We start from the raw sequence: 71,878 nt of genomic DNA on the forward strand, positions 1-71,878 counted from the left end.
ACGGATGTTGTTTGAACGCCAGCAAACATACACTGCAATGCTTTGTTGTACAATGATTCCTGAGTACGTGTTACTGGCCTGGAGTGGTAAAGTGTCCTACCATGAAGGACGCAATAAGGCTGCCCTCCCCAGAAACCTTTTGCAAAGGCTTTGGGAGTACATCCAGGAGAGCCGCGAATGCCAGGGCAAAGTAATCCTTTCACATGCTTGCTTTTAAACCATGTATAGTATTTTAAAAGGTACACTCACCGGAGGTCCCTTCTCCGCCTGCTGGGTCCAGGAGGCAGCCTTGGGTGGGTTCGGGGGGTACTGGCTCCAGGTCCAGGGTGAGAAACATTTCCTGGCTGTCGGGAAAACCGGTTTCTCCGCTTGCTTGCTGTGGGCTATCTACAACCTCATCATCATCATCATCTTCTTCGTCCCCAAAACCTGTTTCCGTATTGCCTCCATCTCCATTGAAGGAGTCAAACAACACGGCTGGGGTAGTGGTGGCTGAACCCCCTAAAATGGCATGCAGCTCATCATAGAAGCGGCATGTTTGGGGCTCTGACCCGGAGCGGCCGTTGACCTCTCTGGTTTTCTGGTAGGCTTGCCTCAGCTCCTTCAGTTTCACGCGGCACGGCTTCGGGTCCCTGTTATGGCCTCTGTCCTTCATGCCCTGGGAGATTTTGACAAAGGTTTTGGCATTTCGAAAACTGGAACGGAGTTCTGATAGCACGGATTCCTCTCCCCATACAGCGATCAGATCCCGTACCTCCCGTTCAGTCCATGCTGGAGCTCTTTTGCGATTCTGGGACTCCATCATGGTCACCTCTGCTGATGAGCTCTGCATGGTCACCTGCAGCTTCCCACGCTGGCCAAACAGGAAATGAGATTCAAAAGTTCGCAGTTCTTTTCCTGTCTACCTGGCCAGTGCATCTGAGTTGAGAGTGCTGTCCAGAGCGGTCACAATGGAGCACTCTGGGATAGCTCCCGGAGGCCAATACCGTCGAATTGTGTCCACAGTACCCCAAATTCGACCCGGCAAGGCCAATTTAAGCGCTAATCCACTTGTCAGGGGTGGAGTACGGAAATCAATTTTAAGAGCCCTTTAAGTCGAAATAAAGGGCTTCATCGTGTGGACGGGTGCAGGTTTACATCTATTTAACGCTGCTAAATTCGACCTAAAGTCCTAGTGTAGACCAGGGCTCAGAGAAGGAGAGTACAGAAAACAGGAAGAGATCCTTTTTGGTTAGTGAGACAAGGAAAGTATAAAGAAAAGGAGTTCTTGTTGCACCTTAGAGACTAACAAATTTATCTGAGCATAAGCTTTCATGAGCATCCGATGAAGTGAGCTGTAGCCCATGAAAGCTTTTGCTCAAATAAATATATTGGTCTCTAAGGTGCCACAAGTCCTCCTTTTCTTTTTGCGAATACAGACTAACACAGCTGCTACTCTGAAACCTGTCATTATGCAAGGAAAGTACAGCGAGCTGCAGGAGGGGCGGAGGGGAGGCGGAAGAGAACGTACCCTTCATAGAATCATAGAATCATAGAATCATAGAATATCAGGGTTGGAAGGGACCTGAGGAGGTCATCTAGTCCAATCCCCTGCTCAAAGGAGGACCGATCCCCAATTAAATCATCCCAGCCAGGGCTTTGTCAAGCCTGACCTTAAAAACTTCTAAGGAAGGAGATTCCACCACCTCCCTAGGTAACACATTCCAGTGTTTCACCACCCTCCTAGTGAAAAAGTTTTTCCTAATATCCAACCTAAATCTCCCCCACTGCAACTTGAGACCATTACTCCTTGTTCTGTCATCTGCTATCACTGAGAACAGTCTGGAGCCATCCTCTTTGGAACCCCCTTTCAGGTAGTTGAAAGCAGCTATCAAATCCCCCCTCATTCTTCTCTTCCGTAGACTAAACATCCCCAGTTCCCTCAGCCTCTCCTCAAAAGTCATGTGTTCCAGTCCCCTAATCATTTTTGTTGCCCTCCGCTGGACTCTCTCCAATGTTTCCACATCCTTCTTGTAGTGTGGAGCCCAAAACTGGACACAGTACTCCAGATGAGGCCTCACCAATGTCGAATAGAGGGGAACGATCACGTCCCTCGATCTGCTGGCAATGCCCCTACTTATACATCCCAAAATGCCATTGGCCTTCTTGGCAACAAGGGCACACTGTTGACTCATATCCAGCTTCTTGTCCACTGTCACCCCTAGGTCCTTTTCTGCAGAACTGCTGCCTAGCCATTCGGTCCCTAGTCTGTAGCGGTGCATTGGGTTCTTCCGTCCTAAGTGCAGGACTCTGCACTTCTCCTTGCTGAACCTCATCAGATTTCTTTTGGCCCAATCCTCCAATTTGTCTAGGGCCCTCTGTATCCTATCCCTACCCTCCAGCGTATCTACCTCTCCTCCCAGTTTAGTCTCATCTGCAGACTTGCTGAGGGTGCAATCCACACCATCCTCCAGATCATTTATGAAGATATTGAACAAAACCGGCCCCAGGACCCACCCTTGGGGCACTCCACTTGATACCGGCTGCCAACTAGACATGGAGCCATTGAGCACTACCCATTGAGCCCGACAATCTAGCCAGCTTTCTATCCACATTATAGTCCATTCATCCAGCCCATACTTCTTTAACTTGCTGGCACGAATATTGTGAGAGACAGTGTCAAAAGCTTTGCTAAAGTCAAGGAACAACACGTCCACCGCTTTCCCCTCATCCACAGAGCCAGTTATCGCCTCATAGAAGGCAATTAGATTACTCAGGCATGACTTGCCCTTGGTGAATCCATGCTGACTGTTCCTGATCACTTTCCTTTCCTCTCCTCTAAGTGCTTCAGAATTGATTCCTTGAGGACGTGCTCCACGATTTTTCCAGGGACTGAGGTGAGGCTGACTGGCCTGTAGTTCCCAGGATCCTCCTTCTTCCCTTTTTTAAAGATGGACACTACATTAGCCTTTTTCCTGTCGTCCGGGACTTCCCCCGATCGCCATGAGTTTTCAAAGATAATAGCCAATGGCTCTGAAATCACATCTGCCAACACCTTTAGGACTCTCGGGTGCAACGCATCCAGCCCCATGGACGTGTGCTCGTCCAGCTTTGCTAAATAGTCCCGAACCACTTCTTTCTCCACAGAGGGCTGGTCACCTCCTCCCCATGCTGTGCTGCCCAGTGCAGTAGTCTAGGAGCTGACCTTGTTCGTGAAGACAGAGGCAAAAAAAGCATTGAGTACATTAGCTTTTTCCACATCCTTTGTCACTAGGTTGCCTCCCTCATTCAATAAGGGGCCCACACTTTCCTTGACTTTCTCCTTGTTGCTAACATACCTGAAGAAACCCTTCTTGTTACTTTTAACATCTCTTGCTAGCTGCAACTCCAGGTGTGATTTGGCCTTCCTGATTTCACTCCTGCATGCCCAAGCAATATTTTTGTACTCCTCCCTGGTCATTTGTCCAATCTTCCACTTCTTGTAAGCTTCTTTTTTGTATTTAAGATTAGCAAGGATTTCACTGTTAAGCCAAGCTGGTCGCCTGCCATATTTACTATTCTTTCTACACATCGGGACGGTTTGTCCCTGTAGCCTCAATAAGGATTCTTTAAAATACAGCTAGCTCTCCTGGACTCCTTTCCCCCTCATGTTATTCTTCCAGGGGATCTTGCCCATCAGTTCCCTGAGGGAGTCAAAGTCTGCTTTTCTCAAGTCCAGGGTCCATATTCTGCTGCTTTCCTTTCTTCCTTGTGTCAGGATCCTGAACTCGACCATCTCATGGTCACTGCCTCCCAGGTTCCCATCCACTTTTGCTTCCCCTACTAATTCTTCCCTTGCGGCTGCCCCCGGGAAAAGAGGGAGCTCCCAAGGCTCACAGCCCCCAGCATGGTTATCTCTGCCTCTCGGGCGGACCAATCAGAAACTGTTCTACAGCTGCATCATAGAATGCATTTTCCTGAACCAATCCTATCAACCCAAGATTTTTAAACAAGAGCCCTCTCCTTCCCCTCCCCGCCCCTCCCCTCACTACCCACCCCCTTTAACTGCCTTATTCTTAGCTAAAAAAACAGGCCCCAAGCACCTTTCCCACTAGATAGATAGATAGATAGATAGATAACCCCATTGGCTTTAAGGCCTTTTAAATTTTAAGGGACTTTTCCCACTGAGGCTGACAAACAACAAAAATAATTTTAGGGGTTTTTAGAGAGTGTTCCCTATTTTAAAATTTCACAGTTTAATTAGGGCTTGTCTACACTGCCACTTACAGCGCTGAAACTTGCACCGCTCAGGGGTGTGAAAAAACACCCTCCTGAGCTGGAGCCGCGAGGACACTGCCACCTTAAAGTGTTGTCGTGGCAGCGATTTAACAGTGGGCAGTGTCGACACCTTCTTAAGAGTTTAAACCAGTTCGTGTTACAAAGGGGCCTCTTTATTTCACTACAGAACAAGGGAGTTCATTTCAAGGGTTACAAATGTGTTAAATAGATTGTGAATGGTAATATTGCTTTCTCTTTACCATTAACGTTCCTGTAAACAGGTGTTGATCTTACTAGTGTTCAGTAAAACTTGGCAGCCCTTTAGGTTTACATTTAGTTTTGATCCTCTGCCTTTGCTGCAAAAGAAATTTAAAAACAGAAGGGCCTGCTTCAAATAGGTCAAATTTGGCCTTTGGTTTACACTTAAAAAATCACTAGAAAAGAAAAATGTGTTGGGGGGGGCGGGAAGGGGGGCGACAAATACCTTATCTCTGGTTTAAAAAAAAAAGCTAACTGGTTCACATAAGCTGCTTTTTCTTGTGTTTTGTAGAAATCCATACTTTCAAAACGTGAGGTTTTTAACTGTACCCTGATTTTTAAAGCTTTCTTTACAATTTCAAGGTAACCAAAAAAAAAACCCAACTTTCTCTTTTTGCATTCTTTGATATATTAAGTCCATTTAAACAGTTAAAAAAGAGCTTGTACCTGGGTCTCAGCACATGGACTGCAAACATTTAGAAGCAAAGACAGTCTGATAATGCAACAAACAATCATCCTAAAATCCCTAAGTCAATAAAAACTTAATTTAACTTTAACAAATTACTTTTGTAAACTGCTTGTGGTTTTAACCCCGAGATGCTTCTTTATTTTACACTCTTAATAAGTTCAAAGGGTGTCTTTTGAAAAGCAATCTGCTGTGGGTTCTTGTTTGTTTTAAATTCATACATGTTCTGGCCATCTTTACAGTGAAACAACTTTGGTCACAGGACATGCGAGCTAAACAGGGGAAGGCAGCTATTTTTAAATCCTGCTTCATGCAGATTTTATATAACAGGCCTAAAGCAAACTTGTTTGTCCTGGTTTACATTTCAAAAAAACATGAGAAAAGAAGAAGAACGTATGTGTGTGTATGTTGGGAACAGAACAAGCCCCTTATCTCTGTCAGAACTTTTTCACATCAGCTGCTTTTTCTTCTTTTTTGTCTAAATCCAAACCTTAACAACATGAGGGTTTTAACAGTACCCTGATTTTTAAAGCTTTCTTTACAATTTAAAGGTAAAACTGTTTTGGTTTGGGTCTCTTTTTGTATTCTTTTATATAGTAAGTTTATTTAAAGAGTTAATAAAAAGATTTTGTAAATGGTGATCTGGCCATTCCCATTTCTGTAACCAGGAGGCTTTGAAATCTACATGCCTCTTTCCTTTAATTAACGTTACGGCCCTGGCTTTTGCTTAATGGTAACTAGACATCTTTTGAAAACAAACTGGCTAATTCAAAAATGCCCCTGTCAAACTTATTGCTAAAATGCTTTTTGTCTTCTTAGAAACACAAAGTACAAATGAAAAAGCCTTTTTGTTTTTATAAAGCATTACTTTTAATACAGCTTCTAGACCCAAAACAAACACAGAAACATGTATTTATGTCTCAGCCCGTGGGCTGCAAACATTTAAGAACAAAAGCATTCTGATAATGCAACAAAAATCTAAAATGTTTAATAAGCTTAATATAACTTTCATCATCTGTTAAAACTGTTACAGCATTTTTAAAACGTACATTTTTATTCCACTCCAAAACACATCCTTGTTTTTTTCCGGTAAACAGGAGGTTTAAAGTCATGGCACTGTTTCCTTAGGTCCTGTCTACGCTGGCAAGTTGCAGTGCGGTAAAGCAGCTTTCTGCGCTGCAACTGGTGAGGTGTACGCACGGCCACGCCACTCAGGGCGCGGAAACAGGGCAGTTGCAGAGCTTTAAAAAAAGCACTGCCCAGTTTAAAAAACTTTCTGCACCGGGGCTACAGGGCTGCGGTGCCAGTGTAGACACCGAGGTCGATTACGGCGCTGCGATTGGCCTCCGGGAGGTGTCCCACAATGCCTGCTCTCGCCTCTCTGGTCATCGGTTTGAACTCTACTGCCCGGCCCTCAGGTGACCATCCATCATCCCCACTCCGTAAACTCCTTTGCCATTTTGAAAGTCCCCTTCCTGTTTGCTCGGTGATGCGTGCAGCGCATCTTTCCAGGTGGCCAGGCCTGCTCCACGCACCAGGTGATCCACCTGCTTGGAGCTATGCCGAGCTGCTGGACCTCATCAGCATTTGGGGAGAGGAGGCTGTACAGTCCCAGCTGCACTCCGGATGTAGCAATTATGATACCAACTGTGACGTTATTGACTTGAACTGGGACCATATAGATCATTGTTGCAACCAAGGTCCTGTAGTGGCACCAAATCTTGTATAAAGGGGGGTCAAATAAGGTGTCTAAGGCAAGGTTATGGTTTGCTGGTTATGATTATGCTCTCTATATGCTTGTGTCATTTTTGTATTTTAAGTTATAAGTATTGACTCTATACTGTCTGTGGTTCAAACTTGTACTATGCTTCTGGGTGCCACCCCAGACAAGTTCAAAAGGAGGACTTGTGGCCCTTAGAGACTAACAAATTTATTTGAGGATAAGCTTTCGTGAGCTACAGCTCACTTCATCGGATGCAATGCGTAGCCTGCTTGATGGCCGATTAAGGACCATCAGCTACACAGTTGACCCATTGAGAGAAGGCAGAGAAGCCTTGGGACTCAGCACAGTGTGCAGGAACCTGCCTATGGACAGAACTCGGAGGTTTTTCCAGGCCACGTGATGGACAGCTTGTCTTGGGACAAAGAAAGAAAGACCACATGGCAAGAGAATATAAAAAGCTGCTGCAGCTCCTCCATCTTGTCTTCAGTCCTGCTTCATCCCTCTGGAGGGACTTTGCTACACTGAAGCTTTGAAAGAAGAACTGAAAGACGCATCCCAGCTAAGTATGTTCTCCAGAGACTTGATTTGAACCTGCAGTTTATTCTGTCACTGCCGCAAGCCTGAACCAAGAACTTGGCCATGACTGTATGTCATTGATTCCATTTCACCAATTCTACCTCTCATCTATAGCTTCTTCCTTTTATGAACAAACCTTTAGATTTTAGAGTCTAAAGGATTGGCAACAGTGTGATTTGGGACAAGATCTGATTTGTATATTGACCTGGGTCTTGGGCTTGGTCCTTTCGGATCAAGAGAGCCTTTTTTCTTTTCCTGGGGTATTGGTTTTCATAACCATTTGTCCCCATAACAATTGGTGATACTGGGAAACTGGAGCGTCTAAGGGAATTGCTTGTGTGACTTGTGGTGAGCCAGTGGGGTGAGACCAAAGTCTGCTCTGTTTGGCTGGTTTGGTTTGCCTTAGAGGTGGAAAACCCCCAGCCTTTGGCTGTAACTGGCCTGCTTGAAGCAGTTTGTCCTGAACTGGCACTCTCAGTTGGGTCCCACCAGAACCAGCATCATTACACCTACGGACAGATTTCACGATGCATGACAGAAAGGGGCGATGACCGGGACACACGGCAGTTTAGGATCAAAGTGAAGGAGCTGGGGAACGCCGACCACAGGGTGCAGGAGGCAAACCGCCACTCCGGTGCTGCGCCTATGAGCTGCCGGTTCTCCAAAGAGCTGGACATGATACTCCGCGGCGACCCCACCTCCACTGCTAACACCACTGTGGATACTTGGGTGGCTCGCGTGTCAGTTGAGAGTGGACCAAGCCAGGAGGAGGAAATCTTGGACGAGGATGTGGAGGGGGACCCAGAGGCAGAAGATGACTCGGAGGTCAGAGATGCATGCGGCCAGGAGCTCTTTTCTACCCCGGATGTTGGCGAAGCGCAAAGAGGAGAGGAGGCCCCTGGTAAGTGGATTTGATTTTGGGACTCGCTGAAGTGGGTTGTTGGGGGCAGGAGGGTTGCAGAAAGCAGGCTTGTCTCCCACCGCATGCCACCCTGCCGGAAGCAGAGGGGCGGGACAGGAAGCGGAACTATAAAAGGCCGCCCCTCCAGCTGAGTTGGGGGAGAGCTGCTGGAGGAGCAGGACGTCTCTTCCCTGCTCCCCTAATGGAGAGCGCTATCCTGACAGAGAGCCAGAGGGGCTGCCGGAGCTGCCAGACGCCGGGGACTCCAAGCAGCTGGTGGGGCTGCCACTAGCCGTCTACCCCAGCGAAGCGAACAACAACCCTGGAACCCCTGTACCCACGGAATGGGTGTGTAGGAAGGAGCCCAGGGCAGCCGAATTGGGTTCAGCTGTGTTACTGACTACAAGCCGGCCAGCGTGTTGCGATCGGATTTTCTCCTCTGACCAAGTGGCAGACCACTCCGCTGCTGTTTAGGGCCCTGGGTGGGGACGCAGTGGAGCGGGAAGGCCTGGGTTCCCCTACCACCGCCACGCCACCGTCAGGAGTGGCAGGCTCCCCACCTGGTTGTCAGGAGGCCTGATTGGTCTGGCACCCGCCTGAATCAGGACGCCAGATGGTTGTGCTGACTCTCCCACCAGAGAGCTAACCTCCCCTAGACGGCGACGGCTCTGCCGGACTGTAGGCCAGAGCCCCCCTACTTGATTGCTGCCCCGCCCTGATCAAGGGCCAGGCAAATGGACCATCTGCTGCTCTGCCTGCCTGACTGTAGGCCAGAGCCCCTACTCGACTGCAGCCCTGCCCTGAATGAGGGCCCTAGCAAACAGACTCTCTACCATTGCTCGGCCTGACTGCAGGCCTGAACCATTAACACTGGGCTAATTTTCCCCTGAACCAAGGTACCCCAGAAGTATCGTAGCAAGGGGCGTGGTCTCCCACCCTGTTGGACAGGGAGGGAGCCGCGAACCCCTTACAGCCTTTCTTTCTACTTGTTCATACTTTTTCTCTAAATATGTCAAAACACAAGAACGCAACCTTCCCCCAGCCAAACACAGAAAACAATACAAAAGAAATGTTCAAAAGGGCCGACGGCGCCAAAAACATACACGACCGGAAATGGGGATGGAGGGCGGGACGTAAACCCTACACAGGGCGCGGAAACCTGTCAGAAAGTACACGGTGATGAAAGCTCTCGAGCAGTTAACTAGTCACGTGCAATCCCCCCTGTACATAGCAATCCCCCCTGTACATAGCAATCCTCTGTTTCATTTTGATGATTTTTGATGTATTGTTCTGCTTTTATTTGATATATTAAATAACTGTATTTACAGTGATACATTGAGGTATAAACGATCTATACGCCTTGTCCTGTACAGAGCACACAGACGGCTCCCCTGGATCCCACAACCCACACAGGGAGAAAGCTGTCGCTAGCGTCGGCATCTCCAAAATCGTATCAGGGCAAGAAAAGGCACCTGCTATTTCCCACCCTTGTACAGTGTAGACACGGGGTGAGAGCGAGACTCAGTGATCCTGGTTAGTCCTGCTCCATCTCTGCCGTCTGGGTTTCCATCGACAGCTGTTCACACTCGAAACGCAGGGCGGGGTGAGGTTCGCCCATCAGCCAAAGAAGCTTAATGTAAAGCAGCGCACTCCTGCCAGTGCCCGTGGCAGATCCCCCATTCGAAGGGTGTGATCATTTCCGCCCTGAGACGGACGAGACCTCGTGTCCTGGTGTGAGGGGGTGCTGTGCTCTGTACCCCACATATCCCCCCTCTCCCTGCCCCCCAGCCTGGTGTTAGGGGATGCTGTGCTCCGGATCCTACATATTCCCCCAGCTTCCAGGCCCACTGACCGGGGTTAGGGGGCGCTGTGCTCTGTACCCTACACCCCCCATCTCTCAGCCCCCCGCCTGGTGTTAGAGGGCGCTGTGCTCTGTATCATATGCATTTCCCAGCCCTCCGGCCCGGCCTTAGGGGGTGCTGTGCTCTGTACCCTACACCCCCCATCTCTCAGCCCCCCTGCCAGGTGTTAGAGGGCGTTGTGCTCTGTATCATATGCATTTCCCAGCCCTCCCGCCCGGCCTTAGGGGGTGCTGTGCTCTGTACCCTACACATCCCCAGCCCCCAGCCTGGTGTTAGGCAGTTTCTAGTGTCTGTGAACTTACTGCATGTACCGGAGTCTATCAGCGCATGCTGGTTGCCACACGCTGTGGGTATGGACAGGGCCCGACACTGGAACCTGACCTGAAGGTGGGATTGGCCACTGTCCTGGTGGTTAGGACACAGGCAGGTAGTAGAGGGGCTCTGTGCGGGGACCCGATTCTGCCTTTCTGTCTGGCCGATCCCTTCTAATGAGGCTGAACCTGCCCATCTCCCCAGACTCAGCATAGCACAGGACTTGGGGGGCACCTCAGTCCCCACCGTACAGGCAGGGGTCATTCAGCTGGTGATAGCCCTTCTCTCAAGCCCCCAAGCACCTGTGTGTCATGGCTGCCTGCAGGAGTTCAGGGCCAACAACTGCCTGGGGGGAGGGAACAGGGCCTGGCTAGGCAGGGACTCAAACCGGGGAGCGTCAGTTTGGATCCCCAGCTAGCCGTAGGGGTGCAACACGCGGCGTGGGGGGAGAGGCGGGAGATCAACTCCAGCCGGTTCATCATAAACCCTCTCCCTGAGGCCTCAGTAGAAATGGGGAGGTTCCCCTGGCAGTATGCAGGTGCGAAGGACTTGAGAGGGAGGTGGCAGACGTGCCCTTTTGATGGTGGTCCCTGAGCACACGGGGAGAGCAGGGGGCAAACGTCTGTTGGCAAATGTTCGTTGGCAAACGTCTGCGACTCACGGGCCCTGGGTGCACACACCCCTACAGGGGAACGTGTACAGGCCCAGCCCAGCCTGAAGAACACCAGATCTTGTGTAGGCGAAGTCACCGTTCTTTTCACAAGAGCGGGAAACTGACGTTGGATAAGCCAGGAACTCCTGATGGGCACTTTCGTCCCTCCGGGAGACCAACCATCTAGCACAGAGAATGAGGGGACATAAAGGCTGAGCTGAAGCTAGATTCATGCTCTCCAGGATGCTGGGGTGCCCTCATGCTTGAGCTGAAGACGGCCTGGGGGTTCCCAGCATTGCCCTCCTGCCATTTCTCGCTGGGAGCCCTCGCCCTGCACCCTGGCCTGTGTGTTCTCAGGAGGCTGCGTGCTGCCAGGTGCACATCCCCAGTGCGGAGTCCCAGGATTAATGCCAGGGGACGGGGACTGGGAAGGAAATGTACTGCCATGCCAAGACTGGGAACGGGCTGGTGATAATGTCCTGGGCTGCCTGGCATATCAGTAAGTAGGGAGAGCAGGTCCCTGCTAACTAGAGAGAGCAGGTCCCTGCTCTGCAGGGGAGGTTGAGAGCCTAAATACGACAACACCCATGTGCTCAGCCACTGGCATGATGGGGCCAGGTAAGTGCCCAGACCAGGAGGTAGCTGGTGGCCAACATGGGCCATGTGGGGGTGCTGAAAGGCAAATGGGAACAAGCATGAGAGGTGAGGGAGTTGAAGAGTCTGTGGGAAACCCCCCTCTCTTGTGAAATCAAACACCCCCAGACAGTGCGGGTCCCTCGCAGGCCTGGGGGTGCTGATCCATGCTTTGCGTGCTACCCGGAGCTCTGCTCCTGGCTCATCCCAGGAAGCTGGGAGTGTGAGTGGTGGAGCTGCCGGCTCTTGGAACCTCCCTTCCCAGCATGGGATTGTCTCTGGGGGAAGCCCACCCCAGGAGCTGGCATTTGTTGGCCTCTTCCACAGAGCGCTGGAGTCTCAGCCAGTCCAGATCGGGGGGAGGGGCCAGCTGTGAATTGGGAGCCAGATCCGGGTTTAGATGTGAATCCGCCTGCGCTGCAGAGCGTTCGGATGTGGGGAGCCAGCTCCCGCCTGCAACAGATCACAAAGTGCCACTTCAGCCAGGCCCTCCACAGCTGGGTGCTGCTCCTCCTCCCTGCTGGCCAGCCGGCCGCAGCTCCTCAGCACCTGCCCGCTCAGCCCCACCTCAGTGCTCCTGCCTCCCCAATGTCCTCCCTGGTGCTGCGCCTGGCCCCCTGCACCTGGCCCCCTGCACCTGGCCTGTCACTGTCCAGCGAGGCCGGGAGCCAACTGCCCCCTGGAGCCATATGTCAGGCCCTGAGTCCCTCCTGTGCCGGGCTCCCGCCAATCCAGAAGCCAGGAACAGGCCCGTGACTCCCGGAGCAAGTATTTCAGTCTCACAGCAGCAGCTCAGTCTGCTCAACAGGACTCCAGGGCCAGGATCTCGCTCCTGCCTGACATTGGCAACAGTCTTAGGCTGCTCCAGCCCTGCTCCTGGTCCTGCTCCAGCCCTGCTCTCGCTCCAGCCTCGCTCCACCCACGCCCCGGCCTCCTGAGTCCAGCTCCAACCACGAGGCCTGACCACCTCCAGCACCTTCGTTGACACCATCACTTTCAGAGGGAATGGCACTGAGGTTGCCGGGGGAACAGGCATTCTCCGGCTGCCCGGAGCCATTGTTCCATTTAACCAGGACAGTCCGATGCCAGGCCAGTCCCCCTGAGCTCTGGAGAGGACTAGTGGTGTCTTCGGACACCTGCCGTGCAGCTGCTGGAGAGTCAGCAGGAGACACTGGGTGAGGAATGGAGCCCCCCAGGGCACGGGCCATTCAGGAGACCCAGCGTGGGGGGAATCAGGCCTGGGATTCTCTGCAGCGGCTGCTCCCACACAGCCTTGGAGAGAGGAGCTGCGAACCCCCCACAAAGCGCCGTCCTGGCACAGAGCTCTGTAGCACTGGTACTCCGTATGCATGAGCCGTAATCCAGCAGGGCCTTGGGCCAGACCCACCCTCTCCCATTGTCCTGCTTGGGGAGGCCAGGGCACAGTTCACAATTTAGCACAGACCAGCTGCAAGGATCCTGGTGGGCCCTGGTATGGTTGAAGCAGCATCTTCAATGTTCGGGAAAAGCGAGATCTGTGCAATAGGCAACGTAGCTCCATCTGGGCACCAGCCAGCTCCTGTGCCCCAGAGAGCTCCCACAGCTCCCACTGAACCAGGGACGAAGGGGGCAGGAGGTTGGAAGAGAAGGTGCCATCCTGGGACCCAGGAGACCCATGTTCATTTCCCACCTCTGCCACAGATGCTCTGTTTGGCTTCGAGCAAGTCTCTTATTCTCTCTCTGCAGCGGTTCCCTGTCTGTACAGTGGGGGTAGCAGCCAGGCCCTGCCCTGCAGGGGGCAGTTAGAATAAATGCAATCGAGGTTGGGCAGTGCTCGAATGCCAGGGGGATGAGGGCCAGGATGGTGCCTAAGACAGACCGAAAGCAAGGGGGAGCGACAGAGCCGGTGGTGAGAGGGTTTGGCCTTTGACAATCTGCTCTGAGTGCCAGGGCTGCCAGACCCCAGACAGCCACTGGCATTGCCAGACCTCCCTGATCTACAGTGCTGCTGCTCTCCCTGCTTCTAGGAGTCACTGCCTCCCCCTGGGCCGAGACCCCCGCAGCAATCATCTCCTGGGGCTGCCGTGGCACTGAGCGTTAGCAAGGCCTGGGACTCAGTTGGGCGTGGTGGGGGGGGTCGGGGGGAGGCTGCTATTAAAGCAGCTTCTGCACCGTTGCAGCGGTGGGAGAGGAAGTAGAGACGGGACCGTTTTACACCCCATGGCCAAAGCACCGGCAGCTTAGGACCCTTGGGTTCCATCACCAGCCCTGGAAGGGGAGTAGGTGTGTTGAAGCGGGACTGTTCTTAATGTTTCCTCTGAATATTGTGGGGGTGCCTCAGTTTCCCCTAGGCAGTTCTTAAGTATCTAGATGGTGGGATAAGGGTGTATGATGATTGCAGAGCCCTAGAGGGCAGGAGTGTGCAGGGGTCTGGACACAGAGAATGGCTGAAACCCTGTTTCCTGGCAACTGATGGCCTGGGCCCTTCCCCCCTGCAAGGTGAGAGTGAAAGGGTTGGAGAACAAAGGAATCCGGTGACCTCCTGGCCTGGGAAAGGGAGAAAGCCCAGAGGAGGGCGGGGGCTGGAGACATTGAGTGAAGTGCAGATGTGGTTCTCTGGCTCACTGCCGCCCAAAATGGATCCAGCTGAGGGGTTCTGTTCTCTGCACCTACAAGCTCTGTGTTAGATCATGTTCCTGTCGTCTAATAAACCTCTGTTTTACTGGCTGGCTGAGAGTCACATCTGACTGCGAAGTTGTGGGGCAGGACCCTCTGACTTCCCCAGGAAGTGCACAGAGGGGCAGAGGATGCTGAATGCTCCGAGGTCAGACCCAGGAAGGTGGAAGTTGTGTGAGCTGTGTGTCTTGAAGACCGGCTGCTCACAGAAAGGAGACTTCCCCAGAGTCCTGACTGGCTTGGTCTGGAGCAGTTCCAGAGCATCGCCAGGGGGCCCCATGACAGTGGGGTCTAGTGGTTAGAATGGGGGGCTGGGAGCCAGGACTCCTGGGTTCTATCCCAGCCCTGGAAAAGGGATAGGAAATCCCTACCTGGATATCTCACCATATCACAAAACCCACCACCCCGGCTCAGATTGACCGCCCCAGCGTGGATGCTGCCTTGGATTTGCATCACCAGGGTGCCATCTCACCATTATTTTGCACCACTTGCATTTCATAGAATCACAGAATATCAGGGTTGGAAGAGACCTCAGGAGGTCATCTAGTCCAACCCCCTGCTCAAAGCAGGACTAACCCGAACTAAATCATCCCAGCCAGGGCGTTGTCAAGCCAGGCCTTAAAAACTTCTAAGGATGGAGATTCCACCACCTCCCTAGTTAACCCATTCCAGTGCTTCACCAACCTCCTAGTGAAAGAGTGTTTCCTAATATCCAACCTAGATTTCCCGCACTGCAACTTGAGACCATTGCTCCTTGTTCTGTCATCTGCCACCACTGAGAACAGCCGAGCTCCATCCTCTTTGGAGCCCACTTCAGGTAGTTGAAGGCTGCTATCAAATCCCCCCTCATTTTTCTCTTCTGCAGACTAAATAACCCCAGTTCCCCTCTCCTCGTGCGTCATGTGCCCTGTTTTCATTTTCAATCATTTTCATTGCCCTCTGCTGGACTGTCTCCAATTTGTCCACATCCCTTCTGTAGTGGGGGGATCAAAACTGGACGCAATACTCCAGATGTGGCCTCACCAGTGCCGAATAGAGGGGAATAATCCCTTCCCTCGATCTGCTGGCAACACTCCTACTAATGCAGCCCAATATGCCTTTGGCCTTCTTGGCAACAAGGGCGCTCTGCTACTCATATCCAGCTTCTCGTCCACTGTAATCCCCAGGTCCTTTTCTGCAGAACTGCCGCTTAGCCAATCGGTCCCCAGCCTGTAGCAGTGCCTGGGATTCTTCTGTCCTAAGTGCAGGACTCTGCACTTGTCCTTGTTGAACCTCATCAGATTTCTTTTGGCCCAATCCTCCAATTTGTCTAGGTCACTCTGGACCCTATCCCTACCCTCCAGTGTATCTACCTCTTCCCCCAGCTTAGTGTCATCTGTGAGTTTGCTGAAGGTGCAATTAATCCCATTATCCAGATCATTGATAAAGATGTTGAACAAAACCGGCCCCAGGACCGACCCCTGGGGCACTCCGCTTGATACCGGCTTCCAGCTAGACATCAAGCTGTTGATCACTACCCATTGAGCCCGACAATCTAGCCAGCTTTCTATCCACCTTATAGTCCATTCATCCAATCCATACTTTTTTAACTTGCTGGCAGTAATACTTTGGGAGACCGTATCAAAAGCTTTGCTAAAGTCAAGATGTATCACAACCACCACTTTCCCCATATCCACAGAGCTAGTTATCTCATCATAGAAGGCATGACTTGCCCTTGGTGAATCCACGTTGACTGGTCCTTATCACCTTCCTCTTCTCCAAGTGGTTCAAAATGGATCCCTTGTGGACCTGCTCCATGATTTTGCTGGGGACTGAAGTGAGGCTGACCAGTCTGTAATTCCCCGGGTTCTCTTTTTTCCCTTTTTTAAAGATGGGCACTATATTTGTCTTTTTCCAATCGTCCGGGACCTCCCCCGATCACCATGCGTTTTCAAAGATAATGGCCAATGTCTCTGCAATCACATCAGCCAAGTCCCTCAGCACCCTTGGATGCATTAGATCTGGACCCATGGGCTTGTGCACGTCCCGCTTTTCTAAATAGTCCTTAACCTGTTCTTTCAGCACTGAGCACTGCTCACCTCCTCCCCATACTGTGTTGCCCAGTGCAGCAGTCTGGGAGCTGACCTTGTCTGTGAAGACTGAGGCAAATAAAGCATTGAGTACTTCACCTTCTTGCACATCATGTGTCACTAGGCTGCCTCCCACTTTCAGGAAGGGGCCCACACATTCCCTGACCTTCTTCTTGTTGCTAACATACCCGTAGAAACCCTTCTTCTTACCCTTCACATCCCTTGCTAGCTGCAACTCCAGTTGTGCCTTGGCCTTCCTGATTACACCCCTGCATACCCAAGCAATATTTTTATACTCCTCCCTAGTCATCTGTCCAAATTTCCACTGCTTGTAAGCTTCCTTTTGGAGTTTAAGCACCAGCGCGTCGGGGCAGCCCAAGCAGAAATCCCCTCCCCCCCCGACACACATGAGAGAGGTGCTGGGGGCCGTGCTGGGGGTGATGACAATGGGGTCAGGCATCAGGGCACGTGGCTGTTGGGTGCGTTGCTGGATTCTGGAGAGACCTCCCCTTCTGCCACCAACCTGCCCCACTGGAGGCCAGCACAGCGCCCTCTGCTACCCATGGCTGCCACCATCTCTCCGCTCCACGAAGCTTCCACGACCTGCCTGGGGCAGCGACAGACCCTCTTGCTCCCCAGTTATAACACCTGGCCCTGAGCTAGCCCCTTTCTCCAGCAGATCTCAACGCCCTTCACAAAGGAAGTTGGCATCACTATCCCCACTTTATAGATGGGGAAACTGAGGCACACAAGGGGGACGTGACTCAACCAAGGTCACTCCACAGGCCGCCCATGTCTGTATGCAAAAGCCTGAGGACTTTAACTGGACCGGTCTACTTAAAACATTACAACACCCCCCCACCCCATCCATGGGGATGCTGTTATACCAGTACAAAGGTTTGTTGACTGGTAGAGGCCAAATTACTGTCAGACCTCAGGCCAACTGGTGACCCAGACTCCCAAGATGCTTTGGGAATGCTGCTAAACTCTCACAGGCTGTGAAAAATGCCAGTTTGCTAAAATTTGTAGCCTAGCGCCCTGTTATTTGCGTTGCCACGCAACTGTGCGAGAAATGTACTAACCACAAACAAATGGAAATGTATAAATAACATAGTGATGGTAAAAGTTTATGCTTAAGCAGCAGATGTGTGATTGTGTGCTGGGAAGTCTATGATATTTACCAGACACAAATTTTGCAGGCGACAGACTGATCCCCGTGATGTCTTTTGCCACGGCTTGCATACAGCTTGGACTACTTATAGGTAACTTAGTTCCAGCTTATCTCTTCCTCTTTCCCAATGCAAGGCTGTATGCAAGCCGTGGCAAAAGACATCACGGGGATCAGTCTGTCGTTTACGTCAACGGCTGCAAAATTTGGTTCAGCAGACTTGGTAATGGATCTGCCTTTCTGTTTGAGAGCTGTACTAATAACTAATAAATACTGGCCGGGGCTTGGGTCCTTGAGGTCTCTTTAAGCAGGAAGTAAGATCGAAGCTGAATTGGTAATAAATCTGCTTCCCTGGGGGATCCTCCAACCCAAGTTTACCGGCTGGAACCGGACCGGGCAGGGTCACAACCTCTGTGTCGGGAGTAAAGACCTAGCCGTGTGTGGAGACTCTGGCTGGGACGGTCTAGGGGCCTACAGGGGAGGGGAAAAGTTTGAAGAAGAGATGTAAGACTAGATCCAGCAAAACGTTAACTCCATCAAAAGTAAAATGCGGGCAAAGAATGGCCGAAATAGTAAAGGAGGGCTTGGATTGTTTGTAAAGAAATGTGCTGTTATGCATGCAGGTTCTGGGGCCGCACCGCGTCCGGCCGGCCCGTGGGATCACACGTGTGCGCTGCTTGTCTCTGAGGCTGACCAGAGAGTGGAGGGGAAAGTGTGACCTGGGGCGGCAGCTCAGCATCAGGTGCGAGAGGCTTTTAATCAGAAGCTTAAGAAAGTGACAGAAAATGCTCAGAAAGGGAAGCCGCAGAATGGGGAAGTCAACGGGCGGCTGGCGAGCGCCACAAGGAAAGGGGAAGGCGGGCGATGGGAAGGAGCTGAGGAGACGGTGCAGACGTGGGGTTGTCAGAAACGGGCGGAGGACGGTGGAAGTGCTCATCGGCCAGCACAGGAGCAATTGGCTGCGGAGACACTGGGAGCACCAGGGAAGTCGGCTGAGTGCAAGGAGGACCCGGAGGATGTGATGGAGCAGGACAAGCCTCATCGTTAATAATGCAGCTGAGCCGTGTCAGAAGTTAAGAAAATGAACTGCATGCTGGAAGGAAAAGGTTTGGGGGCACCCTGAGTAAGGAGGGGCGTGGGAGAGATCGGCCCAGGGACTCTAGAGAGAACTGGGGCAGGAGACTGCCAGCCGACTGGGCGGGTTTGTGAAGGCCGGGTGCTGGCGTGATGGCAGAATGCTTCTTCAATGCAACGTCAAAACGTGACATTGTGACAGGCCATAGCAGAAATGCCAGGCAGAGGAGAAACATGTCCAGGCACTAAGTCAATGGGTTCCCCAAGGGTGCCGGACAGCACTTGGTTCCACCCACTTCTGTAGGGGGAGATGGGCCACAGACAGCAGTTTCCTCCCAGACCCTGCACAAAGCAGGTTGGACGAAGTGTGGGTATTTCCGGAGTTCATTGTATTACAAATGTAAATGGGTCTGGAGTCTGGGGGGATGGGACGTGATTCCTCTGGGGGAGACATGACTCCAGCAAACCCTGGGAAGGGTCAGGACCATCACAGGACACTTGTAAAATGACCGACCAGCCAAGGCGGGGATGCAAATTCCCACCTCTGCCCCCAGCCTTTCGAAGCGACGCCCTGGGGAGCGAGACACTGGCTGCGAATGACCTGTTCCCAGATCTAGGGACCGGCCTGCGGCACTCACAGATTCCCAGGGGTCATGTTCGCAGCAGAAGCTGTGCTGAGCTTGGAAGCACTGAAAAGCCCGTGGGTGGCTTTGACGGGCTGCACCCTGGCTGGAGCCCTGGCTGGAGTCAGGGGAGGGATCCCTGGTAAGCCCAGTAGCAGGCGGGTGGGTTCGCTGATTGGTTTAACATGTGTTCTTGGCAGTGCTGTCACCGTAAGCACCGAGGATTGTACCCCCACCGGGGCTGTAATGTGTTAACTAGCCTGGTACAGTTACACTCCTACAGCATTTGTGTGTGGGGCTGGAGCCGTGGCAATGGGGTGGGGTGGGGGCCAGCAAAGGCCTCTGTGACACCGCCCCATGCCAGCGTTATTGGCACGTTTCCCTGCAGCTGGCCTGACGCCCCGCAACGAAAACCTGGCCAGAGATTTTGCTCCGTGAAATGTTTTGAGTTGGTGATGTCAGGAGATGGAAACCCAGCTGGGAATTTCCAGCAGGGCAGCGGCTCCCAGTGCTGTTCTCCTGCCCCACATCTGGGCCCGCTACAGCCCTCACTCCACCCCCAGCTCCGTCCAGGTGGGGCCCTCGGTGCCTTCCAAATGGGTGTTACACACAGCGCCACCTAATGGCCAAACAGTGCAATACAGGTTCGGGCCCCTCCATTCCAGTCCTTTTCCTCAGTGGGTCTTTAGCTCCATGGCAGAGGATTGAGCTTCTAGCTCTGATGGTCCCAGGTTCAAACCCGGGCCGGGCCAGCGATGACCCTGGGGGAGCTGCCAAGAGCGATGGGGAGGGGAGGGTGCGGCCGACATGCCTGTGCAGGTCTCACACTGCGCTCTGCCTGCAGCTTCCTGATCGGCGAAGATGACAGAGTCTAGGAGGGCAGAGGTTGGAGCACCATGGGGGCCCATGCCAAGAACTGGAAAAATAAGTCACTGGGAATCAGCTTCCTGGGCAGCTTCTCCAGTACGTGGGTCCCGTCTGTACGGATTTCCCTGCTAGGCCCCCAGGGGAACTAGGAAGTTCACAGCTGCTCTTGGTTCCACCACGGTGGGGCACTGGGCTGGGGCACAGGGTCAGGAAAGGGAGGGGGAGGGGGAGCGTGGCGAAGCAAATGTGTGTGTGGAGGCGGGGAGATGCATTACCAAACACAATGGTGGGGGGGGGAGACACTGACATGGCCAATCAAGAACGTGGCTAGAGAGTGTTTATTTACTCAGGCCACATTCACATCCCCTGAGCAGCAGAGAGGGGCCAGGGGCGGGTGTGAAATTAACAGGGGGCTGCTGGTGTCCTGCAGAAACAGCCCCTGACAACACCACCCTGACCGTTGCCAAGAGCCTGATCCAATGTGCTGTCTCCGGGGGCTTCCTGAGCGAAAGCTACACCCTGAAGGGGCATCGTGACGTGAAGTCAACCCAATGCCCTGGGGACGCCCTCTACGAGGCCATAAGCCAGTGGCCTGAGTTTGAAGCCTGAGTCCCTGCAGCCTCAGGGCAGCCCCTGCACCCATCGCTTACCCCGCCCACAGCTTCTGCCTGCTCGAGCAGCACCTCTGCCCCCCAGCAGGGGGCAGCCTCCCGCTTCTCGCCCACCTGCTGCCTCCTAGGGCCCGGAGAGCAGGGCTCTGAGAGTTGGGGTTATGCTCCCATCTCCCCTGGGCTCTGCTGCCCCCCCCCGGGGGCTCAGATTTCTAATGGCACCTGGGAGCCACCTGCCTCCCCCAGGCTGCTTCCTTTGGCAGATGCCAGGCCTAGCCCCTCGCTTCCGCCCGCAATGGGCATGTCAGCTTAGCCCGGGTCCACCCACAGCCAGGCCCAGGGTCTTACAGCGTCCAGGGGGGTGGGGCCAAGTCTCAGCCGAGCTCTGTGGCGATGGCCCTGCCAATCCCTGGGCAGCTCAGGAAACGTCGCCTCCATTCCCGTGTGAAATGTCTGAGCAATTATCAATTCCAGAGTCAAATCCGCCTCTGCCCCCAGCTCCCCTGAGATCTACAACAAAGATTTCATCTGGAATCCCCCAGAAATCGGTCGCTATTTAACCCCCCCACAAAGGGAACCCAAGTGTCCCCAAGCCCTGACACTCGGCTCTGCCTGGCCCCCGCAGGGTCTGGCTCTCAAAGCTTTCAGCCCTTGACCCTTTCGCCCCGACAATCCATTCCCGCGAGCCTCTCTCACTGAGGGGGGCAAAGTGTTTGGATCTTCACACAGCAGGTGCCTGGGAAGTACCTGTCGGGTGGGTCACAGAGTTCCACAAAGGGGTTTTTAATTCAAGTGCAATTTGCCTTTAACCCAGAGCCCCTGCAGCTTAGCGCTTGCTTTGCTTGGGAGCTACTGAGAAGTGAAAATAAACCAGCTTCTAACACATGAAAAGTTGAAGTGCCGGGAATCAGTTCATCTCCTGTTAAACCCTAACCACCACCACCCTGCCGCTGGGCTGGGCTGGGCGAGCTGAGAGGGTGTGATTATGGTCTGTCAGATTAGCACTAAGAGGCCCCCTTGGGCTAGGTGCTATACACACAGAACATGAGACAGACAGTCCCTGCCCTAAAGAGCTCACAGTCTAATTAGACAAAGGATGGAAGGGGAAACTGAGGCACAGGGAGGGGAAAAGGGTTTTACCCAAACTCACAGGGCCAGTTAGTGGCAGAGCGTGGAACAGATCCCATGGGTGCAGTCAAGTGCTCTGCCCACTAGGCTGTGCTGCCTCTCAATCCAGAGGGAGGAGTTGGAGCGAAACCAAGGGGGCGTTGGTTCCGCATGGGTCACACACAGTCAGGCCCGGCAGCCCTGAGCTGAAGGAAGGGGAGGGGAGCTGGGGTTTGCACCTGCTGATGGGAGCTGGGGCTGCAGCTGGAGACTGGCAGGAGTGGCCGGTGCGGAGGGAACAGCCATGCCAGGAGCAGTGTCCCAGCCCCACAGTGCCCAGGGCTGCCCAGCATGTGGGAAGGGGGCAGCAGCACTGACAGGGCAGCTCTTTGTTACGAGAGTCGCTGTGGAGCAGCCCCCGAGCGAGGCTGGGAGCCCAGCACCCCAGGGCTGGACGGGCCCCGTAAACAGGAGCAACCCCTGGTGGGCTGGCAGCTGGAGGCCGTGCTGCAGAGAGTGCAGGTCTGGCCCCCCCGCAACCCCCGGTGTCCTGCCCCTGGCACAGTCCAGGTTCAGCCTAGTTATTCCTGCTTCTGAGCCGTGAACCCCGGGGGACGCGACCAGCTGGGATCCAGACTCCCCGTTGGGAAGAGGCTAGTCCAGGCCCTGGCGGCTGGAGCTCTGGAGGGCATGTAAAGCCCAGGAAGGGGCTCAAGGGGTTCAAGCAAGAGGTTTCACTTCTGGGCCAGCCACAGCCCTGCTGCAGCCCCGGAAAAGACTCAGCACAATCTCCCTTCCCATCCTCCCAGCATTGTAACACCTCCCCAAGACCCTGCGGGGCTGCCACAGTGCGGGCCCCCCAAGCCACTTTGCCTGGTCCCTAGGGTGTTTTGGCTGCTGGCCCCATGGAGCTCGGCCCAGGAAGGGTAAAGGATCCTGTAAGGCCCAGGGAGGGGTTGGTTCCCTCGCCTGGGGAGGCTCTGGGTAGTCACAGCCACAGGAAGTTGGTTCCCTCGGCCAGGAAGGCAGCCAGGATCTTGCAGAGGTTCTCCACAGTCGGGGGGTGCAGGTTCTGCTCCGTGTCCTCCATCGTGTGCCAGACCCACGGGAAAGGGGGTGGCGATGAGGTGCAGCACCGGCACTCCTACGGCCAGATAGATACATGGATAGTCAGCAGGGATCCAACCCAGGATCTGCATCACTGCAAGCACCAGCCTCTACTGCTGGAGCTACAAGAGTAATTCCACTATTGTCAGCAGTAGTAGACTATTAGCCCCATGTGGTCCAGCCACTAGAGGGCGACATGTGACATTCTAAACCCACACACTGTCTCAGGAGATGGAGCCAGGCCCTCAGGCACGACCTGACTTTACATCTAGGAGCCATGTGCTCCCCTGACCTTGCAACGAGCAGCTGGCCAGGTGCATTATGGGAACCAGATTGGCCAGAGACATCAAGCAAGTCAGGGCCAAGTGACTAGATAGCAATGATGTGTTTATAAAGTCTTTCACCCCCAAGGATCCCAGAGCCTAAGTTCAAAATGCAGCCACCTCTGGGGTGAAGCGTGCCAGGCAGGCAAACATCATCTATAAAGCATGTTACCCCTGTAAATAACACCTAGCTCTTGCATAGCCCTTGTCCTCAGGGGATCCCAAAGCACTTTACAAAGGGGGTCAGAGTGATTCCCCCCACTTCACAGATGGGGAAACTGAGGAAGAGAGCAGCAAAGTCACCCAGCAGGGCAGTGGCAAAGCCAGGATCTGAACCCAGGTCTCAGTCCCTTGCTCCACTCATGAGGTCAGGCTTGTGTGGGAGCCTGGGGGAGTCTCACCATGCTTTGTCTGCACACATTCTGCCCTGGCTCCCCCGGGGAGGCCTCCCCAGCTGTCCATCCCACACTGCTCTGCGCCTGGACGCAGACAGGATCCCTCTGGAAGTACGTCTGCTCCCGGGGGTGGGACTGCAGCAGGCCCACCCGGTGCAGACGCTTCTCTGGGCGACACAGAGAAGAGAGTGAGGAATGGGCTGGTTCCTGGGACCTGCCAGGCTGGGGGCACGGCAGAACGAGCCCCACAGGGGGCTACACCTGGCTGCTCACAACAGAGCTCCCTGAGGACATGGAGACGCTGCCGGGGAGGGAGGGGGGATTTCAAACCTGACAAGTCGTGTTTGAGGGAAATAAAGTGTTGGTGAAAGATGCCAGGTCAACAGCCCTGGGGACTGAATCCCCAACTCCCAGCTCTGTCCCACAGCTGGGGATAGAACCCAGGAGTCCTGGTTCCCAGCCCCCCTGCTCTAACCACTAGACCCCACTCCCCTCCCAGAGTTGGGGCTAGAATCCAGGCACCTTTATTCATTGTCAGACAGACGCAGGACCATCAGGACTTGGGTGGCGGGGAGAGGAAGTAGCTGTCCCACTACAGGTGCCTGGGGGGGCAAGCCCCCTCCCACCCCTGGAAGAAAGGAAGGTTTGCTATCGATGCCAACGAGCCGGTCGAACCAGGAGGCGGTGAAGGGGAAGTGGTTCTGGATGGTCGGGTGGTGGGCCCCCAGCAGGTCCAGCAAGATAAACAGGCTCTGCAAGGAGGCAACGAGGGGTTAAATCTGTAGGGGCCCAGTCACCCCAGGAGGATCTGAGGTAGGGATTGGTACCAGATCCAGTGCAGACAGATTGAGCCCCCTGCCTACCCCGGACAGGCACCCCCACCATCTCCCTTCAGCCTGAAAGATCCCCCAGGCAGAACTCCCCAGAGGGGCAGGCGGGCGGCTCTCACCATAGCCTGGAGCTGGCTGGTGCCCGGCTGGTGCTGAGCCTTGGCCATGGACAGCCCCGTACAGGGAATCCCTCTCACTCCACTCCCCGAAGGCCTCCTTGCTGTCCAGGAACAGCAGCTGCAGCGTCACCTCAGAGCCCTGGGGAGAAACACGGGGCTCGCTCAACACCTGGCACTGCTGGACAGGTGAGGGGACTGCACCCAGGACAGCAGCAGAGCTCGGGATAGAACCCAGGAGTCCTGGCTCCCAGCTCCCATGCTCTAACCACTAGACCCCATTCCCCTCCCAGAGCCAGAGATAGAACCCAGGAGTCCTGGCTCCCATCCCCCCCGGTTTTACACACTAGACTCCATTCCTTTCCCCAAGACAAGAGTAGAACCCCCAACCTGGGAAGCTCTCACCTGCTCCTTGGCCTTCAGCAGCTTCGCGTCCAAGGCCGTGGCCAGTTCCAGCAGGATGGCACAGGGCACGGCTGAGTCGGTGGCCCCCAGGAAGGTGCGGCCCTGTCTTTCCCAAGCTGCCACCCCACTGGGCTTGAAACATCACCAGCTCCATCCAGCCCAGGGACCACATGGACAGGTACCGGGGCTGGGATGGGGACTCTGTGGAATCTCAGATTAAAGGAGCACCTTTAGATTTGGGATGGAGGGGCTACCTGCAGAGCAGGGAGGTCTTTCCTAAATTCCCCAGGCTTACCCTGATCTAAGGCTGCACAGAGGAGGCTCCCCAGCCAGCAGCTGCCTTATCTGAACTGTGTTCATTAGATAGATAGATAGATAGAGAGATAGATAGATAGATAGATTCAGGGTAATGTATCAGAATCTGGCCCTCACCCCATTGCACTCAGCGGGTTTCTCTCGTTTTACCCTGGGGGAGATGAGATCAGAACCCAAGACCGCCAGTTCCAAGAACTCCACAGACCTGTGTTGTCACTGGATTTATTACCAAGGGGACATTAGACAAGGGGAGGCACCAGAATACCCCTCTGTGGGACAGAAGGACAGATTGAGGGACAGGGTTTGTGTCTCCCGCTTTGAAGTCCTGTGTCTTTGTGCATGCAGAGCTCTATGCAAAACCCACCATCTCTGTGAGCCCCAGGGCGGATGATGGCCCTGGGAGGAGCTGTGACCATCCTCTGAAAGAGTTGGTGCCAGGGCATAAGGGTTGTTCTGTAGAAAGGAGGAGATTAAACTCCTCTGCAATACATATGTAACCCTTCTTCCAGTTCCAGCTCTGGCTTCAATATATAGGGGTTCCTCTCAAAATTACAACACAACACTGGCTTGAGCTCCCACCCAGAAATCCGGGAAAACTAAACACCAGCCCTGGGTGTTTCTAAGAAGCAATACTTCCTGTCTTGCAAGCACTGAGTCTGTGTGCGACAAAAGAAATATTTTATTAAGGGGAGAAGGAAGAATGGCATTAATTTGAGAAAACATGACAACAATGACTCAAACGTATGCAAACAACAAGTAAATCCCTGGCCCCAGGTGGAGCAGTGGCTTTGCCTCAGTTTCCCCCTTTCTGAAAGACCAGCGGACAAATGTCCTGTTAACACACCACTCCCCTTTCTGTCCATGACACTGCACTCTTAGTTTCTGTCCACCATAAGTGAAGTCCTAGGGTCTAGGGGTGCCGTTAGGTGCATTCAGCTCCAGCCTTAGGGGAGGAATGCAGGAAAATCAAATGATGCCTCTGCCCACTCTGGTCACTGCCCACTCTGCCACTGCACACTGCTGTCACCTTCTGAAGTTTCTGCACTGGTCCAGCCCCAAGTGTTCTCAGCTCTTAGGTTATGGCTACATTGCAAAAAATACCAGCAGCCACAAATCTCAAAGCCCAGGTCTACAGACTGGGGCTCTCATTATGGTACAAAAAATAGCCATGTAGTTGTTCCTACTGGGACTGGAGCCCAGGTTTCGGAGCCTGAGTAGGAATGTCTACACAGCCATTGTTAGGGCCGAAGCACAAGCCTGAGTCTGTAGACAAACCCTCAGTGATTTCACTGGGTAGTGCAGAGCTCCAGCTGCTGCTGCCGTTTCTGCACTGTCTGGACAGCAATTCTGTCCAACAATAACGAAGGCTCAGCCCTTAATCTAGCTTCTCTCAGACCAAATCATCACTGAGCAAAACCAAAAGCCCCGTTGATCACTATCAAGTCTTTCTCAAAACACCAGAGGAAAAGAATCACAATTTTCCAAAACCCTAGAAGGAGGGATCACACCACCACACTGACGGAGCGAATTAGGTTCATCTTAAGGTGACCACATCTCTTAGGGAATATTACATACAGTGCTGCTGGCCTCTAGTCACACTGTGTATTGTGGGCCTAGCATAGTAATGGATTAGAAACACAGACATGTGCGCACAGTGACTGATTCTGCACTGCATAGAGAAAAAACGTAACCCCATATAACTGCAAATTCAACATAAGCAACTGCTTAGGTGTAACCCTTCTGCCGGGGGGAGTCAGCAGCAACCAGGGCTGGGTTCCTTTTGACAACACAACACAGAACCAGCTCGAGTCCACACCCAGTAATCTGAAAAAAATTACACCCCCCACTTGGTACCTCTAAGAGCCAGTACTTCTCCTCTCACAAGCACTAAGTACATGTATAGAAGAGAAAACTTTGAATAAAAGGGGAAAGGAACCTGGCATTACTTGGGAAAACACCACAAGCATGATTTGAAAACATCAGACCATGAATAAAACACCCACCCCAGAGTACATTGGCAGCATCCGTTTCCTCAGTCTCTCACCTTGCAGTGTGACAGTCCGACAAACAAATGTCCCTTTAACACGCCAGTCCTCTCTCCCTCCACCGCACCCCACTCACAGTTGTCCTTGGTCAGTGAAAACCCAGTGTTTGGAGGTGTGTTTGCGTGAGTTAACCTCCCACCCCGGGGGAAGTGGGGGGGGCAGCACTGAGCAGTGATTCAGCAGCCGTCGCTGTGCTGCTGTTCACTCTGCATCGCTGTCTGCCTTTGTTCACTCCATAGCCGGCCACTCCACCATCATTGACTGCACCGCCAGCCACCCCCCAGTGTTCCCTCTGCCACTCTCCGGCGCTCTGCCACCAGTCACCCTGCCACGGCCCTCTCCACTGCAACCTCTGGGATGTTTTGAAGTTCCACCACTTAACTCAGCTCTCAGCAATTCCAATGCTCAGTGATTCCAGCAGTTAGCGAGGCAACCTCGTTCACCAGAGACACTGTCCCACAACGGACCTAAGGCTTCATATTTAGACTGGGCTATCAGTGATGTCAGCTCGAGTGATCCAAACCAAGAGACTCTCAACTGGGCCTTAAGAAGCTCTGTTATTAAACAGTGCAGAGTCAAATGGCACGTAAAGCCAGATGGGCACAAATACCCTCTCACATCTCCACTGGCCTTTGGCACCCCTACCTCCTGCTTATTGAGTGCAGTTAACTTGAGAGTGACCCCCTCATGCATGGCATACCAAGGCCAGTTCTGCTCCCTTTGATTCACAAAAGGATAACCACACTTTATTACCTCTGCCTCCTCAATAACAAAGCGATTTGCAATCCAACACCAGATAAAAGTGATCATTTGGGCAAAGCAGCCCCATCATGTTGCTCACCTAGGCAGAGTGGGTGTGTCTATTCAAACATGGTCAGTTCCTGATGTCTTCTCCCCAGCTCATCACTAGGTGTTGGGAAAGCTCATTCAGAGCCTGCTTACATAAGAACCTATAACTGCAATTTCACATAAACAGATTGAACACTTTGAGCAATGCGTTCAAATGCATCACACATCCAATGAGGCTAACAACATTTCCTTATCCCTGGATCCAAGGGGATGCCTAGCTAGGCATGAGGTAATATGATGGGTGACTTGTCCAATGAAGGGGGAGCAATAGCTGTTGATTTGGCAGAGGCAGGGGGGAACCCTTCCCCCAGGGGGAGCTGCAGAGCTTCCCAGGAGGATGCTCCTTCTCTGGGGACACACACAGAAGTCAGGCCCCGGTGACTACAGCATCGGCACTGCACCCTCCCTGGAGATTACAGTGACCATAAATCTTGAGCTGTGGGGGGAGAGTCCCAATTGCTGAGTCATTGTTTCCACCTTGTCACTCCCCCTGGGTGCCCATTTCACCCCCTGCCCCAACAGACTCTCATTCTAATCCCACAGGAAGAAACAACTCCAGTGGGCTTGAAACATCACTGACTCCAGCCAGCCTGGGGACCACACACACAGGTAAAGTGGGGCCTTGATGGGAACTCTCTGGAATCACAGATTAATGGGGTACCTTATAGATCTGGGGGAGAGAAGGGGGATCCCTGCCCCCATGGAGAGCTGCAGAGCTTCCCAGGGGGATGCTTCTTCTCTGGGGACACACATAGAAGTCAGGGCCCAGCGACTGCAGCACCGGCACGGCACCCTCCCCAGCTGATAATATCCACTAACCCCCCTGAATATTACAGGGACCATAAATCCTGAGCTGTGGCGGGGAGAGTCTCAATTGCTGAGTCATTGTTTCCATCTTGTCACTCCCCCTGGGTGCCCATTTCACCTCCTGCCCCAACAGACTCTCATTGTACTCACACAGGTAGAAACTACTCCAGTGGGCTTGAAACATCATCGACTCCAGCCAGCCCGGGGACTACACACACAGGTAAAGTGGGGCCTCAATGGGGACTTTGTGGAATCACAGATTAATGGGGTACCTTATAGATTTGGGGGGGAGAGGGAGGATCCCTGCCCCTGGGAGTGCCGCAGAGCAGGGAGGCCTTTCATAGGGGGATGCTTTCCTTGGCTGCTTCTGATCTGGGGATGCATAGGGGAGTCGGGACTTAGGGGCTGCCCAGCCAGCTCCTACCTTGTCAGAGTTGCATTCATTAATAGATCAATAGGTAGGTAGGTAGGTAGGTACAGAGATAGATAGATATGGGGCAATGGATCAGAATCCATCTCTGACCCCACTGCAGTCACGAGGTAACTCCAGATTTATACTGGCAGAACTGAGATCAGAATCCAGCCCAGATACTTCCAAGAACTCCACAGACCTGTGCTGTTGCTGGGTTTATAATGCAGGGAATATTAGACAAGGGGAGGCAGCTGAATGCCCTGGGGCTGGGCACAGAGAGATCAAATGACAGACAGACAGACTGAGGAGCAAGGGTATATGTCTCCCCCATAGAAGTCCTGTGTCTTTGTGCATGCAGAGTTCTATCCCAAACCCTCCATCTCTGTGAGCCCCAGGGAGCTAATGGCCATGGGGTGCACCGTGACCATCCAGCGTGAGTGTAGGTACCAGGGCTGAGGGTTGTTCTGTACAAAGGAGGAGACCACGCCACGCTGCATCACATGGAAAGTCCTGCAGACATGACTGCGTTTCCCATCCGCAGTGTTATACAGGATGACAACAGGAGCTACACCTGACGTTATGGCAGCACATCACAAGCCTTCATCTGGTCAGATCCCAGTGACCATGTGGAGCTGGTGGTGAGAGGTGAGGGGCCTGGTTTGGAGTCCCCGCTCTCAGCCCTGTACCCAGCCCAGCCTTCACAGAGTCTATGCCCCAAGGAGATGCTCACAGCCAGGATCTGCCTGGGGCCTTACAGAGGGGATGCCCAGTGTGGGATCAGGAAATCAGTGGATTTGTCATGCAGCCGGGGGAAGCTGCAGCAGCAGCTGTTGATGTAAGGCAGAGGGAAGGGGGAACCCTGCCCCCAGGGCAAGCTGCAGAACAGTGAGGCATTTCCGAGGGGGATGCTCCCTATCAGAGTATGCCCAGAGAAGTCAGGGCCAGCAGCTGCAGAACCAGTCCCTTCCCCAGCTGATCAAAATCCACTAACCCCCTGGAGGTTAGAGTGACCATAAAGACTGAGTCGAGGGGGGAGGGGCCCAATTGCTGAGTCGCTTTTTCTACCTCTTAGCTCCCCCTGATTGCCCATTTCATCCCCTGCCCTGACAGGCTCTCATTCTAAACCTACAGGTGGAAACAACCTCACTGGGCTTGAAACATCACCATATCCAATCAGCCCGGGGACCACACGGACAGGTACCTGAGTGGGGAAATCATGCCTCAGGAATCTACTACAATGCTTTGAAGGGGTCCACAAGCATGTGGACAAGGGTGATCCAGTGGGTATAGTGTAATTAGATTTTGAGAAAGCCTTTCACAAGTTCCCTCACCAAAGGCTTTTAAGCAAAGTAAGTTCTCATGGCATAAGAGGGAAGGTCCTCTCCTGGATCAGTAACTGGTTAAGAGATAGGAAACAAAGGGTAGGAATAAATGGTCAATTATCAGAATGGAGAGAGTAAATAGTGGTGTCTCCCAGGGATGTGTACTGGGACCAATATTATTCAACATATTCATCAATGATTTGGGAAAAGGGGTAAACAGTGAGGTGGCAAAATTTGAAGATGACACAAAACGACTCAAGATAGTTAAGTCCCAAGCGGACCATTAAGAGTTACAAAGGGATCTCACAAAACTGGGTGTCTGGGCAACAAAATGGCAGATGAAATTCCATGTTGAGAAATGCAAAGTAATGCTCATTGGAAAACATAATCCAAACTATACATATAAAATGGTGGGGTCTAAATTAACTGTTATCATTCAGGAAAGAGATCGTAGAGTCATTATGGATAGTTCTTTGAAAATATCCACTCAATGTGCAGCGGCAGTCAAAAATGTGAAAAGAATTTAGGGAATCATTAAGAAAGGGATAGATAATAAGACAGAAAATATCATATTGCCCCTCTATAAATCCATGGTATGCCCACATCTTGAATACTGTGTGCAGATGTCATTGCCCCATATCAAAAAAGATATGCTGGAATTGGAAAAGGTACAGAAAAGGGCAATAAAAATGATTGGAGGGCATGGAACAGTTCCATATGAGGGAAGATTAATAAGACAGGGACTTTTCAGCTTGGAAAAGAGACAACTAACGGGGGGGAGGGTGGTGGTAGAGGTCTGTAAAATCATGACTGGTGTGGAGAAAGTAAATAAGGCAGTGTTATTTACTCCTTCTCATAACACAAGAACCAGGGGTCACCAAATGAAATTAGTAGGCAGCGGGTTTAAAGCAAACGAAAGGAAGGTACTTCTTCACACAACACACAGCCAACCTGTGGAACTCTTTGCCAGACGATGTTGTGAAGGCCAAGACTATAACAGGGTTCCAAAAAAACCCCTAGATAAATTGATGGAGGATAGGCCCATCCATGGCTATTAGCCAAGATGGGCAGGAATAGTGTCCCTAGCCTCTGTTTGCCAGAAGCTGGGAATGGGTGACATGGGATGGGTCACTTGTTGATTACCTGTTCTGTTCATTCCTTCCGGGGCACCTGGCATTGGCCAGTGTCCGAAGACAGGTTACTGGGCTAGATGGACCTTTGGTCTTACATAGTATGGCCACTCTTATGTTCTTATGGGATGGGGACTCTGTGGAATCACAGATGAAAGGGGCAACTCTAGATCTGAGGGAGGCGGAGGCGGGATCCCTGACCCCAGGGTTAGCTGCAGAGCAGAGAGGTCTTTCAGGTCTGTTCCTGTTCTGGGGGCGCACAGAGGAGTTGGGGCTCAGAGGCTGCCCAGCTGGCCTCTTCCATCTATCCTTCATTAAATAGCTAGATGGGTAGCTAGATCCAGGGGTAATGGATCAGAATCCGGCCCTCAACCCATTGCTGTCAGAGGGTGACTCTGGATTAACCCTGGAGGAGCTGAGTTCAGAATCCAGCCCTGATACTTCCAAGAACTCCACAGCCCTCACGAGGCGCCTGGATTTCACCTGGGGCAACATCCTCCGTCTGGGTCTGGTCTCCAGGGTTCTGCTGGCCCTGGTGCTGATCATGGCCGAGGCTGGTTACTGCTGGAAGGAGACTCCAGGTGACATGACCCCCCTCTCTTATCCCTTCCCCCACCCCAGGACAAGGCCCCAAGGCCCCAAGGCCCCAAGGCCCCCCAAGTCTGCCAAGCCCCTCTGAACATGGGGGTACCTCATCTGCACATAACCCTTGGGCAGCTGGCCCAGCTCCTGTACCACCTGTCAGTGGGGGGAGGAGTCAGACCAGGGTGTCCCCTGCACACACTGAGGCTGCTATGAAGGGTGTGTGATGTCCAGAGATGCCCCTTCCCACTGTGAGCTGGAGCCACCCCAATGCCTGGCCCTACCCCACTCTGAGTGCCCCAGGTGGGTAGGTCTGTGGTGGCGGGTGGAGGGATGGGGGGCAGTGCACACAGACACTAGGTCTCTTTCTGGTCAGCAGCTCCCACCTCTTCAGCCCCTGGAAACCTACCCACCCTGGGCAGCTGTCTTGTCCTCCCCTCCCCTCAATCCCATCCCAGTCAGGGGGCTTGGGCCTGTGGGGTGACACTGGCCCCTCTAACCCGCCGTCTCTCTGTGCTTACAGGGGAGCCTGGATCCAGCCATGCAGAGACGAAGATCTCCCTAGGGAAAGAGCCCTATCTGCTTGGAGGTCTCCACAGGGCAGAAAAGCCACTCTCCCTTCCCCCAGGAAATCCCTGCTTCAGGGAATCTCACATTTATTCCATGGTGCTCCCAACTCAACAGCTGGACCCTTGGGAGCAAACTCTCGACCCCCGGCACCAAGCACACCAGCCCCTGTGTCACCAGCTAAGGGAGCACCTGCCAGGGCCCCAGGAGGTGGGGAAGCAGGGCCGTAGCAGAGCCCCGTGCAGGGAAGGTACTGCCTATGTCTGTGGGAAGCCCAGGGTGGGGTGTGGGGGGCTGGGCGCTGTATAGGGCCCCCTCAATAAATAACCCCTTCCCTGCCAGATTCCCTGCTCCTCCTGCTCCCTGCTGGGGATATGACCTGAGAAGATGAGGGAAGGCCGTTAGTGCTTCCTTAGCCAGAGCATTTGCTTCCCGACCTCAGGGGATGAGCCGGATCCCTGAGTATGCCCCGGAGCCAATGTCAGACTAGGGGGGTGGAGCAGAGCGAGATTCCCTGGTCATAAGAATGGCCATACTGGGTCTGTTCAGCCCAGTGTCCTGTCTGCTGGGGGGAGCGTGGGGCAGGGGATCTGGGTGCAGGGAGAAGGGGACAGGAGACACCTCGGGGACATGTTAATGCCGGGGCCATTTCTCCCCAGACTCAGGAATCGCTCTGATACCAGAAAAAAGAAAAGGAGTACTTGTGGCACCTTAGAGACTAACCAATTTCTTTAAGCATAAGCATCCGATGAAGTGAGCTGTAGCTCACGAAAGCTTATGCTCAAATAAATTGGTTAGTCTCTAAGGTGCCACAAGTCCTCCTTTTCTTTTTGCAGATACCGACTGACACGCTGTACTCTGAAATCTGATACCAGAAGGGATCTGCTGGCCTGAGCCCGGCACCGTCCAGCCCAACATGTGGCTCTCCGTGCACATGCAGCCAATCTGTCACCTCCAGGGAAAACAGCCACCTCGGCCAATGTGTGAGCACGACCCAGCACCCACTTGGGAATGGGATGGGGCAAAGAAGAGCCGGAGACAGCCCTTCCTGGATGGGCACCGACACTGCCATTGCAGTGCAGGGATTCCAGCACACAACCTGTCCCGCACACAGAGCACCCCAGAACCCTGCAATCCCTCCCTCCGCATTGCCAGGCGGGGCTGGGAGCCAGGACCCCAACCCCCAGGGGAGAAAAGAGCCAGGAGCCTCTGTGTACAGGGGAATTGTCTCCCCCAAAGCAGAGCAGGGTCCCAGCCAGAAGGGGTGGCTCAGAGATGTTATCTCCCAGCAGGGCAAGGCTCCCCAGCACCCCATCCTGCAGAATCCCAGCTCCTGAGATAGAGTGACTGGCCCCCTGTGCATGGGGACATGAGGTCTGGCCCCTGGCACTGAAATAAAGTCATTTACTGCTCCCCCAACCCCGGGGTGTCTGTCCTGGTCTCTCTCTGGAGCTTCAGTTCTCTGTTGCCTCAGTCCCTGCAGTAGGGTCCCCCACTTTATACATCACCCGGCTCCCTCCCCCAGCTCTCACCCCCTCCCCAGTAGCTGATCCCATCTCTGTAGGGATGGACCCTACTGTCCTGGATCCCATCTGCCCCCTTGGACCTTCTCCCCAGCTCTCCTGGCCCCTGCTGGGTCACCAGGAGGATTTTTCTCCACCCCCCCTCCATCACCCTTCCTCAGGCTGGGGGGGGGGGAGTGTCTCCCAGCACCCCAGTCTCTGAAGTGCCCCCAGAATCCTCCCAGAATTTCCAGAGCATTCTCCGCCCTATATATCCCCTGGGTGGCTCCTGCCCCTACCTATGGAGCTGCCCCTCAGGCCATCGGGGGCAGAATTGTTCTTCCCAACACTGCTGAGCCATGGCAGCACGAGCTGGTGTGGGGTGGGGGGTGATGCTCTGTACCTCGGGGGAACATCCTACACCCCCATGTTCATCCTTGTAAAATGACTGTGTGGTATCCAATCCAAAGTTTGTCAGGTCGGCTGTCTTCGGATGGAGAATCCAGTATGTCCTCTGGTCCATTGTTCCAGTGTTAATTACTCTCTCTCTTAACAAATTGTTGCTGTATTTTCAGTCTGAATTTGTTTGGCTTCAACTTCCAGCCAATGCATCTTGTTATACCTTTCAAAAGTGTTGCATTCTAATAGTTGATGTTTAACATCCTCGCTAGGTGCAGCTGGAATAGAAAATATTTCACTATTACTGTAGGATATGGATACGTCATTTCACTGCTTCCCAAATACAGAACAGAAATATTTGTAACACTTCTCCTTTTTCTGCATCATGATTTACAGTTGTACCATCCTCATCTCCAACTGCACTAAAACTGATTGCTAGGATATTTTGTTTTCCATATGTTTCAAGAACTCCTTATTGTCCTTATCCTAAAATGCCATCGATTTTTCATTGATATTGTTAGATTTTTCTTATCAAGTGTCTACAATTCCTAACTCCTCAGTTGCACCTATTGAGATGAAGTTCCCCATTTCCTAGTTGTTTAATATTATCATTTGTTATTTCTGCTTTCACGTCCACTGATAACCAGGACGGGGGTTTAGCTGAAGAAGCCACTTTCACAATTTGCTGAATTTTGTGTTTTGGGGGCATCTGATACATCTTAAACCACGCCCCAGCATGGGTCACATTTAGGGTTGCCAACTTTCTATTTGCAGACAACCGGACCTTCCTTCCCTGCCTCTTTCCCAAAGTCCCTGCCCCTTTCCCACCGCTTTTCACAAGACCCCGCCCCTGCCCCATCCTTTCCCTCAAGCCCCTACCCCTGTTTGCTCCTCTCCTGCCCATCCCCCCCCTCGCTGCTCTCTCTCCTCCCCCTTCCTTGTAGCTGGCTCCTCTCCTCTCCACTTCCCTTCTCCACTCCCACTGGGATCCCTCTGTCACGGAGCTGCAGCCTGACATGAAGTCTCCTGCCTGCCCAGATGCAGGTAGGAGGCGGCCCCAGCTGAGCGGGGTCTGGCTCGGGTTGATGACCCAGCACCTCTCCCTTCCCGCCCGCAGTAACCAGACTATTGGTGTCTGGTCAGTACATCTGACTGGACACTGCCAAGTCCCCTTTTTGACCAGACTTTCTGGTTGAAAATTGGGTACCTGGCAACCCTAGTCACATTTTAATCGGTCAAAACAAGGTCGAATATCCAATTACCCTGACTAGGTTGCAATATTTATTTTTATTTACTCTGGGATGAAAGATGCGAATGTAGCCCCTGATCTAACTGCAGCCGTCAGGGACTCCAGAATGACCTGAGGGGAGCTGAGATCAGAATCTAGCCCTGTTGCCTTTGCAGGCGATGGGTGACTCTGGCTTGACCCCGGGCAACCTGATCAGGGTGCAGGATATTGTTTCCATTTTGGAGTGAAGGTTCAGGTCTCAGCTCCTCTTTTCCCTGACTCAGCTCCCCATTATTAATACAAATGTTCCCCCAGCCCTCTGGCCCCTTTGGTACTCAGCTCCCAGCCTCTCACGCTGCCTGAACAGCCAACTCACCCTTGTCTCCGATCCTGCCCCACTGACACAAGTGCTGGCCTCAGACCCTCGCCCAAGCTGGCACTCATGGAGAAAAAGGGCAGTGAGCTCACACCACATGATGGGACAGCGAGGGACCCCTCAGTGCTGCTCCAAATACCCCAGTCCCCAGCTCCATGGAGCCTGATGCCCCAGGAGCTCAAATGAGGAACTGAGCAGGGGGCTGCAGGCACAGGGAGCCTGCGATGCTCACTGAGAGCAAACCAAGGTCCCTGCCACTCCCAACAAACCACATCCCCATAAACTGCTGCCCACGTCTCTGTGCTGCACAGGGGACACCCAGGGGAACTGGGGGGATGAGCTGTGTTAATTCCACCAATCTGACCAGACCAGAATCTGGGTGCAAGCTGTTACCCCCAACTCTGCTGGATCTGGGACTGTAGGGGTCTGGTGGTCAGAGCATGTGTTACACTGCAGACCAGGGATGGTTTTAAAAATGGAATTTTATTAAACTTAATGTCCAACTCCCCAAACAAACGCAAGCTGCAACCCGCTGGGTCCCCCGGAGAACGACAGAAACCCTCCTGGGGGTGCAGCTTGCATCCCCACTGTTCCTCTTTAGCCTCGCTAGCAGATCTCCAAACCCTTAAAGGGACAGGGCACAGCCTTAGAGATACAGGATGCAGGTATGTAGAACCCTGACATTCCCGTATCAGTGCTACACTCCTCCTGTGGAAATATAATATCCCCCAGATATTCCCATTAACAAAATATAAAACATTCCGTCCAGCCATTTGGCTTATTAGCAGACACCTACGACTTCCACAAGCTCGTGCTTTCGGTCTCAGATGAGCTTTTGTCTTGCTCCTTTTTCATCAGATCTGGAAACTTTTGCATCTCTCTTTGGTTTAATTCACATTAAGCAGGAAATGTCTGTGTCAAGGCTTGTTCCATTGCCCAACGAAATAGCCAGTTCTGAACAGTTTAAATCCCCAGAAATCCTCAGATCTTATGAGATACCAGCTCCCACATGGTAAGTGGTATAACCATGTAACACAAAGTCATTAGACATAAAAAACATCTACTCAAGAAACATAAAACTAACTATGTAGCGCTATCGACCCCTTTTGTAGAGCAATATCGAAACCAGAAGCCAATGTCTCTTCATTTACATTAATCTTGGAGAGAATGCAGGAGAAGATACAGGAATAGGTACTAGGTACAGCATGTAAACACAAGGATAAAGCCATGGTGCATTCACCAGTAGCTGGAATTAGACACTGATGAGTAGGTTCATAGGTCAGTGTCTGGGGGGCTCTTCCCTCTCTAGTCAGAGGACCTCATGTGACAATGGGTTGTTCTTGAGATCTGTCTTCTTGTGCACTGATGGTTTCCGGGTCCATGGTCACATTTTGCCATTCATGTCTTTCATTGGCTGATGTGGATGTCACATCAGACTAGTCATCTGTCTTCAAGTTTACAAGATCAACAACACCCCCATTTCCCAGCCGTGGAAGGAATGTTTCTGCCTCTGAATGCAGAGTCACCATGCCATGGGTACCATGTTGTTTGTCTTCGCTCTCACGATCACAATCACTGGAGTCCAAATTCTGTCCTTAGAGAGGCTTGGTCTACACTACAGCCTCCTTCAGTATCACTTACGTCGCCCAGGGGTGTGATTAATCCACACCCTCTGAGTGACATAGTTATACCGACCGTAACCCCCTGTGTAGACAGTGCTCTCCCGCCGACATAGCTACTGCCTCTCGCAGGGGTGGACTTATTACGCTGACAGGAGAGCGCTCTCCCATCAGCATAGAGCATCTTCACCAGACGCGCCACAGTGGAGCAGCTGCATCGGTGCCTCTGTGCCGCTGTAGCGCTTCTAGCAGAGACTCGCTAGCGGGACAGATATGGCAATGTCCTGGCACATCCTGGGCAAACCTACCTGAATTAAGTGTAAGTCACTTTGGAGTCCATTGTATTAAAAATGCAAAGTTTCTGTATTATTGGGGGTTGTCCAAAATTCCTCTAGGGGGGAGGCGTGGCCAGTGTAAACCTCCAGAAGCATTATGAGCTTCAAAGGACTATTTCAAACAGCTCGCCAGACAAACAAAGTTACATGGGGTTCTGGGGAAATACCTGGGGGAGGCAAATGCACATTACGAGGCACGGCAGGGTGTAGAGGATTCACGCATGAGTCCCCACTGACAAAAAAAACAACCACTTTGTTGGGAGCTGTTCTTCGTTTGGTCACTGTAAGAGTTGCTTTGGCAGGAAGGGGCAGAAGAGGAATGGAGGAAGGACCCAATAGCCATCACAGCCAAAACATGGAGTCAAAACAAAGGACAGATTTGTACCCACACATTCAGAACACACGAGATTACCAGTCCATTGCTTTAATGACTTGGCTAACTCATCATGCGAAAGGACCCCATTGCCATCAGCTGTCCTTTGATCAGCCAAAGTCAGGAATAGAAGACATGGCCGTTAAAGCCTGCAGTGGTGCAGAGATATCTAGTAAGAGTCCCTGTGATAAATGAAGGTGGGGGGAGCTCCTTTTTACGGACACCCAGCCAGCCAGTTAACTATAAAGTCCCCCTTGGTGGCTGTTCTCTGCTTGCTTTACCTGTAAAGGCTTAAAAAGTCCCCCAGGGAAAGGAAAGGGAGTGGGCACCTGACCAAAAGAGCCAATGGGAAGGCTAGAACTTTTTAAAATGGGGAAAAAACGTCTGATGTTGTTCTCCAGGAAAGAGGGGGACGGGGAGCAGTTACGCTATGAGAAGCTTTAAGCCAGATATGATCATAGAGCATCAGATCATACCTAGAACGACTTATCTGGAACCCCCAGATGTGTAAGTAGATCAGGAATGTTTAGAAAGGCACAATTAGGTTTATTTCTGTTAATTTCTTATGGCTAGTGGACTCCTCTGTGCTAACCCCAGGTGCTTTTGTTTGCTTGTAACCTTTAAGCTGAACCCCCAAGAAAGCTATTTTGGGTGCTTAATTTTTGGAATTGCTCTTTTAAAATCTAGCAAAAGCCTAAGTTCCAGGTGTATTTTCTTTCTTTTGGTTTCTAATAAAATTTACCTTTTTTAAGAGCAGGATTGAGTTCTTGGTGTCCTAAGAGGTTTGTGCAGGTTGTTTAATTAGCTGGGGGCAACAACTAATTTCCTTTGTTTTCTTTCTCAGCTCTTCTCCGGAGTGGGTGGGGTGAAAGGGCTCGAGGGTACCCACAGGAAGGAATTCACAAGTGCGCCTTCCTGGGCTCTCAACGGGCTTCTGCACTTGGGTGGTGGCAGCATCTATCCATCCAAGGTCAGAGAGAAGCTGTAACCTTGGGAGTTTAATACAAGCCTGGAGTGGCCAGTATTAATTTTTTGAATCCTAGCGGGCCCCCACCTTGTGCCAGAGTGGGGAATCAGCCTTGACAGTCCCAGTCTTTCAAGCAGGATTCAAGTTCCACTTAGTACAAGCCATGCTACGGCATCCGTTTTGTTGGAAGTTTTTCTTCTGCTGTTTATTGTAAGAGTTGCTTTGGCAGGAAGGACCGGAAGAGCAATGGAGGAATAACCCGGCCATGGCCGAGATAAGAAGCAAAGGCCAATGACCACAAGGGGGGTTCGAATGCAGCCATACAGAGCACAACGGATTAGCAGTCCATCGCCTTAACCAGTCAGCCAGGCCATCAGTTAAAAGGGCTCTGGTGTCACCAGCTGTCCTTTGATCTGCTGAAGACAGTGCTGAAGCCTGTAATCATGCTAGTGTTGGGGAAGCCTCCTGCAAGATTCCCATTCTCGAGAGGTGGTTGTGAGTCCTGGCGGGTGAAAGACATGCTATGGCAATTGCTCCCTAGCTGCTGCCACCAGAACAAGGAGGAAAGGCCAGAGATAAATGTGGTGTTTGAAATCACATGGGCAGATCACAATGGAAGTGCTGGGACATCAGTTGGGGTGTGTGTGTGGCTGAGTCACATGACTGACCCCATAACATGTGCTGTGTCTGTTTCTGGAGGATGCCCCAGGGTGGCTCCCGCAGGTCCCAGCCCTGGGTTATAAGTAGGCTTCGCAGAACTCAGTTTTTAATTTTTTTTCTTTATAATTTTGACAATGTCAATGTTGATTTTTAAGGGTTTTTAAATTTTTGTTATCGGTTTAAATGTCCACTATTGGTTAAAATCATGGGTTTTCGCAACGTTTTTATATTTATTGATTTATATTTCACAGTGGAGGGAATTAAAGGGGGGGTCAGACAATAATTATTTAATGGCAGTAGATGTTGAGATACAAAAAGTTAAAGCTTTCTAACCATTAAGACAAAAATTGGCATAATCACATGTCAAAATATACAGTAAATATCCCAAAATCAACCTCTAACAATGTCTCAAACAGCATTTCTCTTACTTTGCTTATCTGCAAATGTATGATTATTATCGATGGAAATATTTTCTTGTGGGTTTGTGTGCATGCAGGGAACTTGATGTTTACTGATATTTACTAATAACAATCTCATCCATCCAAGCCTAGTTCTAAACAGAGCCCCGCGCTGTGCTTGAGATGAGCACGGAGCGTGGGCTGTGGTTGCAGGCTGTGGTCCCTGTTCCCAGCACAGGAGTGTCTCCTCCCCCAAACCCAACCCCATCCCCTCGGCCCTGGCAGCATTTATAGACACACAGCCCCAGGGAGGGCAAGCAAACAGCACCCTCTGGGACAGGCCCACAGCTCTCTCCTGCTGGATCCGGCTCCCTCTCCCCAGGCCAGGCCCTGCAGGAATGAAAATTAAACCCTTTTGAAGTGAATGTGTCACTGCTCACACACGGGGCCGGACTCTGTCCTGGGGACAGGAGCATGATCCCAGAATGACACTGCTGCAAGCCGTGGGGTTCCTCTGTAGTTACACACACACACAGAGCAGTGTGACTGAAGAGCAGGGACTGGGGTGTGTGCGGGAGGGCCATTTTACATAGTCTCCTCGCAGTCTCTCCAGGACATGGGCACAGAGAGCGGGAGCTGCCATAGCAATGTTCCCTCTAATTTTTTCCATCCATGTGCAGAATAAATTTTGTTATGTGCACCGAGGTATGTGCCTATGTGTGCCATCAGTAGAAACAAAACAACTAGATATAATATATATTTTTAAAAAGTTACCATAGGGATAATTACTCCAGCCAGGACAGCTTAGGCATTTTAGAACTCACTACTCAAAGAATTAAATTTAAGTGTAAGAGAAATGAAAAATATGAAATGCACAAACCAGTCAAAACACTAAAATCACATACTTTGAACGAATAAAATTACAGAGAATATATGTGCATTACAGGAAGTACGAAGAAGTAACAACAACAATAATACGAGTATGTGTTGGGAGGTGAGTGTGAAAGGACTGTGTGTGTGTGAGAGAGAGAGAGAGAGAGACAGACAATGTGAGCTGGCTGCTGGGGAAATCTCAGAAACAGTGCACTGTCCCTTTAAGAAAGGCACTCAGTCACACTCACCGTTCAGGGCTCTGTCTTTAAGGGCTTGTCTACACTGGCACTTTACAGCGCTGCAACTGTCTCCCTCAGGGGTGTGAAAAAACACCCCCCTGAGCACTGCAAGTTTCAGCGCTGTAAAGTGCCAGTGTAGACAGTGCACCAGCGCTGGGAGCCGTGCTCCTCTGTGCTATTCCCCTCACGGAGGTGGGTTTTTTAGAGCGCTTTAACGTTGCCAGTGAAGACACGCCCTCAGATAAAGTTCAGATCTCACCACAGAGGAGCGCCTGCGGGCTGCTTCTTGGAGCTACTTCTTGTTGCCCCATGTTTATCAGTTACCCCCCCCATCTATTCTCATTAGTGAGTTACTCCCCCGGCCCCGAGTCTCATGGACACATCGCTGCACAATTACACAGCCCACAGACCCTTCTTTAATCCCAGCCGCCCTCTGGTCTGCCCCGGTGACCCAGGAACTCCTTGGTGCCAACTGACCGAGGGCAGAGGGGTGCAGAGAGTTTTATGGGATCCCCTGGGTGAGATATATGCACAATAGCTCACCAAAGGGTGGCCTGAGAGGTCTCTACCAAGAGCCCGTAGCCCACTGGGCATCATCATTGCTGCAAGGTGTTTGTATGGGACATAGCTTAGGAGAGATGTGAAAAGTAAGAGATTAGGCTCCAGAAGTTTTGAAGAAAAGCTTGTCTCCTGCGCCATGGCAATCCCTTCAGCTGAGCCAATCATTACACAGAACAAAGCACAGCTGTGGAGACAGGTTATATGCACTGTCTGGGCCAGGTGCGGGCCTGAGAATCTACAAAGGGCTTGTAGATCATAGAATAGCGGGGTTGGAAGGGACCTCAGGAGGTCATCTAGTCCAACACCCTGCTCAAAGCTGGACCAATCCCCAATTTTTGCCTCAGATTCCTAAATGGCCCCCTCAAGGATTGAACTCACAACGCTGGGTTTAGCAGGCCAGTGCTCAAACCACTGAGCTATCCCTCCTGCCAGCTACACTTACAGTGGCTTGGCTACACTTACAGTGCTGCTTAGAGAAGACACTACCTATGAGAGAGTTTCTCAGCGTAGGTACTCCACCTCCATGAGAGGTGGTAGCTAGGCCAATGGGAGAAGCCCTCCTGTCGACACAGCACTGTCTGCACTGTGGGATAGGTCAGTATAACTGCGTAGCTCAGGGATGTGGATTTTCCACACCCTTGATCGATGTAGTTAGACTGACATACACTGATAGTGTAGATCAAGCCTAGGACAAAGGACCCCCAGGATAAGTCTCCGAAAAGAGACCTCCTCTGGGAAGAGACAATGGTCTGTACCTAAAAAGAAAGAGGAGAGGGGACAAGAGCTCCCTTTCACCCAGGAGGCGGCTGACAGTGTTTGTCTCAGGAACAGGAGATCACAGCCAAGCCTGGAGTAAAACCCTGGAAGGACTGTGGGGTGAGCTTTGCTCTACCAGACAGAAAAGAATCTCGTTCAGTGAGTCTAGGCTGTAGTCAAGGTGGTTTGATTTTATTGGCCATGGAACCATTTTTTTCCAACCCTTCTCCTTGCTACCCCTCGAATCTCTACACTCTGTGAAATCACTTGTCCTTGGTGTCACTATGAAGGGATCTAGGGCTGTGTGTTGATCAGGGCAGTGACTGGAGTTGGAGCTGGTCAGCTGGGGGCCCTGTTCCTTTGGGAGCAGCGGATTTGTGACTGCTGTGAGTGCCCTGCGGGACAGGGGCTGGGCTGGGTGCTGCAGCAGGACGCTTGGAGGGCTGGGGGCTGGAGTGTGCCTATTGCCAACCTGGAGAGAGATCACCCTGCAAGGCCTAGAGGGCACGGCTTGTGTGGCCTGTAGCCGGGGGAATCGGAGAGCTGATCCCTGGCGGGTACAGACAAGGCTTCCTCATGCCAGGGGCAGCTGGTAGTGAAGTGCCTCACTGCCCCGGGTCCCCCCAGGGACCATCACAGGCCCCCAGAACCTCCAGCCTCCTCTTCTTTCTCCTCCTCCCCACCATTCCCCTCAATATATGGGGGCTCTCCCCTGCCCTTCCCCGCAGGCCTCTCCTGTCGCTCCAGGTCAGGCTGAGCGACAGCTCTTTTCTCCATGATGCAGGTGATGATCGGGGCAGACGTCACGAGGAGCAGGACCAGGGTGGAGCGCAGGATCCAGACCCAGAGCTGAACAGCAGGTGCTGGAACATGGGAGAGAGCAGGGTGAGAGGTCACGTGCCATGGGGCTGAGTATGGGGACAAATGCACAAGACAAGCCTCACTCCCTGCCTGGCTGGAGGGGTCTTTGTTGAGTGCTTCCCCCCCACACCACACACTCTGGGCATGTGTTGGGGAATTTCACCCAGCAATGACACATCCTGGACAAGCCAGGGGGAGGCCTTTGACTGACCCTGGTCTTACTGGTTAGAGACCTCATGTAATCCTGCCTGGCCCCGCTCCTGCGAGGATCTTCCTCACTGCTTCCTCTTTGCCCCCTGGTATCCAGCCCTAGTACCTGGTCAGCTGGTGTCAGCCCGCTGCTCTGCACCCTTGGGGCCCTTTCTGAGACGTGCTGGAAACTGGAATCTGGGCTGATACATTGGGGACTGAACTGGGGACCTCCAGAGCTGAAAACATCAGCTGCCATTTCATGAACTAAAGAACCAAGCCTCTGACATCCTTGGTTGTAACAAGCCACAGCCTCTGTGGCTAGGCAGTGAGAGAAACTTGTAACACACTCACCACTGGGTTAGGCTGTCGCCCTGGGGCTGCTCCCAATTAGGACAGGCCAAAATTGTCTAATCTCAGTGCAAGGCTTCCCCCTTCTTACAGAGAAATCACACAGAACTAAAGAAAACTGGTTACCTTTGGCAGAAGCTTCCCCTCCAGAGTTGCTGGCCCCAAGTATATCTGTAGGGTAGATGTACAGATTATGGTTCCCTTTAATAATCTGAAACCCGTATATAAATCAGAAGCAAAATGTCAGAAATTACCACAGAAGTACGTGGGCGTGAAAGCAATAGACTGGGGTTTCTTTCTAGGACACAGGCTTCGTAAAATCACCCCATAAATCTTAGATTCTATTCCTCAATGTCTGACTTAAGGAACATTGACATCACACAAAATTTCAGGTGTATATGCCCCCGCCTCCCAAAAAACCCCTGAAACTTTGTGTCATGTCAATGTAATAAACCTAACAGCTAAGATAATGCTATATAAACATATTCCCCCTGGATGTGCAGGGGGGAGGGAGGTACTGGGGAGGATGGCCTGGGGGGCACTGCAAGTGCTGAGGGGCAGCCCAGGGGGTGCCATGAGAGCTGGGGGGCTGGTCTGTGGGGGCACCACAGGTGCTCAGGTGGGAGCAGCCCGGGACCCCCGCTGGTGATGTGGGGGGGATTGGCGGGGTGACAGGCTCCCTACCCGGCTTCTTGGAAGTGGTGACATGTCCCTCCCTAAGCTCCTAGCTCCGCATGTTACCAGCTCCGCAGCTCCCATTGGCTGGGAACTACAGTTAATAGGAGCTGTGGAGGCGGCGCCTGCGGGCGGAGGTAGAGCACAGAGCTAGGCGCTGAGAGAGGGAGGGACATGTTGTCGCTTCTGGGGAGCCCCCACAAGGTAAGCCCGGAGCCCTTCCCCTCTCCTATGCCCCAACCCTGAGCCTCCTCCACACCCAAACTCCTGCTGCTGCGGGGCTCGGGGGGCAGTGACCCAAGACTGCCCCAGCAGCAGCTGTTGTGTCTGACCCAGGGGCTGCCTGAGCTGCTCAGGCAGCCCTGGAGCCACCCACACTGGGCGCTGCAGAAGTCACGGCGGTAACTTCCGTGACCTCCATGACAATCTCACAGCCTTATCTATGACATGTCTTAGATGTTGGGTTCTGAGGTGTATTGAAAACTGTGGCAGAATTGAGGTCTATCACTTTAATTTGTGAGCTAGTTCCTAGTACTGCTTGTGGGCTTGTGGGTTCCGAGGGAAGTCATACGATTTGTGACAGTCTGGATTGTAAGAGCCAGCCCAGAGTAAAGTTGTATGAGGAGTGTCTCGCTTCCTTAGGGAGCAGCCTGCTTTGTCTCTCTCTGGGTTTGGTGGTGTCATTCTGAATTCTAAGAAATAATTATCCTATTATGCTTTAACCTTCCAACAAGAGGACTGATGTTTTTATTTAACTTCTCTATGTATATGCTGGTAACATCACAGGGCAATCGCCCATTTGATGGCCAGTCAGTAGGGGAGGAAGCATAGGGCATGATGTCACATGGCTTCTGGAGTTGATGGTTTAGGCAGGGACACCATCTGCCTCCATTTCTAAAGATTCATGGCCCCGCTTCCTCTGGAGTACTTTGACAATTCCACGGCACTGTCCATGGAGTTTTGTCCAATCAGGATTGATTAGGTCATCTTTTTATGACAGATTATTTACTCAATATAGTAAATGTCATGAAGAAATTGGAAGAAATCCAGAAGAATCATTCAATCTATAACTGTACATTGCTGGCTGTCTACTGGAAGTCCCAAAATATCAATCAGCCTCCATGGATCATGTCACTTTGAGGAAAATGATCGTAAGATCTTCTGATCATGAATGGAGTAAATGGTTAAACAACAAAATTGTTGAGCACTTGATAAAAGGTCTAAGCTAAAAATCTATTAAAATTTGAAAACCACAAATATGTAAAAAAATTCAGAGCTAGAGCTGAATTCTGCAGCTTAATTATTAACACACACATTGAAGCACCCAATCTGCCATTTTACACCAAAAAGGTTTACGTCCTCCAGTTTAGGGCAAGCAAACAAACAAAGAATCATAGAATCTCAGGGTTGGAAGGGACCTCAGGAGGTCATCTAGTCCAACCCCCTGCTCAAAGCAGGACCAATCCCCAATTTTTGCCCCAGATTCTTAAATGGCCCCCTCAAGGATTGAACTCACAACTCTGGGTTTAGCAGGCCAATGCTCAAACCACTGAGCTATCCCTCCCCCCAAAAAGTACTCCTTTTGTTTGTTTTAAACCTGCTGCCTATTAATTTCATTTGGTGGTCCCTACTTGTTGTGTTATGAGAAGGAATAAATAACACTTCCTTATCTACTTTCCCTACATCAGTCATGATTGTATACACCTCAATCATATCCCCCTTTAGTCGTCCATTTTCCAAGCTGAAAAGTCCCAGTCTTATTAATCTCTCCTCATACGGAAGCTGTTCCATACCCCTAATCATTTTTGTTGCCCTTTTCTGAACTAAGTCCAATATATCTTTTCTGAGATCATAGAATCTCAGGAAGTCATCTAGTCCAATCCCCTGCTCAAAGCAGGACCAATCCCCAAATTTGCCCCAGATCCCTAAATGGCCCCCTCAAGGATTGAACTCACAACCCTGGGTTTAGGAGGCCAATGCTCAAACCACTGAGCTTTCCTTCCACCCCCAAAGATCTCTTTGTAATCAGTAAATTAATTTCCCTTATTTTCCACTGACCTGAGTAAAAATCAAAAGAGTTGTTAAAACACCACTTTTACAGGCAAAAGAGCTTTCTTTATCTCAACACAAAGGTGGGATTTTAAATTCTCCCAGGATCCCACAAATTGTAGAGTCATCACATGTGACTGTTTGAAATCATCATATGGGGACACCAAAAAAATCAATGATCAAATAAATAAAAGAACGTCTTGTGCCACATGCAGACCAGAGGGCTCTAGCAGCTCTACTTTAACGCTTTACTGTTACTCAGAAAGTAGAAAACGGACCAGCTTCTCAGTTGGTCTGAATCTGTAGAGTTCCACCAAAGTCCAGGCGAGGAAAGATGAACTCAGAGCCCAAATCCGCATGAGGTGCTGGTTTCCCCCAGCTCCAGTTGGGCCTACTGAGATTTGCAGCTGCTCAGCACCTTGCTTGATTAGTCCTTTAAGCTTTCAAGCATGTGACCAGGAAAACCACTGGTAAACTAAGGGAGTCACTGAAAAATTGAAGCTGATTTGAGAAACCCTAATGTGCTGAATTCACAGGCTATGCAACTGGTGGTGTGAACTGGACATTAGGAATACATTGTCCGGAAAACAGATACTAATTGGAACCCTACTGAACTGGGTCCCAAAACTCCTATTGACTTCAGTGGGCTTTGGATCAGACTCTGAGTAATTGATATGCCTTTTTCACCTTGTGCCCAGCCTCACAAAGTAAAATATACAAAACCTAAATTTCTTCCACATGATACTGGGCAGAGACATATATATAAGGGGCTAACTCTGCTCTCACTGAAATCAATGGAAGCTTTTCTCTTGCATTCAAAGGAGTTAGGATCTAGTTGGTACTAGGACTAAAATATTTTAGCTCTATCTATTAATAGATTCATAGACATTAAAGGCCAGAAGGGACTTGATGATTTGACCTCCTGCATAACAGAAGCGATTTCTGTATCTCAAGCCCGCAACTTCTGTTGTGCTAGAACATGTCTTTTAGAAAGAGACATCGAGTCTTGCTTTAGAGACTTCAAGCCATGGAGAATCCACCACATATTAAATGAGTTCCCTGCCTGAGCACCTGTTCCCTTACCATGGAGTCTCTAATGAAATAAGCCCCAGAACATAAACGAGAGAGATGGGCCAGAGCTGCAATATTCAAAGGCAGGTTTTGAACTTCCTCTTTCCCAGCGCCAAGAAAAGATGGAAGGGATTTTAACTCAGGGTTTTGACCAAGGTCATTAGATAGGGGAGAATTGCAGAATATGGGTCTGGATAATGTGTGCCCAGAACTTAGAGATGCAGCCACAAGTAGTTTATAATTTAGCATCATTTCCTGCTGTGCATGTGCCCGGGGTGTTTTTCAAATGGTCACAACCCGGTTAGTTTACCCCCATCTGCTCTGAACTTCAAGCAAAGTCCATATGGACATTCCTGACAATGCACCTGACAAATTTCTCATTTAAGGATTGATCAATTTTTTGAAGAGGTTAAACCTGTTCTTCACCTGCATAAAACTCAGAAAGGGCTGGTGGAATCTTGTTCAACCATTAAATAAAATAAAACAAAACAATTAGCGTTGAGCTGGACTTCAGGAATGGAGACTTCAGCACAAGAGATGGAAGTTTTGAAACTTTTACTCTAGTTGCCACTGGCTGCTCCCACTGTGCCCTGCTGGCTGCCCCCTGCATGCTAAGCAGCCTCCCTTCGTTCAGCGGGTTCCCTGGCGCACTCAGGTACCGGCGGGCACTGGGGAGAGAAGTCTTCTCTTGGTTCCTGTCGTCCTTGTGCTGCTAGCGGCAGAAATACTCCCCTGGGCTCTCTGGAGACACGGGCTGGGCTGACTCAAAGATGAATTTGTTTCTGTCCTTGGGCAGCATTAAAATTTCCTTGCCGTCCTTACAGAAGATGATGCGCATCACTGAGGTGTCCATAGGGACGAAGCACAGCAGTATGATGGTGTCCCCTTGGGGGGTAGGGCCCTTGTTCAGGATCAGTGTCGGGGCAGGGAGGTCACCTTCATGGGGAGGAAACATTATTTGGTGAAACGGCTCCTCTCTCATGGAGCTGACATTTGAATTATGGCAGAGACTAGCCAAGCCCTTGTGTGTCACCCTGGACTGGGCTCACCTCAGCCTGGGACTTTCTGCCATGGGGAAGAAGGGTCTCACTCTCACGAGCCGGATTTGTAAATTCAAACCCAGATGCCCCACGTAACTCAGGGGGAGCTGCCCCCTCCTGCTTTACAGCCCCGTCAGCTCCCTCCAGCTCTTCTGCTTCTATCCCTCTTGGGCCAGCTCCTCATTGGGGGTAAATTGGCAAAGCTGCCCTGACTCCAACAGGGCTACGCCTGTTTACTCCAGAGCCTTCACCTTGGGAAGGGGACTGGCAGGACACAACCTGGGAAAGCAGCTGGGTGGAGTCACTAGCCTTCACTTGATGACTTATCCCCACCGGCAGCCGTGTCCCTGGGGTCTGGTTCTCCCTGCCTGGCACTTTGCACATTGCAATCCCAAGTTGTGGCTGCAGTACGTGGAGCAGACTCGCGTTGGCTTTGGTCGCACTAGCTTGAGTAGCCATAGGAGTGAAGCCACGGCAGAATGGGGTCGCTGCTCGAGGGTGAACCCAGTGTCTCAGGCTGCCGTGTTGTTACTGCTGTTGTTATCTGAACTAGCCCAGGTGTGTCTACACATGCTCTAATCACACCTCTGATTGCAGGGGGGACACGCCTCGAGTGAGGTCATTGCCATCTGTAAAATGGGTGAGAGAGATGAGCTCAGCCCCTGGAGTGTTGACCAAGGTGGTGTCCATCTTGAAAGTGGGGCTCATCTGGGAGTCAAACTGCTGGGGGCCTCCAATGCTCAGGAGAAGTTTGTTTTTATCAGAGGACTTGTGGGACCTTCTGGGATGTGTGTGTCCTCTCTGGGCCATTCCACAGAGGGCGGAGGGTCTGTGACTTGAGCTTCAGCTTAAGATATAAAAACTCATGCCCTGCGTTCCAAGGAACTCTGGGTCTGAAACCCAGCTGAACCCTCATTTACACACCCGTTGTCATGGCCAGAACCCCCAGGACTTCCAGAGCTGGAAGCATAAGTGAGTGAGGCTCTGACACACTCACACCCTCTGTGGACCAGGCCCGGAGTGCGGCATGTACGCACCAAGCAGGGCATTACTGAAGCATGTGGAACTCCTCTTGAGTTCAGTGGGAATTGCTCCCATTACGCCAGTGGCGGAACTTGGTCCTCACCTGATGCCAAATTGGTGCAAATTCCACTGCTCTGCCGCGTACAACCTTTCATCTATTTTCAGATCAATTTACACCCGATCCCGTGTGCTGCCATTTACACTCCCATTGGATTTGGGGCCCCCGCACTCATCCCGTGGGTTTGACTCTTCTCCCACTGAAGTCACAAGGAGTCGGGCCCAATGAATCAGCACCAGGCTTTTTTACAGTCAGTGGCAATATCCAAAGTGTCCCCCATGAGACCTGATTCCTGGTGCTCTGCCCCACCCGCCGGACACACAGGGCCTGCTTCTCATTTACACTAAAGCCCCATCCACGGGTAAAGTGAGTGTGAATTTACACCCTCTGTTAGCCTCCTTACACTGCCCAAGTGCTATTAAGAGGCCTTAGTGTGCCTGAGGATCGGGCCCCTCTGTTCTATAATTAACGTTGTTACACGGCACCGACACTCACCGGGAGAGCGGCAGATTTCCTGACTTCCTGATTTATATTTTATTGCCCCTGTGCAATAAAATATAAATTCCCATCGTTAGTGCAGCCAGGTCAGTTGGGAGCTTATCAGAACTACACAAATTTAAAATACATGGAGCTTTTGCCATTATGGTAATGAGCACACGGGGCGTCCTCCTGGTCTCGCGCTGCCGAGCGTCTCTGGTGGCAATCTCGTCCCCAGGCAGGTTTCCTCCACTACAAATTTGTTCTGTCCTCCATCAGTTCTGCCGTCTTCCTAGTCAAGCACCTGCACCTCTCCTCTCAGATCAACAGCCACGCCCACAACCCCAGCCCTTTAGTCACCCTCCTCAGATTTTCCCACTCCCGCCTCCTCTTCTCTCTGCACAGGGTCTCACTAAGGTATTTAGAGGGAAAGCTGGCACAATATGATGTGACCTTCCCACTGCTTCCTTCCTCCCCACATCCTACACCTCTCTCCTTCTTCTCCCTTTCACAAACACAGAAGTTTCTCATCTACTCATCTCATCCCAGCTTCTCATCGCTCATCCCCTCCCTCCCTCTTCCGCTTCATCTCTCACTCCATTCTGGTTCTTTCCCCTCGCAGTACAAACACTCATTAACTCTCCCAATAACCCCTCTCTTGTCCCTACACTTGGGAAGAATCCCCATAAACATCCACAAAGCTACCTCAGTATCCTCCAGAGCCTGCCATGAAACTCTCCATTGTCACGCTGCCTACAATAGACCTGACAATGGTGAGGCTGCTGGTGAGCTGAGACTGTATCGTCTCACTGGGTCCATCTACACTGCAGCTGGGCAAGAGCTTCCCAGCACGGGGAGATGGACACGCGCTCGCTCTGCTCAAACTAGACTTACAATGAATGAAAATAATCTAAGTTAATATAAAAATATAAATGCTGCAGAAATCCTGCTGTCATCAGTACTAAAACTCATCTTTCTGGGTTACATGACTGCAAACAGAACATATCAGAACAAATCAGACGTCAAGAATTATAACATTCAATAACCAGTCGGAGAACACTTCAATCTCTTTGGTCACTTGATTACAGACCTAAAAGTTCGCAAAAAGAAAAGGAGTACTCGTGGCACCTTAGAGACTAACCAATTTATTTGAGCTTAAGCTTTCGTGAGCTACAGCCCACTTCATCGGATGCATACTGTGGAAAATACAGAAGATGTTTTTATACACACAGACCATGAAAAAATGGGTGTTTATCAGTACAAAAGGTTTTCTCTCCCCCCACCCCACTCTCCTGCTGGTAATAGCTTATCTAAAGTGATCACTCTCCTTACAATGTGTACGATAATCAAGGTGGGCCATTTCCAGCACAAATCCAGGGTTTAACAAGAACGTCTGAGGAACAGTGGGGGCGGGGGGGGGAGGAATAAACAAGGGGAAATAGGTTACTTTTTATAATGAATCAACCATTCCCAGTCTCTATTCAAGCCTAAGTTAATTGTATCCAATTTGCAAATTAATTCCAATTCAGCAATCTCTCTTTGGTCAAACTGGACAGTCTCTACATAAAAAAATAAATGGACACAAATCAGATGTCAAGAATTATAACATTCATAAACCAGTCGGAGAACACTTCAATCTCCCTGGTCACGCAATTACAGACATGAAAGTTGCGATATTACAACAGAAAAACTTCAGAAACAGACTCCAAAGAGAGATTGCTGAATTGGAATTAATTTGCAAATTGGATACAATTAACTTAGGCTTGAATAGAGAATGGGAATGGTTGATTCATTATAAAAAGTAACCTATTTCCCCTTGTTTATTCCTTCCCCCCCCACCCCCACTGTTCCTCAGACGTTCTTGTTAAACCCTGGATTTGTGCTGGAAATGGCCCACCTTGATTATCGTACACATTGTAAGGAGAGTGATCACTTTAGATAAGCTATTACCAGCAGGAGAGTGCGGTGGGAGGATGCAAGTTTGCAGATGACACTAAACTGGGAGGAGTGGTAGATATGCTGGAGGGTAGGGATAGGATACAGAGCGACCTGGACAAATTAGAGGATTGGGCCAAAAAGAAACTTGATGAGGTTCAAGAAGGACAAGTGCAGAGTCCTGCACTTAGGACAGAAGAATCCCATGCACCGCTACAGACTAGGGACCGAATGGCTAGGCAGCAGTTCTGCAGAAAAGGACCTTGCGGTTACAGTCGACGAGAAGCTGGGTATGAGTCAACAGTGTGTCGCTGTTGCCAAGAAGGCTAACGGCATTTTGGGCTGTATAAGTAGGGGCATTGCTAGCAGATCGAGGGACATGATCGTTCCCCTCTATTTGACATTGGTGAGGCCTCATGTGGAGTACTGTGTCTAGTTTTGGGCCCCACACTACAAGAAGGATGTGAACAAATGGGAAAGCATCCAGTGGAAGGCAACAAAAATGATGAGGGGACTGGAACACATGACTTATGAGGAGAGGCTGAGGGAACTGGGATTGTTTAGTCTGCAGAAGAGAAGAATGAGGGGGGATTTGATAGCTGCTTTCAACTACCTGAAAGGGAGTTGCAAAGAGGATGGATCTAGTCTGTTCTCAGTGGTGGCAGATGACAGAACAAGGCGTAATGGTCTCAAGTTGCAGTGGGGGAGGTTTAGGTTGGATATTAGGAAAAACTTTTTCACTAGGAGGGTGGTGAAGCACTGGAATGCGTTACCTAGGGAGGTGGTGGAATCTCCTTCCTTTGAGGTTTTTAAGGTTAGGCTTGACAAAACCCTGGCTGGGATGATTTAGTTGGGGATTGGTCCTGCTTTGAGCAGGGGGTTGGAATAGATGACCTGCTGAGGTCCCTTCCAACCCTGAGATTCGGTGGTTCTATCTCTAGCCATTCAGAATGTGCTTTGTGTCTGTGACCTGTGCTCGTGATTATTTACACCTCACCCTATTTTTTCAGTGATGATTTTATGTTTTTTTCTGGGTGTTAATGAAAATGGTAAATAGTTTACAGCCAAGAAGTGATCCCTGTGGACCCCACTGGAAACACTCCCACTTGATACAGGAGTTCTGAAGGAACTCAAATGTGAAATTGCAGAACTACTAACTGTGGTATGTAACCTGTTGCTTAAATCAGACTCTGTACCAGATGATTGGAGGTTAGTTAATGTAACTCCGATTTTTAAAAAAGACTTCAAAGGTGATACTGGCAATTACAGGCTGGAAAACCTAGCTTCAGTACCAGAGAAGTAGGTTGAAACTACAGTAAAGAACGGAATTATAAGGAATGTAGATGAACATGAATTGTTGAGAAAGTGTCAACATGGGATTTGTAAAGGGAAATCATGCCTCACCAATCTATTAGAATTCTTTGAGGCAGGTCAACAAACATGTGGACAAAGGTAATCCAGTAGATATAGTGTACTTGGAGTTTCAGAAAGCCTTTCACAAGGTCCCACACCAAAGTCTACTAAGCAAAGTAAGTGGTCATGGGATAAGAGGGAAGGGCCTCTCATGGATCTCACTGGTGAAAAGATAGGAAACAAACAGTAGGAATAAATGGTCAGGTTTCAGAATGGAGAGACATAAATAGAGGTGTTCCCCAGGGATCGGTATGGGGACAAGTACTGTTCAGCATATTCAGAAATGATCTGGAAAAGGGGGTAAACTCTGAAGTGGCAAAGTTTGTGTATGATACAACATTTGTCAAGATAGTTAAATCCAAAGCAGACTGCAAAGAGTTACAAAGGGATCTCACAAATATGGGTGAATGGGCAACAAAATGGTAAATGAAATTCAACATGAATAAATGCAAAGTAATAGACATTAGAAAACATCATCTCAACGACATGTGCAAAATGATGGGATCAAAATTAGCTGTTACCACTCAAGAAAGAGATCTTGGAATCAATACAAGTTCTCTGAAAACATCTGCTCAGTGTGCAGTGGCAGTCAAAAAAGCTAACAAAATATTAGGAACAATTAGGAAAGGGATAGATAATAAGACAGAAATGATCACAAAGCCACTATATAAATATAATAAATAATATGGAACCCTCAAGGACATGGAAACTCAAAAATATCACTTTATTGATCCATGGTACGCCCACATCTTAAATACGGCATGGAGTTCTGGTTATTTTATGTCAAAAAGATGTATTAGTATTGGGAAAAGGATACAGAAGGACAACAAAAATGAGTAGGGGTATGGGATAGCTTCCAGATGAGCAGAAATTAAAGACTTGGACTGTTCAGTTTAGAAAAGAGATGACTATGGGGGATACGATACAGGGGTATACAATCATTAATGGTGTGGAGAAAGTGAATAGGGAAGTGTTATTTCCCCATTCACATAACACAAGAAGCCAATGAAATGTATTGTTGTCAGGTATAAAAGAAACAAAAGGAAATACTTCTTCACACAATGCACCATCAACCTGTGGAACTCATTGCCAGGGGATGTTGTGAAAGCCAAAAGTATAATGGGGTTCAGAAAACACTTAGATAAGTTCCTGGAGGACAGGTCTGTTAATGGCTATTAGCCAAGATAGCCTGTGACACAACCCCATGTTCTGGGAGTCTTTAAGTCCCTGACTGCCGGATGCTGGGACTGGAAGACTGAGGATGGATCACTTGATAATTTCCCTGTTTTGTTCATTCCCTCTGAAGGATCTGGCACCAGCCACTGTCAGATGACAGGATACTGGGCTAGATGGACCATCTGACCCAGTATGGCCGTTCTTACATTCTTATCTTACCCTCCTTTAATTCTAGCCACTCCATTATCTTGCCGGGAAGCCACCTCAGACTGACAGCGCTACAGTTATCTGGGTCATCCCGTTTACCCTTTTTATATATTGGCACATTAGCTTTCCAATGCTAAGGTCCTGTGCCCAGCCAATTCCCGGCCTTTGTATCACCCCCAACCAAAGGGAGTGCTGTCCACAGACCACGTCCTGGTGTTACCGGCGTGGTCCCCGTTTTCCATGTGATGCCAGTGTCTCAGGTCCCCTTCACACGAACACCTGGGGCACGCTGGGTTTTCATTCCTTCCCTCTCCATGGCTGGTTGTTCTACAGGCACAGTGTCTGCCCGAGCCCTATGCCTGGGCCGGGCAGGCCTGGGTCAGTGTGACAGGGACACACGGCCCCTGGGGGCAGGGCTGAGGGGGCGCAGTGAAGAGGCCAGTGGAGTGAGAGCTCACACTGCCAGAGCAGGCTGGGAGCTCAGAACAGATGTTAATGACCCCTGTGCATCATTTTGTGATAAATTCACCCCCACACACAACGCCCGCCCTGGCAGTGGTGCGTGCGGCAGGCTGTGGAGGGTGGAGACGCCGAGACGGACACCAGCTCACACCAACAACATGCCCTGGTGTCTCCCGTCTCAGGGGACAGCTGGAGCTAGTGGTAAAATAGTGGAAATTGTCAAGAGGAATTTGCCCTTTTCCTGGGAATGGATTTAGAAATTCACTAGTTTTGGCTCAGCAGGACTGAGCCTGTCACAGGGAGGTTCCAATGGGAAACCAGGGGGTCCAGCTCTCCCCGATGCAGAGACCAGATGTGTGTGTGTGGGGGGTGGTGAAAAATGTTTCCATTCTCATCTCATGAGGGAGGGCCCCTCTGGCCACAGACACATCAGGGCCTCCCTGAGACATGCCACAAGAGCCCAGAGCCTGTACGGGCCGGAAGAAGGAAGGGAGAAGGAGGGACCTGGGGCAGAGAGCCCCAATGGCTGCTCATCAGAGATGTAGACTCGATGCTGCTGTGGGATATTCAGGCTGAGTCGCCGGCTCTCGATCACCCCATGATCCTGCTGTGACTGCTCTGTGAGTTTGCAGTGAGCTCTCTGCCCAGCGGTTTAGGGGCAGGCAGGTTTATAGGTCTGCCTGTGCTGGGGGGACATGGGGAACAGCCTGGAGGGGAAGTTATGGTAAAAATGGTTTAAACGAACAGCTGCACGTTGATGTTATACTGAGCTCTAAGCAGTTATTTCATGTTGGGTTTAAAAACTGGTTTGAAATTCATGGCCAAAGTTTCTCACCAATTTCTGAGAGAATATTTAATGCTCAGAACATTGTTTTGATATCTAGCTATTTTATTTAATATCTAATGTCCCTGTGTGTGTGTATTGTACTCACATATATATTACAACCTATGGCTGAGATTTTCAAAGCTGCCGACGGGATTTGGACATTTTATTCAAATTCATGGCAACTGAGCATCCAAATCACCTATACAGCTCTGAAAGTCTGAGCCGGTGAGCAGATCTTTAATAGTACATAGAATGGACCTGAATCAAAAGGATGATATTGAGGTTACAAACCTGGAAATGACAGGGTTAGGACTGGCTGTGCGGGGCTCATTTCAGGGACGAGGACAAAGAGTTGAAGCTGATTAGGAAAGTAAAGACAGTGAGAAAATGTTTTGAAGATCATGAATGTTCGTGTTCTTTGTTTTCAGCAGGTTACATGGTGAGGAGTGTTTTACTATTAGGACAAATTTCTTAGACGTTAATGGAAACTTTAATCCTGCCTTGCAAATATTCAAACTTTGTAAGATTCCCACTTGGGGCTTTCCATCGATAGCCATGGTGAGACCCAGGGCCCACAGATGGATCCAATTGTGGGATCGGGGTGTATGGCTCTTGCAACATGATCCTGAGTTGGGATTTTCTGGCTTGTCTTGGCTTAATTATTAATATTAATGTCACCCTAGTGTAGCTGGGGTGACATTAATATAGTTAGAGCTGCTGTGTCTGCCACTCACCCCCTCTCCTGTCTGGTGCAGGTGCTGGGGTCACAGGCCAGGAGCCCTGCAGCTCCCCAGGTGAGTGAGAGCACAAGAGACGTGGAAGAAGGGGAGACATAGAAAGGACTGAAACCCCCAGACAATGGCAACGGGAGGGCGGCTGGGGAGGTGTAGGAGGCGGGTGGGTGGGCAATGCCTCTTGCACGATTCCTGCCTGAAATCCTGGTAATCGCACTGTAAATGGAACTTCCCACAGTGACAGACCATAAACTTTACTGGAAGTGAAACACATCTTGGCCAAATCCTCAGCAGGCATAAATCAGAATACCTCTGTTGACTCCAGTGGAGCAGGGCTGATTTACATGAGCCAGGGATCTGGCCCAGTGTCACTGAGATACATGTTTAACTAACTTTCCATGTGTAAATCTTGGCAGAGTTGGTGCTAATAGAGGAGTGTATTGATGAGACCAGGGCACTGCACTAGAATGAATTTGCAAAAAGAAAAGGAGTTCTTGTGGCACCTTAGAGACGAATACAGACTAACACGGCTGTTACTCTGAAACCTGTTAGAATGAATTTGTCTTAAATCTCCTGTGTTGCACTGTATTTATTTTAATTCCAATGTGAAGAGAAACGGCTCTTTCAATCAGCCAAGCGTACTTCTCACTAATCCATCACTAATGCTTCGTTCCCTGTCTGGCTCTGCCTTCATTGCAGAGCTAACTCGAGTTATCTGCACACAGTGACTCCTCTCGAGTTAGCCGAGCTCGTGCGAGAACAGGCACCCTGCTGTGTCCACACTGATTCTGCTCTCCCTCGAGTGTGGGGCTACGTACAGCTTCTTGGGGCACGGCCCACGGCTCGGAGAGCTGCAGAAAACTGAGATGTGCTATGAATTCTTTGCCAGTCTGGCGTTTCTGGGCACACGACGGGAACTGTGGGAAGGCACTGGAGGACTAGTGGTACTCGTGGTACTCAAGTGGTGCTAGCCTGTGTCCACACTACAGCGAGAGTGTCTACACTTCAATTTTAGCCCCCTTGCGTGACTCTATGAGTCTGAGTCAGTTGCCCTGTCCTCTGAGACTTGCTGTCAGGTTGGGTTTTTGCCATGTAGATGTACCCTTGGTCTCTCTTTCTTGTTGCAGGTGACTTCCCTTCTCCTAAATTGTCTCTGAGCACCTCTTCAGCTTAGGTCGGGGACTCCATTTCAGCTCAGTGTCACCTTCGTCTCAAGATTTTAGCTGCTTTAGTTATTTTCTGTCAGGATGGTAAAGAAATATCAAGCCAAAAGGTCATGCCAGGCCGGTCACTGTATCAACATGACATCTCTGTGCGGAGCTCAGGCCAGTTTCGATGTATGTACCAGTACAGGAACGACCAGAACCAGGTGAAAAATTCTCGTTTCAGTCTCCCCCAGACACTGAATGTACCAGGTGAGTTGTTGGACCCCAACACAATGTGAGGAGGGGGAAGGGAACAGCTGGATGGTGTCAGGCATTTTATAATTGTGTGGGCTCCTGCCATGGAACGTGTGGATGTTGTGAAGGCCAAAAGGATAACTGGGTTGAAAAAAGTATGAGATAAGTTCCTGGAGGTTAGGTCCATCAATGGCTATTAGCCATGATCTGGGTGTTTCTAAACCTCTGACTGCCAGTAGCTGGGAGAGGATGACGGGGGATGGATCACTCATTAATTGTCCTGTTCTGCTCATTCCGTCTGAAGCACCCGGCATTGGCCCCGGTCAGAAGACAGGATACTGGGCTAGATGGACCATTGGTCTGATCAAGTCTGGCTGTTTTTATGTTCTTATTAGATTTCTAACTCCATTTTCCAACCCCACCTCTTGGCCAGTTTCTCTTTCTCATCCACTCATGATCGTTGTGGGCAGGGATTGACATTTATCTTGTCTGTAAAGCTACCAGCTCAATGAGACCTGACCTGGATTTGACTGTCAGGTGCTAGTGCATTATGATTATTAATTATTATTACACCAGCTGGGAATCTGGCCCACTGATGTCAATGGAGCAGGGCTGATCTGCACCAGCTGGAGATCTGGCCCATTGACTCCAGTAGAGTGGGACCAATTTACCCCAGCTGGGATTTGGCCCAGTGTGTCTGAGGCTCCTTTGGAGAGACATGGTCTAGGGATTTGTAGCAGCTGCATCTCTGGGATGATCTCTGCTTGGCTGGCCACTGAACCGCTGAACGTCCCTGATGTTGTCTGTGTTTTTTGCCCAGGCCAGAAGCTGATCCCGAGCACCGGCCCCAGCCCTGAGGATCCACCGTCTCAGGAAGGTGAGTGACTAGGGTTGCCAACTTTCTAGTTTCAGAAAATTGAACATCCTTGCCCCGCCGCTGCCCCAAAGCCCCTCCCCCTACCCCATCCCTTCCCCACGGCCCCACCCCCACTCACTCCATCCCCCCTCCTCTGTCTCTCACTCTTCCCCACCCTCGCTCACTTTCACCAGGGCTGGGGCAGGGGATTGGCATTTGTGGGGGAGTGAGGGATCCGGCTGGAGGTGTGGGCTCTGGGGTGGGGCTAGGGATGAGGGGCTCAGGGTATAGGAGGGTGCTCCAGCCTGGGGCCAAGGGGTTCGGAGTGCAGGAGGGAGCTCTGGGCTGGGGCAGGGGGTTGCGGTGTGGGGGGAAAGATGAGGGCTCCAGCTGGGGTGCGGGGTCTGGGGTGGGGCTGCGTATGAAGGGCTTGGGGTGTATGAGGGGGCTCTAGGTTGGGGCCAAGGGGTTCGGAGTGTGGGAGAGGGGTGTGGAGTCCTGGAAGGAATTCGGGTGTGGGAGGGAATGTGGGGTGCAGGCTCCAGGAGGGAGTATGGGTGTGTGAGGGGGCTCTGAGTTGTTGCAGGGGGTTGGGGCCTGGGAGGGGGCTTGGAGTGCAGGCTCTGGGTGGCTCTGGATGGTGTGGTTTGTGGGGGTCTGGGAGGCATTGATGTCAGGTGGCCCCTTAAATAGCAGCCACACCAGCACTGCCCTGGCATTTCCCGGGTGTCAGAGGCTGCTCTAACAGCCATGAATCCTGGACACCTGGCTCGGTGAGGACAAAAGTTTTTCCTGTTCTCTGGAGTGCGGGGGGGGGGGGAGAGAATTCCCCGCTACTGACACACCCACCCCACTGCTGCCCCTGGCTCGCTGCTCCCCCAGCATAGTGCAAATCACAGCAGCTCTAGGGAGAGAGCTGATGCAGGCCCCCCCTCCTCCTCCTGCCATTTGCAGTGACCCCCAACCCCTCTCCTTCATTCTCCCCCACAGCCCGGCTGCTGACTGGGGCCTCCACACTCAGCTGCTGCCCGACTCTGTTCGGACCAGTTCCCAAGCAGAGCAGCCCAATTTTACCCCATGCTTCCACGCAGCCCATTCATCCCCGGGAGGAGAGTGACCTGCCCACAGCCCCTTACCTGCTGGCCGCATGGTCCCGAGTTGAACCCAGCACAGTAGCCCCACAGGGCGCAGGTTGTGGGACCCAGGACAGGTGGCTGACCCCTCCTCTCTCAGCTCCCAACAGCTGGGGAGCAGTGGGCCGGGTAGGGAGGGGGCTGAAGACACTTCCTAAAGGCCACAGTGCCCGCTCTGCAGGGAACCCCTGGCCACCGCAGAGGCTGCTGCTGGGGGTTAACCCTTCCGGCCCCAGCCTGCAGCCGAATGCCTTTCCCAGCCCCTCCGCTGGGATCCACCCCCTGCCAGCGGGGGCTCGCACCACCCCCGAGCTCCACAGAGAGAGCTGCTGCAGGCCCCCTCCTCATCCCCCTGCCGCCAACCAGACTTTTAATGGCCCAGTTGGCAGTGCTGACCGGAGCCGCCAGGGTCTCTTTTCGAAAGAGAAAACCGGATGCCTGGCAACCCTATGAGTGACTGTGTTCAGGCCTAATTCTCCCAGCGCTCAGCACACTGAGATCACATTGGGTCTGAGCTCTCGAGAATCTCACCCTGATTCCCTGACCCACAGCCCATCGGCATCCCTGGGACCCTGGCACTGAGTCCAGTGGGCCGGGCTTCTCCTATGTTCAGAACTGGGAGGAGGTGTCCTGTTCTAGGCCGGTCCTTGAGCAGCCCCTCTCCAATCTGCCCCACAGCAGGGTGTGTGGGGAGGGCAACAGCACATATAGAAGCGTCCGCAGCTGAGGGAGACACATCTGTCTCCCCACAGCCATTCCCCCCTCTCACCCTGCAGCTGGCAGCATCTCCTATTAAAGCAGCTTCTGCGTCGTTGCAGCGATGGGAGAGGAAGCAGAGATGGGACCATTTTACACCCCATGGCCAAAGCACCCGGCAGCTTGGGAAAGTGGAAAGAGCCTCCCCTGTGGGCTGGGAGCTGGGGGTGGGGAGAGTTCATGAATCCCCGTTCTGCACTGTTACAAGAAGGAGGAACCGGGATGGAACCAGAGGACCCCCGGAGGGCAGACTGGAATCCACCCAACAGCCTCAAGAATGGGAGAACCAAAGAACAAGATAACATCTAGCAGCACGGAGCCGTCAGGAATGTGCTATCTGCTGATTGATTCAGCAACAGCATGATGAAGCAATTCCCACAGACTGGCATAGGAAGAAATTCCAATAAAAATAGACTCTAAAAAGTGAGAACTTTGGGGTCTGATTCTGCAAACCAACTTCCAGGAGCATCAGATGAGCATCTGACAAGGCCCTGCTCCCTCCTCATGTCCAGGCCACCTGGCCAGTGGCTTGGCATGAGCAACTCTAAGGCTGGTAACTATGATAACAACCTTGCAGAACCTGTGTGTGTGTGTTTGTAGGAATGAATGTGTAAATGAATATGAGATTGAATGGAATGTTATAGCTATAACTAACTGCTTACTATGATTCTTTCTGTATTCACAATAAATGTGGTATTTTGCCTTTTTCCCTTTAATGAGATCCTGCTGGTTTTTATTTTATTGGTATAACAGCGGAAGGTCCCTCCCATGACCCCGGTGGGGAAGGACAGGCTCTAAAGCCTTGGCGAGGCCAGAGCAAGTCTGGGCTGGGGCATTCCATGGCTGGGGAGTCACAAACTGGCTGGTCTGTGACTCGTCTGCCTGCCCATTGTGACACGCCCCTGCTGGCTGGCACAGCCTCATCCCCTCACTGCCAGGCTTGGCTCTGGCAGAGCGAGAGCTGGCACGTGCCGCTGGGGAACGCTGAGCCAGCAGTTCCAGCTCCGCCATTGGCAGCAGAAAGTGGGTGGCCCATTTACACGCAGGCTTCTGCCCACTCCTGGCTCCAGGTAGGAGAATCTTCTAGTGTCCACCTCTGCGTTTCCATTGCATCGCCAACCACCCCGAGCCTTCCCCGAGCTCCTGGCTGGGTGGCGCACGTCTGCCAAGTGCCCCGGTGCTGGCCATCTAGCCTGGTGACAGTGAGGAAGTGGGCAGCGGCATGCGCACAGGAGGCAGACTGGGGCGGCTCGACAGAAGGGGTCGCACCAGTCGAGCCCGGAGGGGACGGAGACAAGCAGGAGGGTTTGGCAGGGCTGGTGGCACGGCACGGGAAGGCGGCACAGGTGGTTAGATGAGGCATTGGGCTGGGACCCAGGAGAGCTGTGTTCAGTTCCCCGCTCCTCTGTAAGTCTTGTGTGTGATATCAGGTGAGTCGCTCCGGGCCTCAGCTAACGAGGGAGAGCACGTCCCTGCTCTGCGGAGGGGGCGTTGAGAGCCTAAATACCACAACACCCGTGTGCTAAGCCACTGGCATGATGGGGCCAGGTAAGTGCCCAGACACTGAGGTTGCCAGGGGAACAGGCATTCTCCGGTTGCCTGGAGCCATTGTTCCATTCACCAGGACAGTCCGATGCAGGACAGTCCCCCTGAACTCCGGAGAGGACTAGAGGTGCCTTAGGACGCCCGCCATGCAGCTGCTGGCGAGTCAGCAGGAGACACTGGGTGAGGAATGGAGCCCCCCAGGACAGGGGCCATTCAGGAGACCCAGCGTGGGGGGAATCAGGCCTGGGATTCTCTGCAGCGGCTGCTCCCACACAGGCCTTGGAGAGAGGAGCTGTGAAACACCCACAAAGCGCTGCCCCGGCACAGAGCTCTGTAGCACTGGGACCCCGTACGCGTGAGCCGCAATCCAGCAGGGCCTTGGGCCAGACCCACCCTCTCCCATTGCCCCACTCTTTGAGGCCAGGGCACAGTTCACAATTTAGCACGGACCAGCTGCAAGGATCCTGGCAGGTCCTGGTATGGTTGGAGCAGCATTTTCAATGTTCGGGAAGAGCGAGATCTGTGCAATAGGCAACGTAGCTCCATCTGGGCACCAGCCAGCTCCTGTGCCCCAGAGAGCTCCCACAGCTCCCACTGAATCAGGGACGAAGGGGGCAGGAGGTTGAAAGAGCAGGTGCCATCCTTGAACCCAGGAGACCCATGTTCATTTCCCAACTCTGCCACAGATGCTCTGTTTGTCTTCGAGCAAGTCCCTTCTTCCCTCTGTGCTGTAGTTCCCTGTCTGTACAGTGGGGGTAGCAGCCAGGCCCTGCCCTGCAGGGGGCAGTTAGAATAAATGCTAGTGAGGTTGGGTAGTGCTCGGATGCCAGGGGGATGAGGGCCAGGATGGTGCCTAAGACAGACCGAAAGCAAGGGGGAGCTACAGAGCCGGTGGTGAGAGGGGTTTGGCCTTTGACAATCTGCTCTGAGTGCCTGGGCTGCCAGACCCCAGGCAGCCACTGGCATTGCCAGACCTCCCTGATCTACGGTGCTGCTGCTCTCCCTTCTTCTAGGAGTCATTGCCTCCCCCTGGGCCGAGACCCCCGTGTCACGGAGTCCCCGGGCAATGCTCTGGAACTGCTCCCTATGAAGTCAGTCAGGACTCTGGGGAAGTCTCCTTTCTGTGAGCAGCCTGTCTGCAGGGCAAACAGCTCACACGGCTTCCACCTTCCTGGGTCTGACCTTGGAGCATTCAGCATCCTCTGCCCCTCCGTGAGCTTCCCACAGCGAGTCCGCCCAGGCAGGCTCCTGGGGAAGCCAGAGAGTCCTGCACCCCAACTCCGCCGTCAAACGTGACTCTCAGCCAGCCAGTAAAACAGAAGGTTTATTAGACGACAGGAACATGGTCTAACACAGAGCACGTAGGTGCAGAGAACAGGACCCCTCAGCTGAGTCCATTTTGGGAGGTAGTGAGCCAGACAACCAAGTCTGTACTTCACTCCATGTTCCCAGGCAGCCTCAACTGAAACTCTCTCCAGCCCCTCCTCCTCTGGGCTTTGTCCCTTTCCTGGGCCAGGAGGTCACCTGATTCCTTTGTTCTCCAACCCTTTTAGCTCTCACCTTGCAGGGGGGAAGGGCCAGGCCATCAGCACCCAGGAAACAGGGTGTCGGCCATTCTCTGTGTCCAGACCCCTGCACATACCTGCCCTCTAGGGCTCTGCAATGATCATACACCCTTACCCCACCACCTAGAGACTTAAGAACTGCCTAGGGGAAACTGAGGCACCCCCACACTATTCAGAGGAAACATTAAGAACAATCCCACTTCATCACATGCCACAGCAATCATCTCCTGGGGCTGTCATGGCACTGAGCGTTAGCAAGATCTGAGACTCAGTTGGGTGGGGGGGGGGGCTGCTATTAAAGCAGCTTCTGCGTCGTTGCAGCGGTGGGAGAGGAAGCAGAGATGGGACCATTTTACACCCCATGGCCAAAGCACCCGGCAGCTTGGGAAAGTGGAAAGAGCCTCCCCTGTGGGCTGGGAGCTATGGGTCGGGAGAGTTCATGAATCCCTTTCTGCACTGTTACGAGAAGGAGGAACCGGGATGGAACTGATTCTCCCACTCGGGGATCCAGAGACCCCCTGGCTCCAATAGCATGGACGCAGAGAGGGGCTCTGGCCTGGGGTCTGCAGGAGCCCAGCGGTCCCTTCCGGCCTAACGTCTGTGACTGTGGGGAGCGGAAGGTCCCTCCCATGACCCCGGTGAGGAAGGACAGGCTCTAAAGCCTTGGCGAGGCCAGAGCAAGTCTGGGCTGGGGCATCCCATGGCTGGGGAGCCACACATTGGCTGGTCTGTGACTGGCCTGCCCATTGTGACACGCCCCTGCTGGCTGGCACAGCCTCATCCCCTCACTGCCAGGCTTGGCTCTGGCAGAGCGAGAGCTGGCACGTGCCGCTGGGGAACGCTGAGCCAGCAGTTCCAGCTCCGCCACCGGCAGCAGAAAGTGGGTGGCCCATTTACACGCAGGCTTCTGCCCACTCCTGACTCCAGGTAGGAGAATCTTCTAGTGCCCACCTCTGCTTTTCCATTGCATCGCCAGCCACACCGAGCCTTCCCCGAGCTCCTGGCTGGGCGGCGCACATCTGCCAAGTGCCCCGGTGCCGGCCATCTAGCCTGGTGCCAGTGAGGAAGTGGGCAGCAGCATGCGCACAGGAGGGAGCCCGGGGCGGCTCAACAGAAGGGGTCGCACCAGTCGAGCCCGGAGGGGACGAAAACAAGGAGGAGGGTTTGGCAGGGCTGGTGGGAGGGCACGGGAAGGTGGCACAGGTTATTAGATGAGGCATTGGGCTGGGACCCAGGAGAGCTGTGTTCAGTTCCCCGCTCCTCTGTAAGTCTTCTGTGTGAGATCAGATGAGGGAGAGCAGGTCCTTGCTCTGCGGAGGGGTTGAGAGCCTAAATACCACAAGACGTGTGTGCTCAGCCACTGGCATGGGGGCCAGGTAAGTGCCCAGACCTGGAGGTAGCTGGTGGCCCTCCCCTCGTCCTACTCCAGCCCTGCTCTCGCTCCAGCCTTGCTCCACCCACGCCCTGGCCTCCTGAGTCCAGCTCCAACCACGAGGCCTGACCACCTCCAGCACCTTCGCTGACACCATCACTTCCAGAGGGAATGGCACTGAGTTTGCCAGGGGAACAGGCATTCTCCGACTGCCTGGAGCCATTGTTCCATTCACCAGGACAGTCCGATGCCAGGACAGTCCCCCTGAGCTCTGGAGAGGACTAGAGGTGCCTTAGGATGCCTGCCGTGCAGCTGCTGGCGAGTCAGCAGGAGACACTGGGTGAGGAATGGAGCCCCCCAGGGCAGGGGCCATTCAGGAGACCCAGCGTGGGGGGAATCAGGCCTGGGATTCTCTGCAGCGGCTGCTCCCACACAGGCCTTGGAGAGAGGAGCTGCGAATTCGCCACAAAGCTCTGCCCCGGCACAGCCTGCCTGCCTGCCGCTCTCCCGCCTTCTGCTCTTTCCCCTTCACGGTGGTGTCAGAGCAACTCCTGCTGCTCACCAACCCGCCCCCCGCTCCCCCACCCCGCTTGCCTCCCCCACCTGGGACCTGCCACAGCCCCAATATTCCTGGGGGAAGGGATCAGGGTAATTTCCCTGGGCAGGAAGAATCCTGAGTGGTTGGATGCAGCCTGTCTGCTGGGCAGTTTGTGAACCAGCAGAAGGAGAGGCGGGAGTGAGCCGGGGGAGGCCGTTTGGCCTGTGGGATGGGCCTGGGAGTCTGGAGACCTGGGTTCTAATCCTGCCTGTACTGCTGACTGCCTGGGTGACTTTGAGGCCATCCACTGGCTTGTTTCCCTGCTGGCTGCCTTGGCTAGTTAGAGTCTGAGCCCTACGGCCCAGGGATTGTCTGCAGCACCTGGGGCACCAGGGCCCTGATCTCAGCTGGCAGCTGTAGGCGCTGGTGGAATGGCAGTACGTGGACTGGCCCTGATGCTTAACAGGGCAGTCGCCTCTCACCCCTCACAAGCAATGCCTTGTCCTGGCTTCTTGCAGGATGGCTGAGGCAGTCCGCAAGGTCCCCTTGAAGCCCATCCTTGCCTGGGAGGAGACGAGACCTCCTCCAGGGAAGAGTCCACAGAAGAACCCACAGCAGCAGCAGGAGCTGTGTGTGCCTCAGCCCTTCCATGCTGGTGAGTGGGTGCCTCCTGGGTGGGCGGAGGGGGCTGCAAAAATGGCAGAGGCCATGGCCCTGCATTGCGGTGGGGCTTGGCCCCTCTGGGGGTTGGGGTTGCAAGACCAGGGTGTCAGTGGCGCGAGAAGACTCCATCACCTTTGTACAACTCTGGACTGCCATGAGATGGAGAGACAGGAAAACCCAGGCAGGGGGGAATGGCCCCTCCTGCTGGCAGCAGCTGCAGCCCCTACATCTGATCGGGGCATTAGGGGCGGCAGCAGAAGCATCAGGTGGAGACTGACTGAATTGCTCACCCCCATCCATCACACTGCAGGGTCGGAAGATATTTTCCAATGGTCGAAGGGGATGCTCTGTGCACGGTGGGTTGTTCAGCCTAGGATTGCAGGGCGCCGGCCAAAGCATGAGATGCCCCCTGATGTTGCAGCCCCATCTGCTGGCTCCTTTGCAGGGGGGTGACGCATGGCACAGCACAGGGCATTTGGGTGGCGGGGTTGTTGATGGGAGCCCAGGGCTTGCCCAGGTTACACCCCGTGGCTGTGGATGGCAGGAGAGGCAGTCAGAGGAAGCAGAACGGGGAGGCCCTGGGTCCCCGTATCCTGTGCAGACTGGGTAGCTCCTCCCTCTCCCGCAGCTGGGAGCAGACCAATTCACTGCCAGTCCCTCTGCCCCCTCCAGCAATGGCCCGGAGAGCGGAGACACCACTCATAGCCTGACATCATGCCTCCTTCCAGGTGTGGCGCTCCCCAAGTCCCTAGGCTCAGCCTGCATGCTGGGTGTGGCGGGGAAGTGGGGTGGCCGCTGGGAACCAGGGCTCTGACCGGATCTTTGCTGGGCTGAGCAGCAAAGAGTTGGGGAAACCAGGGATGGCTGTGCCAGACCTTGTTGTGCATCGGGGCTGCTACCCTGCTGGGGTGAGAGCGGGGGGCAAGGGTTTCTGCTAAGATCTCTCTCACCCAGCCTGCAGCTTGGCAGCCTCAGGTATTACCACTGCTCTGTCTTTGATCAGATTCACCATCACGGGGGAATGCCTCCTGCTTTATGGGGCCAGACTCGCAGGAGAAAGAGACCCTAGACTACATCAAAGCCTTTCTCAAGGGCAATGAACAGGTACCAAGAGCCCTCCTCTGATCTCTCAGCTACTGCCCTGTCCACATGCACCATCCGTCTTTCTCCGGATGAGGCATGGATTCTAAGGCCAGACGGGACCACTGTGACCTCCTGTATAACACAGGCCAGAGACCTGCCCCCAAATAATTCCTGTTTAAACTAGAGCATCTTAAAAACATCCTGTCTTGAGTTACAAAAGGCACCCACCATGCCCCTTGCCCACTTGTGCCCACTGGATTTGGCCAGTCCCCGGCGTGATGGGTTGCCCCCCTTTGAGGTGCCACCTGATGTACTGGCTTATCACTGCGCCCACCTGTTCTGCCAGCCTGGGCCCCCATTATCTTGTCTTGTTGGGCTCGGCTCACAAGCCTCTTCCAGCCATACACACAGGCAGGGCCACACCCAGCTGCAGAAAGACACAGACACTGAGATCAGCTCTGGGAAGACTCAGCTGAAGGGCCTTGTCCCAGTACTCTGGTGCCCACCTCCTTTGGAGTACAGACCCAAAGGTTTTATGACATTCGCCCCCTCCCTCGATGTGGAGAGAGGTATGAACAACTCTTTGCCCCTCCTCCCACTTACTAATTTATACTACAAACTGGGTTGTGGTGTAAACAAGAAACAAGATGATTAACTACAAGAGGTAGATTTTAAGCGGTTATAAGAGATAGCAAACAGAACAAAGCAGATTACCGTAGTAAATAAAGAAAACACACAAACGAAGCTTTACACACCAGATAGATAGGATAGACATTAGCAAATTCTCCCTGAGTGATAAACAGGTTGGCAGATTCTTAAGGCAGAAGCTGCCTTGGTTTTGCAGCTTGGATTTCCCAGGTTTTCTTGCACAGGCTAGGAATCTCTCTCTCTAGCCTGGGACCATCACTTCTCATGGTTCAATCTTTGTCTCTCAGGTGTTTCCAGGTATCTTATTGCAGGGAGTCTGAGGTCCCGTCCCGTCCCTGCCCGCGACGTCATTGTTCCCCTTTTATCTTCTCTTCCCACCTGCTGGAAAACTCTTTTGCTGTGACCTGGGTCCAACAGGTCCCGTTGTGTCGCGTTATCTCAGGGAGGTTTCTATTGCACGCAGTTCCTGGGGTAGCCCTAATGCTTGTGCATTTCCTCCAGGAGCCAGTGTTTGGCTTTTTTGCTGTTCTACCTGAAAGGCTGTTTTGAAGCTCACAGTGTTTTTCAGGAACACATACACAGCTGAACTTCAGAACGTCACATCCAACGATAGCACATGCAATCCAATGAGACATTAATGTCTAGCAGATAAAGACTTTTAGACTGATATCTTACAAGACATACTTGGTACCAAACATATCCTAATTATATGACAGTGGTGAATATTGGGGTGTCAGGGTGTCACACCCAGATGTTCCTCCCACTCTATCAAGCCCCCCAGTAAGACTGTCTGGCTGCTTCGCCCCCATGTTGCAGTTCCTCTTTGGACACCTACCCCTTGAGATCTGCTCCCTCTCTGGTCTGGTTTCACACAGAGCTGCCCTGCCCTCCCCGCATAGTCACTCCTGTTGGGAGATGAATGGCCTTCTGGCCTTCGGCATATCAAAGCCTGAGCAGCGCTGGGGGGAAGCTTTCTGACATCTCTCCCACTGGCAGCTCCTTTCCACGCTAACCTTCCTGTTTTTGTCTAATCTCTGCGGGGCATAGGAGGAGGCCAAGAAACTTGAATTCTTCGATCGTGTTATCACCATCAGCAGGGCCGCCCTCACGAGGCACCCAGAGAGAAACCTGGCAGCTTTTCTCGGCAAAGCCCTCCTTGTGGAGAAGATAAAGGTGAGTAAAACGCACACTCGGGCTATGTTACTTGGCGGGTTTAATGATTGGCCTGGAGAGCTCTGCAGATTTGTCTACCTTCAACTGCCAATCGCTGGATCGTGTTGGATGTTTGTCTGTTAGCCTGAAGAGCCCATTATCAAGCATTTGCTCCCTGTGTAGGTACTTACAGACTGTCATCAAGGCACCCTGTAACCTTCTCTTTGTGAAGCTGAACTGATTGATTTCTGGAGTCTCTCACTATAAGGCATGTTTCCCAGTCCTTCAGTCACTCTTGTGGCTCTTCTCTGACCCCTCTCCAATTTATCAACATTCTCCTTGAATTGTGGGCACCAGACCTGGACAGAGGATCCCAGCAGAGGTCGCACCAGTGCCAAATACCGAGGGAAAATAACCTCTCTAACAACTGGAGATTGCCCTGTTTGTACAGCCCAGGATGGCATAAGCCCTTTTGGCCCCAGCCTCGCACTGGGCGCTCCTGGTCAACTGATTACCATGCCTGCCAAGTCTTTTCCAGAGTCACCGCTTCCCAGGTTAGAGCCCCCCATGCTGTGAGTGTGGCCTGCGTTCTTTGGTCCTGAACATGTCACTGTATTGAAACGTAGATTGTTGCCTTGCACGCAGCTTCCCAAGTCACCGGGTCGCTCTGTATACACCAGTCTCCCTGCACAGAGCCCCAACACTGCGCAGTCAGTGCCCACTAGGGAACTAGCAACAAATCTGCTCCGTAGATTTGGAAAGTCTTTGCTCTGCGGCGCTGCAGAAAGCTTTCCGGAGCTTACCTCCCTTCCCTGAACGTGGGACAGCGTGTGCTGGTGGGTGGTCCAGTGGGCTGGGGCTCAGTTCCTCAGTGAGACCTTTGGGCAAATCACTTCCCCCTCTGTGCCTCAGTTTCCCTCCCATGCCTTGTCTCATCCAGTTCGCTCGTGAGTTCTCTGGGGCAGGGACTGGCTCTCACTGTGTGTGTGCAGCACCTGGCACAAGGAGCCTGATCTCAGGTGGAGTCCCTGGGTGCTAATGCTGATGGAGCCTTTGCAGTGCACTGGCGCGTGATGCTGGGGCACTGACCACAGGCCCTGCACTGCGCTCCCCAGCTGGAGCCCTGCACACCGTCAAGCCCACAGTAGGACGACCTGTCTGCCGAGGCCACGTGTTGCAGGCCCTGCGCTTTGCTCCCCAGTCGGAGCCTTACGGGAGCTCGGAGCCCGGCTGGCACTTCCCCACATTGTCTCCCCAGGAGCTGATTGATCTTGAGTCCGTCGACTCCCTGACCAGCGGGGTGCGTCAGCAAGCGATGCTCGCCATCATGGAGCTG

Source organism: Natator depressus, chromosome 23, assembly GCF_965152275.1.
Source record: "Natator depressus isolate rNatDep1 chromosome 23, rNatDep2.hap1, whole genome shotgun sequence".
Lineage (NCBI taxonomy): Eukaryota > Metazoa > Chordata > Testudines > Cheloniidae > Natator > Natator depressus.